Raw genomic sequence first — 72,089 nt, forward strand, 5'->3', positions numbered from 1 at the left:
GCATGATGAGTGGCACGAAGGGCGGCCCAGGGGTGGGAACCTCTACCCGGTGAGTTGGACGACCCGACCCGACCTGGTGAAGTATGGGCACTCCTGAACGGGTGTTCAGGTAGGCTACATGCTTGCAGGCTGAGTTGCGTATTTTGGCAGATTTTGAGAGAAGTTGGGGTTCCTCTCCAAGGATTGTTATTGTATATTTTGAAGAATTATCATTATTATTGTGGGAAGACTCATCTTTAGGGAGTTGCCCCTCCAGTTAGATATTGTATGCATTGTGCATATGTGTAAAATGATGATGATGATGAAAGATTTTTAACTGAATGTTTCCATTGTGTTATGAATGTTAATACTTAGAAAGTGAAAAATAAAGTAAGTATGGAATGTTAGGTGTAGTCCACACTTGAAAGTGTTGTTGAAAAGAAATCAAGTGGTGGTATCGCACCTCTTATGAGCAGTTAAATGACTACCGCCAGGATAGGGGCGTGAAAAGTGGTATCAGAGCTCCATTTTATGCGGGTTTTGGTGATTCAGAATTGCAGGTGTTGTCAAGTGTTGATTGGATTGAACAATTTGCAGAAGTGTGTCTCTACACTTCAATGAAAATAGACGACGAAGGCTTTTGATCGGTTTACGATCTATACCAGAGTACAAAGAAAGAGGATGGATGATATGGCAGAAGAACCTCAAGTGATGACATGTGAATCTGGTAGGGATGTCGGAGATGCTTTCTTGGATAGGGTGTTGGATCGAATGGAGGAGCTAGCTTCTGACATGGCTTCGATGAAGGCTGATAATGTTGAAATTCAACATGGCTATTCGAAGGTGAAAGGGGAGCTTGAAGAGCTCAAGGTCTGATACAATTATATTGAATGGAAGTATATACAAATAGAAAAAGAAGTTAAAGAGATCGGTGAAGCAAGAGATCAACATTTGACTGAAATCTTGAAATTGCAAAAATATCTTGAAGATGCCTGGAATGAGATTGCGGTTTTGAAGAAGTTTGTTGGGCACAACTCAGTTGGAGGAGTGGATCATGTGAAAGTCAAGGAACCAGATTCTTATGACGAGAAGAGGAGTGAAAAAACTCTTGGTAACTTTCTATGCGACATGGACCAATACTTGGAGCATTTGGGGATGTTCGATGAGGAAACCAAAGTCAACGTAGCTGCTCAATTCTTGACGAAGGATGCTAAGATTTGGTGACAAAGGAGGCTAGACCAGATTGCCAATGGCAATGCTGCAGAAATCACTTCGTGGGAAGAAATGAAGAAGGCTTTGTAAACTCATTTTAGTCCACAAGATGAAACATGGGATGCAAGGATGAATATAAAGTATATAAAGTAAATAGGGAGTCTACAAGCTTATCAATGAGAGTTCTCAAGTGTAGTTTTGGAACTTCCAGACATGGCAGAGAGGGAAAAGGTGTTCAATTTTATCATAGGGTTGAAGCCTTGGGCACACAATGACGTGAAGAGGAAAAAGATAAAAACACTTGAAGAAGAATTTGTTGTTGTCGATCGCTTGGTAGAACACTATGATGAGGGAATTGAAGAAAAGAAGAAAAATACTGACAAACAAAAAGAAAATTCTACAAAGGAGGAGCCTTTGAGGTCGCATGATAAGGCAAAGATGAAGAAACCATTGAAGTTTTGGATATGTGAGGAACCACATATGGTGAAGAATCGTCCTTCAAGACCAAAAGTGGCGGCGATAGCACAATCCAATGCGAAGAAGAAAGAGGAAACTTTTGTTGGGGTCATGCAGATTCTAGGAGCTGCGGTGGCTATGGAAGCAGTCTCACGAAGAGATCCGGAAAGAAACAAGTTAGAGTATGTCGAGATGAAAGTTGGGAGTGGTGATGTACTCACTATGGTGGATAGTGGGAAAACTCACAACTTTATGAGCGAGGATACTATGAGAAGGATTGGACTAAAGTTTGTACCGGTGCAGGCACAAATGAAGGCAGTGAATTCTCCTCCAGATTTTGTGATTAGTGTGGCTAAGAAAGTGGATGTGACACTTGGTGAATGGACAAGGAAGGTCAATTTCACTGTGGTCTAGATAGATGACTATGAAACTGTACTGGGAACAGAGTTTATGAAACAATGTGAAGCTATGATAGTTCCCTATATGAAGAAATTGTATATTTACAACGGACGAGAAGATGTACGTATCAGTGTTCCGACCGTGGGAGTTATAAAGACCAAGTGTAAACTGACAGCGATGAATATGGAGAATGAAAAGTGGGATGAAGAGGTCTATAAGCGGTTGTCTATTGTAGAGACAAAGCTTATGGAACAGTCACAAGTAATCAGGGCATTGTCTAATAGAATCTTGGATCTATCAAGGAGGCTAGAGGTAGTGGAGGATGATGATGACGATGAGGATGTTAGACCGAATGTTCAAACGGAGGATCGGGAAGCATACTTGTAGAGATTAGAAGTGGAGGATCATGATAGGTGGATTGAGTTGATTAGTGAGGGAGAGCCTTCAGGCTCTGATCCCTCCTTATCTTCTTAGGCTATCATGGAGATGAGGCTCATTGTTAGCTGCTCATGGCAGTGAGTCTCCAACATTTTGAGCAGGCATCTAGGGGTGAGATGACACAGATTGACAGGTAGCATGCAGTGGAGAGTCATGATGATGTAGGGGCATGAGTTCTTATGGAGGCGATGCATGGTTGGATTAGCTACCCAACTAGTCACCGACATGAGGGGTACCAGCACATGATTCCTTGCAGAGTTTGGCATATCTATGGCATGAGGCAGGTCGAGAGGTGGACACATCTGGATTACCCATACACACATTTGTGTGGTTTGACAGTCTTGGTGATGGTGGTTGCCGGGATGTGGAGAGAGAGAGAGTTGTCGAGGACGACAACCATTTAGAGTGGTGTAGTATGTCAAGCCCACGAGTTGCGGATGCAATGTGCGACGAGTTGGTTGGGCGCTCCCGGTTAAACGTGACAAGTCAGCGAGCGGGCGCGTTGGTTGCGACATTTCGTTGCAACGATGGGATGAGTTAGAGGAGAGTGACAAGCTGGGGCGGTTGGTTAAAGGTGCCCGGGGCACGAGCATGACAAGCCAACAAAGGAGTCGAAAAACCAAAAGTCGAGAATTTGGCTAAGTATGGCAAACTTCACAAAGGCAAACTTATATCGTGTGAGTTCGGCATGTGGACCCGACGGGGCAATGGTATGGGCGAGCCGACGTGAAGGATGGCCAAGCCGACATGTTATGTGGGCGAGTTGCCCAAATTGACAAGTCAGCCTAGGTAGGCCGACCCATGAACCATCCATGGCGGAGCGTATATATAGGTGGGTTTTTGGATGGAGAAAGGAAATCATTCAAGTCTTGGAAGTTCAACATAGGTGAGCTCAAGGGTGAAGGGTGAGCTAGAAGGTTGGGTGCATAAGGCGAGTGGCAAGGTGCAGGCGGGAAACCTGATCGAAGCACTGAGTCGGATGAACAGAACGCAGGTTTCAGTGAGCTACAGGTTGGGCAGGCGACCCGCGATGGGCGTGCTACACGACGGGCGAATTAGCAAGTCGGACAAAGGGCAGGTGACCCACAGAGGGCGAGCTTCACGCCAACAAGTTGGGCTGAATGGCCGGTCTTCGGTTGAGCTGTTCTGCGGTGCGGGTGTGACAGAACCAGCGGGGGAGTTTGTGGTTATCGCAACGAGCAGACAAGTTTGCGGTAGAGCAGGGCGAGCGGGCGAGCTACAGTCAGGTGGGCACACGGAGTTCGAGTGAGCATTGAACGATTGGTGAGTTTTGTTGAACGGTCGGGTGAACTACGGGTGAGCATCGAGCGAGTGACACGTCGTGGGTAGACCTGAACGAACAGGCGAGTTCGGTTGAATGATATGACGACGGTTGAACCGGTTGGCACGACCAGCGGTGCGGAGGGCAGCCCGGGGGTGGGCACCTCTGCCCGATGAGTTAGGCGACCCAACCCAGTGAAGGGTGGGCGCTCCTGAACAGGTGTTCAGGTAGGCTGCACGGTTGCAGGACAAGTTGTGTATTTTGGAAGATTTTGAGAGAAGGAAGTTAGGGTTCCTCTCCAAGGACTGTTATTGTATATTTTGAAGAATTATCATTATTATTGTGGGCAGACTCATCTTCAGGGAGTTTCCCCTCCCGTTAAATATTGTATTCATTGTGCATATGTGTAAAATGATAATGATGATGAAAGATGTTTAATTGAATGTTTCCGTTGTGTTATGAATGTTAATACTTAGAAAGTGAAAAATAAACTAAGTATGGAATGTTAGGCGTAGTCCACACTTGAAAGTATTGTTGAAAAGAAATCAGGTGGTGGTGTCGCACCTCTTATGAGTGGTTGAAAGACTACCACCAGGATAGGGGCGTGACACTAAGGGTGGCAAGGTCGATTCCGAGAATCGATCCTACCACCCCTAGGGCTCGTTGGGTAGTGGGGTGGCAACTTTAATTTTATTTTTTTGTAATTAATTTTATTTTTAATTTTTTTCAATTTTTTTTAATATCTTCATTTTTAAAGTTTTTTTAAACATTTTTATTACTTTTTATGTTTTTTTTTTTTAATGTTTTTTTTATTTCATTCTTTTTTATATTTAAATTATCTAATATTGTTATTTTTTTTTCTTAGATTAAGTTCTTTTGGAAAACATTTTCTTTTATTTTATATATATATATATATATATATATTTATTTATTTATTTTATCATTTATAAGTTAATTTTGTTTTTTTCTACATTTTTGTTTTACTTTTTTTTTGTGCTTAAGTATATAATTTTTTATATTTGTTTATTTTTTTGCCATGTTTTTAATTTTTTCATATTTTAATATATATTTTTATTTACTTTTTATTATTTTTTAAAATTTTTGTGTTTTTTTGTTTTAGTTTTTTTTCTCAACGTTTTAATTTTTGTTTTTCATACTTTATTTTATTTATTTATTAATATATATTTTTATTTACTTGCTATTATTTTTAATCTTTTTGTCTTTTTTTGTTTTTATTATTTTGAATGTTTTAATTTTTATTTCCTTTTGTATTTTTCATTTTTATTTATTTACGTATTTATTTGTTATTTTGTTATATTTTATTTTTGCCTGTAGGGTCTGTGTTGATCCTCGACTAGCAACCTCATCCCATTATGTGTCAATTTGATAGTTGATTTTACGCTCGTTCGCCCATTGGTTCGACTACCCGCACTCGTTCGCAGCTCGCCCTTTCACATCAGAAATCTTGGCTTAGCCGCTTTGGCCCTCTGTCTACCTGCGCCTTCACCTAGACTTATCACCCTTCTCTTTGCTCGTACAAGTGCCTTGTATTGCTCGAACTTGCTTGAGATGACTTCTTGCTTTTCACCAAATCATTCACCCCTTCTTATACATGTCGCCCAAGTGATGAGTGGGTCATCCTACCTCCAAGATGACCACTTGTTCCACCCAAGTCGCCCATCAACACATCGGCCCAACCGGGTTCAGGTCCACCTCGACACGTCAGTTCACCCAAGTGTTCTCCTCCACACGTTGGCCCAACCTCCGGTCGCCTGATCATATAAATTCTCCACGGTGCCTCCATAATTAGCCAAATTACTTTTCAGTTTTTCGACTCTCATGTGGCTCATCCACGCGCGCTCACTCAGGCGCCCGACACATGGGTCACCTCAGTGCGCTCATCCAACTTCTCTACATCGTTGCACAACCACTGAGGCGAATTTAACTGAACTCTCCCACTCATCGCATATCGTCAGGCAAGCTTGCCAGTTGCCTTTAACCGAACTGTGCGACCGTCGCATAAAACCGACTCATCACACATAACCGAAGATGGCTTTTACCCATCGCATAAAACCGACTCGGGCTCTCGTCGCACTCATGGCGCACCCAACTCGTCTCTGGCTACTGACATCCTCCACCACTCTAAAATTTTTGTCACCCTCGACAACACCATCTCAACAACCACCATCGCTAAGACTGTAAGTATGGGTACTCAAATGTATGCACCTATGACCTGCCTCATGCCATCGATATGCCAAACCTTGCAAGAAAATCATGTGCTAGATCCCCTCGTGTTGGTGACTATTTGGGTAGCTAATCCAATTGTACATCGCCTCCATAAGAATACATGCTCCCTATATCATCATGGCTCATCTTTGCATCCTTATGCCAATCATGTTCATCTCACCCCAAATGTATTCTCAAAACATAGGAGACTCACTTCCATGAGCAGCTAACAATGAGCCTCATCCCCATGTCAGTCTAAGAAGAGAGGCAGGAAGTGGAGGGTGAAGGCTCTCCCTCTTCCTCAGCTAATAGCTCAATCCATCTGTTTGGATCTTCCTCCTCCAATCTCTACATGTATGCTTCTCGACTCTCCATATGAACATCAGGTCTAGCATCTCCATCTCCTTCCACTACCTCTAGTATGCTTAATTGATCCAAGATACTATCAAAGAATTCTCTAATCACCTGTGACTGCTCCATAAGTTTTGCCTATGTACAAGAAAACCTCTTATAGAATTCTTCATCTCACTTGACTTCCTCCACATTCATCGTTGTCAATTTACATTCGGTTGTCGTAGCCCCTATGGTTGGTACACCAATAGAATCATCATCACGCCCATCGTAAATGTACAACTTCTTCAAGTGTGGTACCATCATAGCTTCAAATTGTTTCATAAATTCCATACCTAGTACAGATTCATAGTCATCTATCCACACAATTGTGAAGTCGACTTTCCCAGTCCATTCACCTATGCTCACATCCACTTTTTTTACTATACCAATCATTGAATCTGGTGGAGAATTCACTGCTTTCAACTACGCTTGAGCTGGTATAAACCTCAAACCAATATTCCTTGCAGTTTCTTCTCTCATGAAGTTATGAGTTGCACCACTATCCACCATAGTCAGTACAGTGCCTTGCCCAATCTTCATCTCTACATATTCCAACTTGTTCCTTTTAGGATCCCATCATGAGACTACTTTTGTAGATACTGCAGCTCCCATAATTTGCATCACTCCAACAGATGGTTCTTCTTTCTTCTTCTTCACATCGACTTGTGCTACTGCTGCCACTTTTGGTCTTAAAGGACAATTCTTCACCGTGTGTGGTTCTTCACAAATCCAACACTTCAGAGGCTTCTTCGTCTTTGACTTTTCATTCAATCTCGAAGGCTATTCTTTCGTAGTCTTCTCTTTCAGCTTAGCTGTCTTCTTCTTTCCTTCTTCGGTTCCTTCATTGTAATGTTCTACCAAGCGATCAACCGCTGCAAATTCTTCCTCTAGTGCCTTGATCTTCTGCCTCTTCACCTCATTGTGTGCCCAAGGTTTCAATCCTATGATGAAATTGAACACCTTTTCCTTTTCCACCATATTAGGTAACTCCAAGATCGCACTCAAGAACTCTCGTTGATATGCTTGTAGACTTCTTGTTTGCTTCATGTACTTAATCTTCATCCTTGCATCCTAAGTCTCATATTGTGGGATAAAATGAGTCTGCAAATCTTTCTTCATGTTGTCCCAAGAAGAGATTTCCTCAGCATCACCATTGGAAATCAGGTCCATCTTTCTTCACCACCACATCTTAGCATCTTTTGTCAAGAATTGAACAGCTACCTTGACTTTGGCCTCATCATTAGGTATACCCAAACACTCCAAGTATTGCTTCATATCCCATAAGAAATTTCCAAGAGCATTCGCACTCCTCATCCCATCATAAGCTTTAGGTTCCTTGACCTTCACATGGGCAACTCCTCCAATAGATCCTTGCCCAACTGCTTTCGCCAAAATAGCTATCTCATTTCGAGCATTGCCAAGTTCCTTCTGCAACTTTGAGATTTCATCCAAACCTTGATTTCCCGTAGTTCCAATGTCCTTGACTTCTCTCTTTGTTTGTTTATACAACCATTCTGTATACTCATATCGGATTTTGAGGTCTTCAAATTCTTCCTTCAACTTCGTGTACCCATCCCGAAATTCAATATTTTCGGCCTTCATCGAAGCCACTTCGGAAGCTAATTCCTCCATCTTGTCCAATACTCTATGCATGAAAACTATCTCGGCATCCTAGTTAGGTTCCCTCGTCATAACTTGAGGTTCTTCCACTTGATCAGCCATCAACTTCGCTTGTGATCTAGTAAAGACCATACACTTCTATATCATTCAACTTGGCCCTTCACTTGCCCATGTCGAACCTTCCAAAGCCCTGTGAAAATTCTGATATCAACCGTTTTCAAGAGATATGAATTGTTACGAAGTATCTATCTTACTTCGTTTTCCAAATTCGGCTCTGATACCAACTGTCACACCCCAATCTTGGCAGTGGTCTTTCAACCGCACATAGGCAAGTGCGGCACCGCTACCTAATTTCTTTTCACCAATACTTATGAGTATGAAATACGCCTAACCAATCAACACTTAGTTATTTTCTTCAATTCTTCTAAGCATTATAATTACACAACAGAAATAAACATTCACATAGTCATCATATCATTCATATGTATGCACAACAAAAATACTTTCTTTTAATGGGAGGGGCAACTCCCAAGTATAGAGTTTGCCCCATAATATAATAGTTCAATAATCTTACAAGTACAAGTACAATTCAGCCTTTGCTAAAAAATCCAAATTTCCCTTCAACAAAGCTTCCCAAGTCACAACTTGCAACTTGCCAAAATCGCAGTTTACCTACTTCCCGTGTAGGGTCGCCCACCTCACCGGGTCAGGTCGCCCTTCGTTCAGCAGTGCCCACCACAACTTGTTGTCGTGCAGGTCGGGTCGCTCATTTAGTAGCGCCCACCCATAACTCGTCATCGTGCAGGGTCGCCCAACTCGTTGTGCAGAACCGCCCAGCCGGTCGTGTCATTCAGCAACGTCCAGCCTGTCGTACAGAACCACCCAACCGGTCGTGTCGTTCAGTAGCGCCCTGCTTGTCATGCAAAACTGCCCAGCCTGGTTGTGTCGTTCAGCAACACCCGCAAGTCTGTTTGCCCAGCTTAGTCGGGTCGCTCGTTCAGCAGCGCCCACCGCAACTCGTGCACCCATTTCCTCCTACCTGCGCCCTTCACAAACCGTCTGCCCGTTCGCCCGCTAGTTCGGCTCACCCAAGTGTTCTCCTCCACACGTCAGCCCAACCTCTGGTCGCCTCATCATATAAACTTACCATGGTGCCTCCATACTTAGCCGAATTACTTTTCATTTTTTGACTCTCATGTGGCTCATCCACGCGCTTTCACCCGGGTGCTCGACACACGAGTCACCTCGGCGTGCTCGTCCAACTCTTTCGCACCGTCGCACATCCACCAGGGCACATTTAACCAAATTCTCCCACTCATCGAATATTTTCAGGTGCGCTCCCCCGTCGCCTTTAACCGAACCATGTGACCATCGCATAAAGTTGAACATAACCGAAGATGGCTTCTCCCCGTCACATAAAACCAACTCGAGCGGTCGTCACACTCATGGTGCGCCCAACTCGTCTCGGGGGCCTGACATTAAGGGTGGCATGATCGATTTTGAGAATCGGTCCTACCACCCCTAGGGCTCATTGGGTAACAGGGAAACGAATTTTATTTTATTTTTTTAGTTAATTTTTTTAATTATTTTCAAAAAAAAATAATGTCTTCTTTTTAAAGTTTTTTTTGAATGGTTTTATGTTAGACCCCTATACTACTAGTGTAACCCCTTATTGTTATTAGTACAAACCCCTTATTATATTGTTGTACCCATGTAGTCCCCATATTGTTACTATCGTGCCCCATAGAAGCCCACTATTTTTATTATTGTGCCCTTACATTATTATTGTTATGTCGGCTCTGATTATATTATGACCCCTTAGACTCCTATATATAGAAAGGAGGTCTTGTCATTTGTATCATCCAAGAATTGTTCATTTGTGTAATGTAAAGGAGGTTGCCCCCTCGAATAGGCTAAATTCTAAGGCGTTCAACTATCTTTTCTATCTTTTCGTGAGCTGGTTTCATAACATTTGGTACCAGAGCTCTAGATTCTAGGGTTTCGCTACTCCAAACAGGTCATCATGGAATTTTCTCTATAACGTTTTCGCTAAGAAGTTTCAGAAGCTAAAAAGAAAACCCATTTGAGAAGAAATCAATCTAAACCTCGCGCCCAAATTTTAGATCTTGGCTCGTTATATTTTCGGATATATGATCTGAGGAAGTTAGGGTTTTTGCAGACTCCCGAATTACATCTTAAACAAGTGACCGTGGGAAAATCGTCATAACTTTCTCTCTGAGCATCAGATTGAAATTTTGTAAGAAGTTATAGAAAGAGGACGGACTGTAGTTTTTTGTGTGTAGTTTTCAGACTCGAAGGTCAAAAAAGTGACACGTGGCACATCATACAAGTTCGCTATTCTGAAAAGGTGTATAATCAAGTCATCTTGGAAGATTGTGCATAACTCTTCCTTGGAGAATCCAATTTGGATCAGACTGGTGGCATTGGAAAGAGGACACAGAGGGCTACTTCAGGTCACAATTTCAGAATTGGAAGAGCTGAAATTACAGATTTATAGTCATTTCAAGATTAAGCTCCTGAAATCAAGAAAAAGCGATATGAGGAAGTTTGATGGAAAGGATCCAGTAAATTGGATACTACAGATGGAGCAATATTTTGATCTACATGGTGTACCACTGTTACAAAAGGTATGTATTGCATCTTCATATTTAGAACTGGATCAATTTTTATGGTATAAGGGCTTTGTTCTTGTAAACGACTTGTTACGTGGTCAATTTTCACGGAGGAAATGATAACACATTATGAGGATACAAAGAGCAACACCTTCTTTAGAGCAACACCACAACAATTGGAAGAAAAAAGAGAAAAAGGGATTTGTTACAAAGTGGAAAGAAAAATTATGGAAACAAGGAATTATACCCCTCACAACTATAAACATGGAAGTGTTGTTTCTCCTAGCCTTCAACAACCTACAAGGATAACACCACAACAATTGGAAGAAAAAATAGAAAAAGGGCTTTGTTACAATTGTGATAGCAAATGCACTAAACGTCATAAGTGTGTTGAGAAGAAATTATTTTACATAGATTATGAAGAGGAGGAAGAAAATGATCAAGAAACATCAAAAGAAGAGGATATACACCAAGAACCAACTCGAGAGAAAGAATAAATGAATCCGACTATATCTTGTAAAGCATTGGCAAGAATTAACACTCCTCAAACTCTCAAGATAGAAGGACATATCAAGAAGAAAAAGGTTCAAGAAGTGAAAGATCACATCGAGAAAGAAGAAATGAAACCAACCATATCTTGTAATGCATTGGCAAGAATTACCACTCCTCAAACTATCAAGATAGAAGGACATATCAAGAAGAAAAATGTTCAAGAAGTGAAAGATCACATCGAGCATCAAGAAATGAATCCGACCATATCTTGTAAATCATTGGAAGAAATTACCACTCCTCAAACTCTAGAGATAGAAGGACATATCAAGAAGAAAAAGGTTCAAGCAGTGAAAGATCACATCGAGCGTCAACAACAAGTTCTCCAACTTTTAAAGGATAACGCCACTTTGGTGCAGAATCGAATGAAACAACATGTAGATCAACATCGCAGTGAAAATGTTTTGATGTAGGTGATTGGTTATTTTTACGGCTACATTTCAAGCAAGCTATTTATGAGAAGGAAATCTTGGAAATACTACATGCACTTAAGAAATGGTGACCTTACCCAATGGGAAGACACTTCAAGGTAAAATTGGATCATGATAGTCTTAAATACTTTTTAGAACAAATATTATCTTTAGAAGAACAGAAAAAATGGGTCACAAATATGTTGGGTTATGACTTTGACATCATCTATGGAAAAGGGAAGCAAAATTTTGTTGCATATGCACTCTCAAGAAAGGATGAGGATGTGGAAACATTGTTTTGTGCTATTTCTATTATCCAACCACATTAGATAAATGAAGCAAGGGATGAATCGAAGAAGGACGAAGAAATGTGGCCACTCATTCAAAAGTTGCAAAAGATCCCAATTCAAACAATATTGCCAGAACTTGAAGAGGAAGGAAAAATCATATTGGAACCTGGAGCAGTCACAGAAACAAGAACCCGACAGCTACGAAATTGATCAATTTCATAGTATCTCATCAAGTGGAAGAACTTACCCATTGAAGATTCCACATGGGAGGAGAAGAATTTTATACAGAAGCATCAAGAACTACTCAAGCGTTGAGGACAACACTTTTTGAAGGAGAGGGGCATGTTAGGCCCCTATACTACTAGTGTAACCCTTTATTGTTATTAGTACAACCCTCTTATTATATTGTTGTACCCATGTAGTCCCCATATTGTTACTATTGTGCCCCATGGAAGCCCACTATTGTTATTATTGTGCCCTTACATTATTATTGTTATGTCGTCTCTGATTATATTATGACCCCTTAGACTCCTATATATAGAAAGGAGGTCTTGTCATTTGTATCATCCAATAATTGTTCATTTGTGTAAAGGAGGTTGCCCCCTCGAATAGGCTGAATTCTAAGGTGTTCAACTATCTTTTCTATCTTTTTGTGAATTGGTTTCATAACATTTTATTTATTTATTTATTTTTATATTTATATTTAAATTATCTAATATCGTTATTTTTTTCCTTAAATTATGTATTTTTGGGAAACATTTTCTTTCTTTTTTTAATTTTTTTTAATATATATATATATATATATATATATATATATATATATATATATATTATCATTTATAAGCTAATTTTGTTTTTTTCTACATTATTTTTTGTCCTTAAATATATATCTTTTATATTTTTAAGTGAGATTCTTCGGCGTAAATCACAAGGTATTTCATTTGTCGATGCGTTTCGAACCAACAAGTGTGGTTCATCGTCAAGACAAGTTGAATGAACAGATCTGGCTAAGCATGTTAGATAGATAGAGTAGAAACCCCAACAGTTATGACCAAGTAACGACTATATTTACAACGGCTAGATTTGATAGGATTAGGGGAATAACCAAAATTTAAATAAAAATTAACGACTATCTTTTATATTTGTTTATTTTTTTGTCATGTTTTTAATTTTTCATATTTTAATATATATTTTTATTTACTTATTATTATTTATTTAGTTTTTTTTTATCAATGTTTTAATTTTTGTTTTCTTTTTTTTGTCATGCTTTTATTTATTTATTAATATATTTTTTATTTACTTGCTATTATTTTTTAATCTTTGTGTTTTTTTGTTTTTGTTATTTTGAATGTTGTAATTTTTATTTTCTTTTGTATTTTTTTATTTATATATTTAGTTGTTATTTTGTTTTATTTTATTTTTCCATGTAGGGTTCGTGTTGATCCTCGACTAGCAACCTAATCCCATTATGTGTCAATTTGATAGTTGATTTTAAAGTTTTCATTATAATGGATCGAGTTTCACCCCACGATGTGTCAATTTCATGGTTGGTCCTTAAGCTTTCATTACAATGGGTTAGTTCGCATACACTGCGTGTCAATTTGATGGTTGACTTTTAGATTTTTGTTGCAATGTGTCAAGTTGTCTTAGCTAAGATTTTAAAGTTATTATACTTTTAGCATTTGAAAAAAAAAATACTCTTTGTATAATGACCCTTTCATTTAGGTATTCATTTCTAAAAAAAAATAGTAATAGAAAATTTTCATAATGTCATGTTTGAAATATGTTGAAAACTTAAGGTTTTTGTAGTCACGGTCTTTGGTTTTAATTCCATGGTTGAAAAATTGTCAAAATTTTAAGGGTTTTCTGAGTCATGATATTTTATCTTTAACACCATGTCTAAAAATTGTTTGAATTTTAAGGCTTTTCAGAAGTGTACTCCTTATAATATGCGATCGATCCCTGTCACAATAACTTCACTGATGCCTTGGTTGGAGGATTTTAGTCCCTCTTCATGATGAACTTGCTTTTGCCACAATATTATTGAAGTGTTCTTCCTCTCTCGATGATCCATACATATATGATTTATTAAAGGCTTATATTCTCCATACTAGCTTTGACATGTCATAAATCCTTTCATTATCTAGTTGAAATCTATGGTGATTGCTCGCTTTGGGAATGATAGAATCCCACCTTTAAAAAATTCAATGCAAACCACATCAAGACTACATAGCGTAAAAAAAATGATAAGTCTAAGTAAGCCCAACTACTCACCTTTGAATAGACCAAGATTTCATATTTAAATACGTGGGAAGATAAGTATTATAATATCAAACACCAAATGCTCACCCATGTGTCCAAACAAAAACCACCAATCTTGTTATCTGCGATAAATAAATCTCTATCATTAAGGATTCCAAAACTATGTCAAGTTTCTCAAGAAATGACCCATACTTGTGACCAATCATCTTCTAGTACAAAACCTGCATTAGACAAACTTATAGTGAAGTACCCAAGGTGTCCAAAATATTGGGAAGGGATCAACAATCTCCAAGGGCATAGATCCATGAAGATTCCTAGTCCCTTGTTTTAGTTATGCACGCTTTCACTTCTAAGAGAAGGGTTAGGAAGCATAAAGAAGTTTCTTAGTGGAGAAGAGTCATACCTTCTTGGATGAAACTCACTTCTTGTTTCCTTCAAATAGTTTTCAAAAGATTTGAAAACTAACAAAACATACTTACTAGCTAGGTCTTCCGCAATTTTTGATATAGTGTTAAATGAATGCAAGATTTTGAATTGCTCAAATCTAAAAGATATGCTAGCTAATTAAGAAAACAACATAATGTCAGAAAGAAGAAATAAAATATTTGGCGAATAGGCTTGAAATCCCATCACATGTACTGACATAAAATACAACATTAACAAATTCTGTAGATAAAATAAATGCAAGATTGAGTCTTCTAGATGTCAAGAGCTCGAGTGGTTTTCCTTTGCTATGTAAGCAGTCAAATGGTCCTTCACTGAATCAATGATGATTCACTTTGCATTGGTTGCCTTCTTGTTATGCTCAACCAGTGATTTAAAGTTAGTGGGGACATTCACCTTTCCTTTTGTTGGCTCACCAAAAGTTCATCTTTTTCACCCTTTTTTCCTTTAGTTTTAACCATGTTCCATTGCTCTGTAAGCTAGCATTAAGAGCATTTTTATGATTATATATGGGTTGACTTATTATTTTCCAAAGCATTTATTTTAGTATTTTGAGTGAGTTTATGATTATATATTAGAAAAATAACATGTTTTCACTTATATCTAAAAGTGAGATGAGGTTTATGATGTTTATAGGCATATTTGAAGACTTCAACAAATTCCTATTTAACCACTTAGACTCAAATTTGAATTTCCTCTTCAACTCTTGAAAATTTGAGGAAGATATGAAGATAACTACTCAAGCACATTCAATGGAGAAGAATCATCAAAGTTTTAATAAGATTTCCTATCAAATATATTAGAGATTTGCGAGAGGATTAATATATATAATTATCTCCTAATTATAGAAAATTTGTTGTACCTACTTGAGAGAAAAGTGGATCTAAATTTATTAGTTTCTTCTCCTCTTCTCAAAGCAACTCATGTATAAATAGGAATAATTTCACCATTTCAAGGGGGAGGAAGGAGGAAATTTAGTATTTGTAATCATAATACTTTAAGAAATTTGTAATCATAATACTTGGCAGGAAGGCACATTATCGATTTTCATGGCTTCATGCCTTTGTGTTGTTGAATTTCCATGATATTGGGTCTAGGTTAGAGTCTTAAAATCACTGACGCTACAAAACCAAGAATCTCAACCATAAACTACTTTGCACAACGGAAATGTAAAGCAATAAATCACACATGCATAGAACATAGATTTTTTTTTTTCAACCCAACTTCGTTATATTAACAACATATAATGCAATAGTCTAGGGCTTCCATACCATAAATAATGGCCCTTAGTACAAGATACAAAGCTAGGGCTTGGTGTTAGTCCATCAACAACCAATCTGCCTGCAACAAGATAATCTGACCATCTAGCTGATGTAGTCGACTTCACAGCTCCCCTAGGTCATACCCTGTATCTACCCGGTCCTTCGGATTTCGATCAGTAGCTCCTACCTCTATCAGTGCTGCAAGTCCATCTAACAACTGAATCTCGGTTATCCAATCTACTCGCTAGTTGTGACTTCGTCCACAAAGGCCACAACGCATCGAGACTCCTGTTGATTTTTTCATAGCTCTACTTGTGAAAAACTCTCAATCTGCCCACTACTGCTCCTCAGTTACTTAGGGCCTTCAGCCCAATATGGTCTTCTTGTGTTGCTCTGATGAAGACCAACATAGAGCATGGAGGGATGCCACCTATCACTACAAGATGTCCATCTCCCACAATGAACATGGGCTAGGAGGACTTCCCATCATTTGTTGTAGAAGTACTTCTCGACACACAAGTCTCGGGCTCCACAACTGCTCCTCTGGTTTCTCAACCCTTGAGCTCAACAATTGCCTCTCTCGCAACTACCTTTTTCAATCAAAGTTTTTCTCACCAGGCTCCAAATTGGACACTATCATGTTGTCCTCCGACAAACCATAAGTGCCCAATCTCATCCACACTTGGTCCACACCTAGGAGACCCTTACACACAACATCTGAACCAAGTCTATGCTATAACATCTGAACCTAGTTAGGGCATGTCCACACCTAGGAGACCCTTACACACAACTACCCACAAACTCCACCAATTCGTTGTTTTCTTTGCAATAGAGGACCTATTGTTTAAATCTAGCCACCATTAATATGTCCTCGCATAGGACACCATCAATCCATCATACACTGGTCCATCTGCAATAGATGAGATATTTTTTTCTCTGCAATAAAGGAGCTATTGTTTAAATCTAGCCACCATTAATATGTCCTCGCATAGGACACCATCTATCCATCAGACACGGGTCCATCTGCAACACACCTTGTTGTTGTCCTCTTCCCTTTCGATCTAATGTGCCTGCTTTCACCTTGGCTACTCCGTAAGCCTCCCAACAATCGACGTTGGCTCCTCCAAGCAACTCATAAGGCATCCTCAAGCTACCCATCAATTGATCCACACAAAAGTCACAATTTGACCCAATACACAATAAACTCTCGCTCCAAGTTTGTGTCCCAATCACTAATCTAGGGCATCTAATCATGAGATCTTTCCTCTCCTCATTAAATTCCACTAGATATCTTAACATGATCCAAATATGATCCTAAACTAGGATCCAACACCTACAAGAAATGTCATAAATATCATACCTTTGCTCATTCGTTGTGGTCTCCTTGATTGCTACATTCATGAACTAGTTAGGGCATCAATGACAGTCCTACCATCCCTCACACATCATCTACAACAACCCTCCCAAGGTTGTGGTCACCCTTCTCCAGCACTCCTAAACCCCACGTTGTCTTGTCATACCCCAACAATCACAACCAGAGCTTACGCCCTCCTTACTGGCCTTAACATAGACCTATGGGTGTATTAGGGACTGCGGTTTGCTACAACAAGCCTATCCCTTGTTGCGGTAGCCCTTTCCAAGGGTCTAACCCCACAAAACAACACCTTATGCCTTCGACCCTTAAGAATAGCCTGCGGCCTCTAAGACAACCTCTCGGCCTCCACCAAAGTGACCCAAAAACAAACTGCTACTCCAACAGCTCACTTGGCCTCCATTAAGGAGCTCAGACCTCCTCCACACTGTCTTAAAGCCTCCCTCTCTTGCTGCAGCTAGGGCAATTTCAGAGTTATCTTTCTTGCCTTATGTTACACCAACTAGAAGATTAGAATGACTCCTCTCCACCCCTATATATTCACATAAAGAGGGCTACATGAATTCATTTGAAGAGTCGTGTATTTTGGACAAATTCACCAAGCCTACATGACTTTGGTTGTCCATAATTAATTTTTCAACTTCAAAAATTCATAACTTTATTTCTAGAGCTTCGATTTGAGTGATCTTTGGAGCATTGGAATCAGATCGCCAAGCTCTATCACCTTACATTTTCTTAAGATAAAATTCATCATGGTTTTGACCCAAATCTTGATGGGTGAAAACCCCAAGCTTGGGTTCTAAGCCTGCAAGCCTACTTGTGGAGCTTTGACCTCCAACCCTTGACCACTAGGGCTTGGAGTACTTCCCAAGCTACAAAAATCAACCCTCCCTCTTGGTGAGCGATGTACTTCCAAGACTAGGAAGTAACCATCATCATCCAATGATGACACTAGCCCATTTGGCATCCATCACTGCAATATACCTTGTATAATGAATCTGACAATCTCGATAGTGCCTCTGCCTCATCACATCTAAACCTGAAGATCACAAACCTCCATAGGGCTTCTCCCTATGAGGCTAGACACCCTTTAATTCTACACGATCTCCATTGACACAGTCCTGCAAACACTCATCCTCCTGGATCAAATGCTACTCGTGCAAATCCCACTAATATCGGATATGCAACATCATGCACCAATGAAGACGCTAGCTTTCCAACCTACAGTCCATCACATGAAGACATCTCCATCAACTTGATCTCATCCATGCCAAAGAAACCCTCGAATTGTCCCAACCATCCATGACAATACATAGAAAGTCCACGATCTGCAAACTGCCACACAATATACTGAAGTGCACCAGGTTCACCACCGATCTAGCATAACTCCCAGCCCATCTCATCATGTATTCTCTCTAGACCACATCTCCATTTATTCGGCTAAACCCTCTACTCCATGATTCAGATACCCACAACTCCCTCTGAGTTGCTTCGTTGTGCACACTCTGATTCACTCTCCCTCAAATTATCTCAGATACACTTTGATACCATGTTGAATTTCCATGATCTTGGGTCTAGGTTAGAGTCTTAAAATCACTGCCACTACCAAACCAAGAATCTCAACCATAAACTACTTTGTAGATCGGAAATGTAAAGCAATAAATCACACATGTGCAGAACATAGAAAACTTTTTAATTTTTCAACCCAACTTCGTTATATTAACAACATATAATACAACAGTCTAGGGCTCCCGTACCAGGGATAATGGCCCTTAGTAAGAGATACAAAACTGGGGCTTGGTGTTAGTCCATCGAGAACCAATCTACCCTCAACAAGATACTCTGATCATATGGTTGATGTAGTCGACTTCACAACTCCCCTTGGTCGTACTCTGTACCTTCTCGGTCCTTTGGCTTCCGATCTGTAGCTCCTACCTCTATCAATGCTCCAAGTCCATTTGGCCACTGAATCTAAGCTATCCAATCTGCTCTCTAGTTGTGCCTTCATCCATCAAGGCCACAACACATTGAGACTCATGTCGAGTTGTTCACAGCTCCACTTGTGAACAACTCTCAATCTTCCCACTGCTGCTTCTCAGCTACATAGGGACTTCAACCCACTATGGTCTTCCTGCGCTGCTTCGATGAAGACCAACATAGGGCACGGAGGGATGCCACCTATCACTACAATATGTCCATCTCCCACAATGAACATGGGCTAGGAGGAATTCCCATCATCTGTTGTGAAAGTCCTTCTCCACACACAAGTCTCATGCTCCACAACTGCTCCTCTGGTTCGTCAACCCTTGAGATCAACAACTACCTCTCTCACAACTACTTGTGTCCATCAAGGTGTTGCTCATCGGGCTCCAACTTGGACACTATCACGTGTCCTCTAGAAAACCATAATTTCCCAATCTCATCCACACTTGGTCCACTCTCACGCTGCCCTCTAACATTCCATGAGTGACCAAGTCCACACAGTAGCATCTGCACCTAGTTAGGGCATCCCCACACCTAGGAGACCCTTACACACGGCTTCCCACAGACTCCACCAATCCACTGTTTTCTCTGCAATAGAGGAGCTATTGCACAAATATAGGCACCATCAATATGTCCTCGCCTAGGATACCATTAATCCATCATACACGGGTCCATGTACAACACACCTTGCTGCTATCCTCTTGCCTTCCCATCTGATGTGTCTGCCGTCACCTTGGCTGCTTGGTAGGCCTCCCAAAAATCCACGTTGGCTCCTCCAAGCAACTCCTAAGGCCTCCTCAAGCTGCCCATCAACTAATCCACGCAAAATTAAACACTTTGACCCAATACACGACAAACTCTAGCTCCAAGTTTGTTGCCCAATCAATGTGGAAACTATCACTAGTCTAGGGAATATAATCATGAGATCCGCCCTCTCCTCATTAACTTCCACAGGTTGCCTTAACACGATCCAAATCTGATCCTAAACTAGGATCCAACACCTACAAGAAATGTCACAAATATCATACCTTTTCTCATTGTTTGTGATCTCCTTGACTGCTGCATTCATGGACTAGTTAGGGCATCAATGACAATCCTACCAGCCCTCACGCATTAGCTACAACAACCCTCCCAAGGTTGTGGTCACCCTTCTCCAACACTCCTAAACCCCACGTTGTCTTGTCACACCCCAACAATCACAACTAGGCCTTACGCCCTCCTTGTTGGCCTTAACACATACCTGTGGGTGTAATGGGCACTACGACTTACTACAACAAGCCTATCCCTTGTTGGGGAAGGCCTATCAAAGGGACTAACCCCACAAAACAACACCTTATGCCTTCGGCTCTCAAGAATAACTTGTGGCCTCCAAGACAACCTCTCAACCTCCACCAAAGTGACCCAAAAACAAACCACTGCTCGAGCAGCTCACTCAGCCTCCATCAAGGAGCTCAGACCTCCTCCATGCTATCTTAGAGCCTCCCTCTCTTGTTGCGGCTAGGGAAATTTCATAGCTATCTTTCTTTCCTTGTGTTGCACCAAATGGATGATTAGAATGACTCCTCTCCACCTTTATATATAACCATAAATAGAGTTGCACGAATTCATTTGAAGAGACATGTTTCTTGGACAAATTCACCAATCCTATATGACTTTGGTTGTCCATAATTAATTTGTCAACTTCAAATATTCATAACTTCGTTTCTAGAGCTCCGATTTGAGTGATCTTTCAAGCGTTGGAATCATCTTGCCAAGCTCTATCACCTGAAATTTTCTCAAGCTCAAATTCATCATGGTTTTGATCCAAATCTTGATGGGTGGAAAACCGCAAGCTTGGGTTCTAAGCCCACAAGCCTACTTATGGTGCTTTGACCTCCAACCCTCGACCACTAGGGCTTGGAATACCTCCCAAGCTACACAAACCAACATCTGTTCATCTTGTTATTCATGTAGTTCTCTCCAGGTATGCTACATATTTCAATGTTTTAGGTTCCTTTTATTATGGCTTGCCCCCTTATTCTTTGTAACCTCTATAGATTACAACTCACTCTCTACTCACTCTAGGTTGGAATTTTCCTTTAGTTTCCTATAGTTCTCCTAGTTCTATTAGTTTTCTCGAGTTTGAAGAGGGGCACTGGTTTCCTATCTTAGATAATTTCTCTAAGGGAATCCTCTCATATAACATTGTCCTCTATTTTTGATGCTAATGGATGACTCTCTCCTTCGCGTGTCCACCAAAACTAGCCACTTTTGTTTAGCTTTCTCTTAGTAAGGGTTTTCCCTTAGTCTCTGATCTATCCTTTGACTCTCCTATTGACCCAAAGTTTGAACCATTTCAATAAATTGTCCTCCTCAATAGTCCTACTGAAAATTACTCTCACCAATTCATGCCCCCTATGGTTAGGTTTCCTTGTCTCTACTACTCGATTTTGTCTTGTGCCTCCCTTTCCTTATCTTTGGTTGTTCATGAAGCTCTCACCTGTGCAAGTCCTTCGTCTCTCATTGAATATTTGGCTGCAAAACCATGCAAATGTGCTCGGAGTAGGTGGGGGGAACATTCGTTTAGGAACATGGTGGATCTCATGGGAAAAGAGCTCAACTCAAAGATATCAAGTTAACAATCCTCAAGAAATATACGAGGAAATTCCCTAGGTTAAATGTGAAATTATTGGGGAGAGAGATTGGTTAACAGAATCATGTGTGCTGATGGAGAATGTTAACTAAGTACTTGATATTGGACACACCAGGGGGTGCTACAGTCAATACATGGAGACGGTTGATATCTACTAGCATCTACAACTCCTCCTTGGTTGAGTCGTGCTTGACTGAAACAAAGTCAAAGAGGATATCCTCTTAATGCTAGATGAGCTACAACATACTATGAAGAATTTGCGCAATAAGCTAGGGTGGGTGGAAGTTCACTTGGGCATTCCCTCAAATCCAAGGTTCTCTTTTGGTAGCGGTAAATAGCCAATTGTTGTAAATGCCTCATACATTTCTCAGTCTAAATGATAGGTTCTTATCTGCCAAGTTGTTTTAGTGTCTTATGTTCTGCTTTGCGTTTTAAGCTAGAGTTTAATTCGAGATATCTAGAGTCACCTCTACTACAATCTTTGATTATTTTGTTCAATCTTAAAACTCTTTATGTTTGGATGTCGCAAAAACTATGGTTCTATCACTAGTATGGTTTCCCTAGTTGCAAACCAAGACAACAACAAAAGATATTATAATGTTCTTCCTTAAAGTTTGAAATATACATTTTAGCTTACAAAAGAAACAAACTTTCATGGATTAAAAAGTTGAAAAAGTGATATTGTAATAGGTATTTTGAAATTAAGATCTAAGGTGTGTATACTAAAAGCATACACACTATTTAAATTTTGATATTGTATAGCTTTTAAATTTATATTAAATAGACACACTAATCTACATCAATATGAATTTTAAATGATTAAAAAAGTGTACAATATAATTTTATTTCTATACTCTATAAATTTTAAGAAAAACATCTCTAAATCATTATAATCTTTATAATGATATTTTGACTTTGAAATTTATGTTAAAAGAGCATATTAATTTATACCAATAAAAAAATAAAGAAAATTAATTTTTATAATGCAAATAAAAATTGAAATTCATTTTAGTTTATTAAATTTTTTAAATAAAATATAATTTTATATTAATTTATTTAATTTTTTAATAATGGAGATAATTTTAAAATATTATTATTTTTAATGAACAATCTAATTGTAATTGTAACTTTCAACCAAAAAAATTATTAAATTTAAAAAGAATTGAATTATCACTATTAATTAACTTATTCCTATAAATTGCATTATATAAATATTAATTGATTTCAACAAAGGTTTTTGGTAGTAATTACATAAGAGAAATTTTTGGCCAACGCTTTTCGAACCAACAAGTGTGGTTCATCGCGAGTGACCAAATAAAAAGGCTTTAAAATAAATAAATAAATAAATAATAGAAATAACTTGGAAACATAAACTATAATAAAAATTAGAAAATAAGATATTATTAAATTAAAAAAATAAAAATAAATTTATGACTCTATTAATTTCATTTAAATATTACTTAGTTATAAAATAGTTATTTTTCAATTTACCAATTCCATTAAAAAAAAAAATATATATATATATATATATATATATATATATGTATATATTAAGAAAATCACTAACCTAGCTTATTTTTCTTTCTCCTTTATTTATACCAAAAATAACCTTTGATGAAAATATTGTTTGATTTTAGACTTTTGTAATCCATAATGATTTTGATAAAGTCTTTCGGATTAATCACATTTCAAGTTGTTGGTCGACATTTCGAACCAATTAACGTGGCTCATCCTCATGACAAAGTTGAAAAAATCAATCTATCAACTTGTTTAAATAGTAGAGATATGGTTCATCTTCGTGACAAAGGTTAAAAAATCAATCTATCAACTTGTTTAAATAGCAGAGATGCATCCAGCTATTAGGGGAATAAAATATTTTAATTAAACATCTCTGAACATTTGATAAGAGAATAAGTCAATATATTAAAAAATTAACATAAAAATAAATATCTTATTTGAAATGGTCAAATATATTATGTTATAAACATTCAAAAAGTCAAAATTATACTAATAAATATTTAATTAGTTACTTGAATTGATTGATTAATATATTATATTATAGGAAATTAAAAAAATACCTAAAAAAATCTTCCTTAATTAAGGAAGAAATAAAATAAATAATTAATTAATTAAATAATTAATTAATTAAATAATTATAAATAAATAAATGGAAATTAAAATAAATAAATTATATATATATACATAATAAATTAGTTAATTAAGAGAAAAAACAAATTTAATAAAAATAAAAGGGACAAATTTTGTTTGAATTTTCAAACTTGTCATTATCTAAAAGTTTCACTAGAAAGTAAGTGAAGGTGAATGAATCTAACCATTCATATGACAAGAAGCCAATTAACCATTCATATGACAAGAAGCCAATTAACCATTCATATGACAAGGAGCCAATTTAGTTGAACAATTATAAAATTAACCATTCATATGACTAGAAGTCAATTTAGTTAACCAATCATAAAAGTAACCATTCATTGGACAAGAAGCCAATTTAGATATCAAATTTAGTTAACCAATCATAAAAGTAACCATTCATTGGACAAGAAGCCAATTTAGATATCAAACTTATGATTGGAATAAATTTGACTAGAAAATATATCCAAAAAAAACTTTCAAAATATAAAATAATTAAAAAAAACTTTCAAAATATAAAATAATTAAAATACTAGTTATATAGTGTTTGATTAAAACCACGACTTTAAAATTAAATGATTAACTATAAAATGACATGTGACCATATTTTAAATGTGGAATGAAAATGCGTGTGTAGTAGGTGGGGGTTATTATGTCCAGCAAAAATGTAAAATAATAATAAAAAATCTGTATTCTTGTAAGATTACAGGATCATCAGGGTCTGGATCTGTCGGTAATGCAGAAGAAATCCACAATCTAACTAATGTAAGCTGATGGTGTCCTATACGTCTCATCATCTGGAGACTCACTCGCAAATTGAATTGAAACCAGAAATCACCACATATTTAAGGCAACCAACCCCTGGGGCCAAATTCATCCATTCGCCATTGCTACCATACTGTACTGGCTGACCTGCTAAATTTCTCTTCTTTGTGTTTCTAGTCATCATGGCGAGCAGGAGATCTGTTATATCTGCATTCCGAGCTGCGAGTAGAAGGCCAATCTGCTCCCCAGTCTCTTCTGTCAGAGAATTGCATGTAAGTGATGATCGATCACCCTCGCTTCTTTTTTTGTCGGGATTGAAGTTGGGTAAGATGATGCTTGCTTGCCACGTATGAAGGTCTGAGATACAAGTATAAGTAGGCTGGTTTACCCGGAGAAGGCAGTGTCAAGTTTCAGTTATTACTCTCATTAACAAAACAAGATTATATATTTTCTTACATTCTCTGCTTCCTATTTTTCTAATTTATATGCTCTTATTATGTTTCAGGCACCTGCAGGAAGTAATAAAATTGTTGGAGTCTTTTATAAAGCCAATGAATATGCTTCGCTCAATCCAAACTTTCTCGGGTGTGTCGAGAATGCTTTGGGCATACGAGAATGGTTGGAATCTAATGGTCACCAGTACATTGTGACAGATGACAAGGAAGGTCCTGACTGTGGTAAGTTAGCAGTGATTTCTTTTGTTGTTATGTTTAAATTATCACTTTTGCAAAATAAAATAAAATTAATGTGTTTTTTTAACTTTTTAATTTAACATCATCGAACATATGTATAGAAGTTGCGCAGGGGATCTGTAGGTTCAGAACATAGAAAATGAATGTGTCTTTTTGAACTTAATTTAACATCATCGAACATATGCATAGAAGTTGCGCAGGGGATCTGTGGGTTCAGAACATAGAAGGGAAAGTTTGAACCAGTGTTACCAGGATCGTGGGTTGAACCTGCCATTATCCGAGTTTCAGGCAAATGTATTTTTCCAACTTGTCTGAGTCAAACTTGGTTGTTGACACAGAGTTTGATTTTCCAACTTGTAACTTGTTTGTTGACAGAGTTTGACGGTCAACACGAGTTTGACCTCTGAGTATGAGTATGACTTAGTTGACTGAATGAAACTTGTGTAATAAAAACCCTCATCCAGCCCAATTTAGGTTATTTTTACCTCTGCTGGGTTCATTGCTCCTCTACTGGGTGATTAATTTCTGTGAAAGAGACTGAAGGGAGGTCATGTTGTCGCACTCACCATTGCTTATATATTTTCATCAAAATATATACGTGTATATCTTTATATTTTTGTTCTACTCTCCAATTTTGTCCCGAATTTTTTCCTTATCCTTTGCCCAAAACTTGGCCTCCTCGAATTTTCCTTGATTATGCATCTGGTAACGCTTGAAGGGAGCTGTGCTAAACGCCATCTCTTTCTTTAAACTGTTAGAAGCCCCCAAATGCCCTGTTTCTTTCTGTATCCATGTATACCGCTAGGCTATATGTGTTCTCTGTGTTGGTGAGGTGATAACATGGAATTTAAATTCCCTACTAGGCTACATGTACTGTGCTGTCGAATTGGCCCCGTGAAACTTCAAATCATGATAACTGATTTGGAATTGCGATTTTTTATCTGCCAACACTAAGTGCTAGGACACACTCATCATCAAGCTATGTACACCAGACTTCTTAATAAATGAATAAACTGTGGTCTAATTGTTAGCAGGTCTCATCATCAAGCTATGTACACCAGACTTCGTAATAAATGAATAAACTGTGGTCTAATTGTTAGCAGGTCTCATTTGTCTTACTGTAGTTACTAGCCATCAAAAGCACAGAAAAAGATTTAGAGCTAATGCTAAATGTGTATCAGCAGGGTTTTGCTTGGTAGAGTTTCTTTGACTGCTGGACAGGGCACCATCTATGCTGATTCTTGTATTGTAGAATCTTCTTGAAAAACAGTTTCCCTAGAAACCTGAGACGGCCTTCTAACTCAACTCATATGTCTTTGACCTGGGAGGGAGGTATAATTATATGGTACCTAGTAACATCATACTCCAACTCCACATCACCTGGAGTCATCTTTCTTTTTCGGGTCCTGAAAAATATTGTCCCACAGTTTAGGCGTTCCAAGCATCTTGCTAGCCCCCTGCAGATTTCCTCCCTCTTCCCCATTTTTTTCTGGATGGACGACGAGGGTAGTAACCAACTGCTAGCTGAAATACCAGCTGGTAACCCCAAGGTATTCAATGAGATTTGCTCCCGTGAAGAGCCACCCACCCCTTGGGATATAATCGTGTTATCTGTTGTTGTTATTGATATGGATGAATAGTTTATGTCCTACACTTCTTTTTGTTCCTCATATCCTGAATAATAATCAATCTAGATGGTATCGTATGTGCTGCTTCAAAAAGTGAGATTTACAGAATATATATCTTGTCGAACAAGTCATAAATGACTTCTGGTTATTCACAATTGAAGTTGGGTGGTTATTTAATCCATAATCCAATCTATTAATTTTCTAGGATGCCTTCCCTTTCCTACTTCTTGCTACCATGGATCGTCCAAATCAGTGTAAATCTTGCTTGCTTTTACATTTGAGAATTGTAACCCGCTGCGGACTAAACTTACACAATTAATTTCCTTTGCAGAACTTGAAAAGCACATACCTGATGCGCATGTTTTGATTTCTACGCCTTTCCACCCTGCCTATGTGACAGCAGAGAGGATCAAGAAGGCAAAGAACTTAAAACTTCTTTTGACAGCTGGTATTGGTTCTGATCACATTGATCTAAATGCTGCAGCAGCCGCTGGTGTGACTGTCGCAGAAGTTACAGGTACTATTTCTGAAATTTTACCGCTTGTCACTGCCCTGTTCACGCTATGGACATTTTAGTATGAACAAGTTTCTGTGGCGATTCTTCATAATTTAACTGACGCCTTCTTCAACAATTTTTACAGCAAGTAATGTGGTGTCCGTGGCAGAAGATGAGCTAATGCGCATTCTCATATTGGTGCGAAACTTTGTGCCTGGATATAAGCAAATTGTTGAGGGTGATTGGAAAGTGGCAGCAATTTCTTATAGGTCATATGATTTAGAAGGGAAAACTATTGGTACTATTGGTGCAGGGCGTATTGGCAAAGAACTACTTAAGCGTTTGAAGGTATTCATTCTTAGGATCTAGTATTACTTCATGATGTTGCAAACTTCTTTTCAAAAACCAGTGCTCCATAATTCTTATGCATGCATGCTGTTTGTTTCAAAATTTCAATCTAATAATAATAAACATTACATGATGTTGAATTGAATTGCGTTCCTTTGTACAGCCCTTCAATTGTAAGCTTCTTTACCACGACCGTCTTTCTATTGGACCTGAATTGGAAAAGGAAACTGGAGCAACATTGGAGACAAATCTTGACGAAATGCTACCTAAATGTGATGTACTTGTCATTAATATGCCTCTTTCTGACAAAACTAGGTGCGCCTTATCACAATTTCATAAATAATCTCTCCCATTATTTACTCAGACATCAATAACACCTATATATTTTATACAACTTGTGAACAGAGACCTAATTATTGTTTCTCTTGCCCTTTCCTTTTGGTTACAATAGGGGAATGTTTAACAAGGAGAAAATCAGCAAGCTGAAGAAGGGTGTATTGATTGTGAATAATGCTCGAGGGGCCATCATGGATGCTCAAGCAGTTGCTGATGCTTCTGCAAGTGGACACATTGGAGGTCAGTTATGTTTATTCAACTCCTCTTCATATTGCCTCCTTCCCGGTGTCAATAATGGACATACAAGTCCCATCATCAAACATTTCTCTCAGATTCAGAAAGAACATGATGATACGTTGCTAATAAAACAATGTAACTGTACTTTTGTGCTTTGGCAGTCCTTTTGTCATTCATTCTCAGAGGCAATTACACGACTATGAATCGTTTTTCTGTGCTTTAAATTTCTAAACTATCAATGTTCCCGTTTGTTAGAACAAGTTAGTTTTCCAATTGCAGTGATGGAAATAGGCACATTGCTAACTGCCAATTGCAGTGATGGAAACAGGTACATTGCTAACTCTTGGGGCTTTCTGCAATGCAGGTTACAGTGGAGATGTTTGGTCTGCTCAACCTGCTCCAAAAGATCATCCATGGCGCTCCATGCCAAACCATGCTATGACTCCCCATATCTCTGGGACTACAATAGATGGCCAGGTGTCTGATTTCATCCAATTTCACCCCTTTCTTTCTAGCAATTGCTTTGATTGACAAACATACCTCATAAATAATTCAAAAAGTCAATTATATTGCATCATGCTCCATGTTCCTCATAAATAATTCAGAAAGTCAATTATATTGGACAAACTTACAAAGCTTTAATGCTCTCATTAATTTATCTTTTTTGTCATCTTTGGAAGCAGAAAATAAGAATCATAAAAAATACACAGATATTCTTGAGAGTTTTCTCACTAATTGTTCATAAAATCTCTACTTCAGATAAGGTATGCAGCTGGAACAAAGGATATGCTAGACAGATACTTCAAGGGAGAAGATTTCCCTTCGCAGAATTATATTGTGAAGGAAGGAAAACTGGCCAGTCAATACCTATAAAAAATTCATGTTGGATGCTAAAGCAGATGATTCATCGTGTTGAAGGCTGCTTTATCTGGAATAACAAGCAATAGCCAGAACAGAGCTCGCTTCCCTCGAATAAAACAGTGCATCAAATATTGAACTGTCAAATACATTCCTGAGACCAATGATGCTTCAAAGCATTATGCAGGAATGAATGATACAATATTAGCATGAAGCTCATTCCATCTGATTGATTTTATAGGTTAGTAGTTTTGAAATAAACAAAATCTAAAATAGAGTGAAGTCAGCACTTTGGCCCTTTGTGCCTATTGATGCATGAAGTTGGCTCACAGATCCAGCGAATGCTATGCATCTTTTCTACTAGCAGAGAAATGAACCTTTGTTCGTGTATGGAAGGGCAGGTTTCTGCCTTGTCTTGGTGTGGTTTTCGGACAATTCTATGTTGAAGTTTCTCTTGATTATAGCCATATTCAAGTCGTTGACTTTTCTTGGTATTTAATTTTTAGTGTTTATGTTGCCTGATTTGGTGAATATATAGTATTTGGGTAAATCTCTGGTAAATGGGGTTCCACTTCATTTCTGGACTTCTAGGTTCTATATTAGATCATGTGCAAGGAGGTAGAAGACCATGTAATTCTTACAAAAGAAGATAAAAAGTTTAACACTCTCCCTTTGAGAAAAGTATTCTCTACCAAGCCTTGTCTGTCCTTTGCCAAGAGCCTAGTCAAAATTCCTGCCACCTGTGAATTTCAGGGAACCTACTCAAGAACAACTACTCTATTTTGATAAACACTTCTCTATTTTGTCATAACAAAACATCGTCTTTACATTCCTTTGATATAAAGATTCACCGAATACAAGAGACATAATTACCTTTATAGAAATGTATTTTGCAACTGAAGCAAAGGTCTTGCCATGATCAACTCCTCCTCTCAAGATGAACCATTGTGCAATGAATTTGGTCTTCTTCTTCTCTACATTCAACAATGTAAACTATGAAAAGGGAACTGTAAACTCAAAAATAAAACTCTAGCCAAAAAAGCCCAAAAACATGAAAACAACCCGAAAACGAAAAATGTTGATTATGGAATAACATTTTTTTTTTGGGGTAAATATTCAACATTTTTTAAAAATGACAGTAAAAGCCAATAAAAACCAATTTTTTTGTGCAACAAACACCCTGAAAACAAAAAGTGTTGATTTTGCAATAATTTTTTTCTTTTTTTTTTTCGCGAGGTGAATTTTCAACATTTTTCAGCAATGTTATTAAGGATAAAATATCATGACTCTGAAAAACATTAAAATTCCAATGGTTTTCAGGCATGACATTAAAGATAAGACATATTTTAGGAGAAAATGTACATGTTCATATGAGGCATTTATGGATGATGTATCTTTGTTATTTATGTTGGTTATGAGCATGTTTTATGACATTGGTGATGTATGGTTCTTATATGACCTCATAGATGATAATGCAGCGAAAGTGATAAGGCATCAATGCTTCTTAGTGATTCTGAGATGTGTATGAGATCCCTATGCTCAAATATTTTGTTATGGCTCGTAGAATGCATATTTGTGACATGTTTGGCGAAATGTCTGTCATGGCTAGTAGGGGTCAAGCTAATTCTTTGTTCAAGTATTTACATTTGTATTATTTTTCGATGTTACTTTTGATCCCTCAAATTTTCATGGAGTTCTGGGCAGTGGCCTGAGTCTTGGCCTTGAAAAAGTGGCACAAAATTCAGGCTCACAGGCTCATAACTAGCTGAAAAAGACCCCAGTCGCTTGCATGCCCATGTCATGGGAGCGACTAAAGCTCTAAGGTAATGAAGTGTCAAGTTGTTGCAAGGGTTGATCACCTGGAAGGGTTGGTTGGCTCCTATAGGTTCTATGGTATTTATAGAAGGTCAGATTGGTTCTGTTGTGTCAGTTCCACGTCCTTAACTATACATGGGAAGTTGAATCAGATTGTAGTAGCCTCTCATCACATGTTCACCCCAACGGACCGGTTAACATCGGTAAATGTGGGAGGAGGGTGTTACAGAATTGTTATGTCAGAGATCCCTATTGTCGTCGAGGCTTGCATGTATTCAATGTCCCCTCATGAGGATTTCATCATTAAAGAATACCACAATGCATAATGGAGGAGGATTTCAATCTATGAGAAGATTCCCAACAAGAAATTGGTTATAGAGTGCACATCAAGACCCAATAGCTTGATATGGGTCCCATCCAGAACAAGAGCCTCCAATCTGTTATACAAGTATGCAGAAAACGAGGGATCCCCATTGAAGTTCTCAATTCAGAAAAAGTTTCCGAGAGATTCGAGGTAATCAAGTTGTCCAGTGATTGGATTAGATTTGTTACAGACATGGGGGATCATGCGAGCTTCCAAAGCATTTGCAATGTTCTAGTCTTTGGCTCTGAAGCACAAAGCTACACTCAGGGAAAATGCCCAATCACAAAAATCAGTAATGGGTGGAAATTCAGAGATGGGTTAGATGGGGTTCTTGTGTGTACCAGAATGGGTTATTTACTTAGAAGAGAACGTGTGATTGTTGTAGGCGAATGGGCTCAACAAATTTCTAATGAGATCTCAGGGATTGAATTACCCATTCAGCTTCTTCATACCATCATTTCATATTGGAAAATCAAATACGGTTTTCAGAGATTTTTGTCGAAGAATGGATTCCCCACCTTTTCCTGTTACAATGATCCTTACCTCTATGGGACACCCTTCTTAGAATACCTTAGATTGCTCAAGGTCTCAGTTCATGAAGGTTACCCATGTGAGCCAGGCAAGAGGGCCTCATTGTCCGATCTTAATGCATTGAGGCAGAAGGTAAGCCCTTGGTTAGATGAAAGTTTCAGAAGAACTATTATGTGAGGGAGCCCTATTGTCACCGAGGCTTTCATGTATTAAATGTCCCCCGATGAGGATTTCATCATTGATTTCTTGCCATTAACAAAGATTGAGATGCCAACAACATCCATGTCCCCTATTTTAATCGCCTCTAGATTCTCTGAACACGAGTTTAATATGGGTTCTTTCATAGGACAAATAATGGTTGATATTTCCCCCACAGGAGAAGCTCATGGGGTTCCCATACAATATTTTTCAATTGAACGTTTTTTTCAGAATCCCTAAAGTAATCCCAAAGAATATGAGAAACGTGTTTCTCCTTATCTATATTCAACATCCTCATAAAGGTACAAATCTACCGAAAATAATTGTAACACTACTTAAATTTGATATTATTCATTTTTGTGAGTTAGATTCAAAATGAATAGAAATATATGAAAATGTTTATAAAAATCACTACTCTTCTTAAGGTCAGAGTCACAGTTGATATGCTAGCTCTCCTTGCTTATGTTGTGCATGGGATCTTGTGTGACTGTCCTTTGGCTCTACGATGTTATACTACTCGTCTTTTTTATTTATGGGTAATGAATTATAAGATATGTTCTTCCAAAAAATAAAGATCATTATTGCTTGCCCTCCGTTGAAAATGAAAACAACATCAAATGCTTGTCTATGTAAAAGAAGGAATGGGTTTAGAGTACTTGTCATTTTACTGGAAGAAGCTGTAGAAAAGTATGTCACAGATACATATTTTTATATATGTTTATTATGATACGTGGTTTAAATTCTTGTTTTGTGCCCCTATTTTGCAAGAAAAGAATCCTACACCACCAAGATTGAGCCATACCAGAGATTTTGTTTCTCCTGTGCACAATTTGAAAGTCAGATCCTCGACTTCTACCTTCTACCCTAAGAAAACCATTTGGTCCATTGCCTGATGTTTCTATCTGCTCCAGTCCTGTTGCGGTTGGAAATGCTCTTTGGAAGTTTCCTCCTGGGAAGCTTGACACCCTCAGAAAGGTGAGACATCCGCTATCCCAAACCCAGTGCCCAAGTAGTTTGGCCAATAGTGGGCCAAGAAATATTGAATGGGGATGAGGTGGAGGTTTTCGAGGGATACAAATAACCTCTGGGTTTTTCTAGATTTGGTGAGCATCTGGAATAATCAGTGAATTAATTTTTCGTCTCAATTTTTCGGATCAGGAAAAGAAATTTAGATCTATTCTTTCATTTTCATGATTCATATAATAATTCTGATTCGTTCCGACCATTTAAGAAAAATTGGTCGGATTCTTCTTATCTTCAAGTTTCATATGAAAACTCTTTTCTGTAACAGAGTATTTTAGCATACTATATTTACTTTTAGAAATAAGTGGTTTAATATAATTATTATCTGCTTGTGCTTGCGAACATATATCTTCCCCATCAAATGATCATGTCCACACACAATACATAATATGGTATAACTGAATGCCATAAGTGACTCCATACCCCCAATGCAAGAGTGAAAAAATTGATTATGGATGTTACCTTTTTCTCAAATAACATTTTCTGTAACAGAGTATTTTAGCACACTATATTTACTTTTAGAAATAAGTGGTTTAATATAATTATTATCTGCTTGTGCTTGCGAACATATATCTTCCCCATCAAATGATCATGTCCACACACAATACATAATATGGTATAACTGAATGCCATAAGTGACTCCATACCCCCAATGCAAGAGTGAAAAATTGATTATGGATGTTACCTTTTTCTCAAATAACATTTCTTTCTTACTACAAATGCAGGGATTTCATGAATAATGGTTTAGGAAGTTCCCTCAAACTGCATCTGATATAAGGAAATAAAACTGTAGGAAGCTTTGCATAGACATGATGTTGCTCGTGTTGCAGCACTGATTGTAATTAAAGAAGCATATGTAAAAATATTTGCACAGACGTGATGTTGCTCGTGTTGCAGCACTTATTGTACTTAAGGAAGCATCTGCAACAGAGACTCTGGTGCAACTTCTAAAGTATACATATAAGATAGTGAGCTTTCTTCCTTTAGAGAGTAGATTATTTTTCACGCAACTTTTTTTTATTTAACCATTGCAGGAAGTTTGTAGAATTTTGTTCTATAGCAGATCTAGAAGTGCCTGGAACTGTTGTAGAACTGTTCCTGAATTTACACCTTCAAACCTCGCAGGATTTAACAGCCATGGAAAAACTGATCAGGACTGCACCTTCAGATAAAATCCAAGCTTTAAAAATCTGTTACAATCATCATGAATTATCCATCACACACAGACAGGCCAAACAGAGGGATTACATTAGTGCTAACTCCTAGATTAAGAATGGTAAGGAATTAAAATTCTGGTAATTTGGTGCTGAAAACGAAATTAAATGCGATGCCATTAAGAAGAATTGATTATATCCACTGCGGTGTACTCTGACTGTTGAGGGAATACCCAACAACGCTCTTTGGATGCTTCAATCTCGGTCTGGTCCGGTCCATTGATTGGTAGCCTGGATGGTTGGAATGGCACCACGTAATGTTGATAGTGGTGTTCTGGAGGAGGGGATGATCCCATATGGCCTTTTGTTGATGACTAAGATGGCGGAAATGTCAGAAAGCTATGGTTTTTTAGTATGCAATATGGGGATTTTAACGGTTTTGAACAGTTTGAGGAACTAAGAATGAGGTCAACCTAGTGGGAAGAGTAGGTAATTTGCAATAGATAATGATGATATGATTTTGGGTTGGTGTCATGTGTGTTATTATCATTTGGGTATGCAGTAGCTGCTAATTTTATTGATTGTGGAATTGGTGGATGTCTATGTAGGGTATGGGAATGGGGTTTTGTGGAGAGTTGGGTTGTTGTAATGCGTGTTAATATCATTTGATTTGGGTATTCAGTAGATGCTAATTTTATTGATATAGGATTTGTGGATGTATTTTAGGGATTGCCAATGAGTTCTCCGAAGAGTTGGGTTGGTGTGAGTTATGTTTTTTCATATGGGTATTTGAGTGATGATGATACTTTACTTGACCAGGAAAAGATGAACGAACACTAGATGGATTTAGGACGAAACTTTACTAAGTTACTTTATTAGGAAAAGATGAACTCAGCCAAAAGGTTGAATTTGTTGACTTATTAACTAACTCCATAAATTACTTCAATCATGAGCTTGTTAATGGAATTGGACTAGAGCTTCAATCATAGCATGTGGCCAGAGCATCTCTACACCACACCCAGTTGATCTAGGCAATAATTTGTATGCATCTGCAACATTTGATTTTTCATTAGGAGAAACCCTTTCTGTGTAAGATTGTTGTATCAGTAAAGGGGTATGCCTTCTCTTTCTCCATTTTATTTATTTATTATTCTGTTTGTTGTAAAAGTACAAGGGATTCATCATTAGGAATGCTATACACAAGTGGGCCATGCCATCTCTTCCATAAAATGCATCGAGGACTTGCACGTAAGCCTAACCTTGACTACTTTTACGTTGAACATGTCCAAACAGGATAGAAACTGGGATGTTTGTGTGGAAATTTCTCCAATTTACAACTACACCATAGCGCTCCAACTCTTGTTGGTCAGAGAATTCCTGGACAAAAAGAGGGACAATGAAGGGGACAAAGGGGGTTAAACATGATAACCATGATATAAATATGCAGAAAAGCACACTATGAAACCCTTTTGTTGCTTTGGCCAATCCCTTCTCAGTTTTCCTCGGTCAATAAAATCTATAGCAATATTGTGAACTTTAGCAGGTCGATGTTTTTGATATAGTTATTGGCAGAAAGATGAAGAATCACTTGTGTGAGACTCCTGAATTGTTGTGTTCATGCTATAGTTTATCCAAAACATGTTTACAGATTCGGTGGTGATTCATTACACAATATAGATCACGTGAAACTGAAATCAGACAGGATACATGGTACATCCTTGAAAGAAGAATTTCAGCATAGGCTCTACACCTACATTTCCAAATTTATATAGCTCTTCTTCAATTGTTTCCATTGATTACTTCTTATTGTAATCGAGAAAAGAAATTGATTCAGGTACGAAGAATGAAAAACAGTTTAAAGCATTTTACAAATCATAACTCCACTTTTAAACATGGCTTCATTTTTTCCCTACTGATTTCAACATGGAGAGAAGAGCAAAGAAAATAAAAAGTGTTTGATAGTAAGCTTGGAACTAATCAAGCTTACCTATTTAATAGCTGAAGCTTGAGAATGAGATGCATGCTCTTTCTGTCTCTTTTTGTTCCTCAATAATATTATTGTATCTGTTGTTGTGATGAAGGGTATACAAAATGGCTGACAGAGAAATAAGGCCAGCTTAAAGCACCTTTAAAGTTTAAACTAAATGGAGAGTATTTTGTGTATCGTTCAATGTATTTGAAAGAAATCTAGCATGTTCATTCCCAAAACTTTATGAATGATTTATTACATGAAATATTGTGGTACTATTGAAACATGGCATAACATAATTTTGAGTTAATTGCTTTTTTTGTTTAGACATGTTAGAATTGATTGGACTTTTGACTTGCAACATTACACCTAACTGTCAAGTTGAAAAGAATTGTTGTTGTTTTCATTTTGGCAAGGACAAATTGATACTGTATATGAAGGACGAGTGTTCAAAGTTTGATAGTTATACTGCTAATGAATTTAATTTCATTCTTATAGACTTCTCCCCTTTAATCTGAATAGGAGATCTGATAGATATTTTCTTACTGGTGGAATTTTTTTGGTTTGTAGAAAATGATAATAGATTTGCCATCTTCTCTGGTGCACATCTTGGGTTAAATTTGCGCTGGTGTTTCCTGTATCACAGTACTAAGTTCCCAATTGCTATATTCTAAGTGGTAACTTGTCCTTTTTCTTCTCCTGGCACTTATTTATTTCTAAATATTTACAACCTTTTCTCCTTTTTAAGAAGAGAATTAGAGCATGCACTTTTTTAAGAAGAGACTCAGAGCATGCACTTTTTTAAAAAGAGACTCAGATCATGCATAATTGCCAAACTGGCTTACTACTTTCTTAGTCTACAAGGAATTATGTTGTCATTATTTCCTTACCTAAGTCCCAGGAATCAGGCATGTGGGAAACAAAATATCACTTTCTTTAAAATATATATATAGAACAATTTAGAGATGGACAAGAATAAAACATTTGGAAGGAGTAGAAAATGGGCAGATAAACAAAAGAATAATGTAGGATATTCCAAAATGCATGCATGCCCTGACTAGAAAGCACATGCTGATGTTAAGTTATGAAAAGAAATTAGGAAAGGGTAGGAAATAGGAATCAATTTCTTGATCCATTTTGAAAATGGTCACCTGACCAGCGAACCGGTTCAAAACAAGCTTTAGTGCAGCGGAATAGAATGCTACACTTCGTGGATTAATTGTCATGGCAGCTGTGTCATGAGAGTATTTAGGGTATCTGCCACTACAAGTATTTAGAATGTCATCCCAGGATTTATCGAGAAGTTCAAAAGCAAGCGTTCTGTCAAGTGCAACTTATAGTCTAACTCTTCTACCCTCTAAGAGAGCATTAGGACAATCAATGACAGGCTGACCTCAAAGCAATAACACTGATTTGGAGACGTCTAGCTTCCTTGTTTCTTGTTAATCTATTAAAATTAGAATGGACACAACCTATATTATATTTTACTCCTTTCTCTGTTTTCTTTTCGCTTCAAGTAATTGTCTTCAGTGTGTTATTCAAAGGGGTTTCATCATATTTGCAGTTTTTTCTGTAATAATTTGGGAGTTCCTATATTAAGTTGTTCACTGAGATTCTAGGTTGTTTCTAATTTCTGTGATTCTTTGATTTCACACTGGATTGATATTTTGACACCGAAGGCTAGTTCTTCATATTGGAGGAACCATGGATAGACTTCAAAGCTCTTAATTTACCGAAGCTTCAAATATTTCTGGTCAAATCAAGGGTACAGTTCCTCTCGTCAAAGAATAAGTACCATTGCAAATTTCTGCAAATACTTAAAAGCAAGTAGTTTTTTGTATGGCAAGAACTCAATTGTGGGGAATTATAGTGAAAGAAATGACATGTTGTATTCAAGGAAACTTGTTTAGTTGAAGAGAACACCTTCCTGTCAATTTTGTTCCTTTGATATCATCATCTAGACTGACTAAAAGTGTGCAAAATGAAGAAGGGTGGACATGAAAAGTCCCATTCTTGGTGGTGGGACAGTCATATCAGTCCTAAAAATTCCAAATGGCTGGAAGAAAGTTTGGAAGGTATGCGTTCTGGGAATTGTGGTTGATTTATGCAATTAAACAACTCCATTGTATTTATTTTGGTTTTACTTTAACATGTTTCATATTAATTGAAGTGATGCACGAAACGTTTTTCTTTTACAAGCATGGATAAACATGTGAAGACAATGTTGGAACTGGTTGAAGAAGATGCAGATTCATTTGCCAAGAAAGAAGAGATGTATTACAAGAAAAGACCGGAGCTCGTCAACCAAGTCGAAGAATTCTATAGAATGTATCGTTCATTGGCAGAGCGCTAAGATCACCTAACAGGTGAGCTTTCAAATAAAATACCATATAATATTTAAAATTACTATGGTCTAGATGACGATTCACCTCCAGGATCTCAACACGGCACAAAAGTGGAAAACAAAAGGAGACTAGCTGGGTTTGATTTCTTCCATGTGTATAGAAGTAGTGATGATTCTAAGAAGGGTGATGGCAGTAGTGATGACAGGTCTTCAATCAACAATTCAGACGAAGAATCTAAAAAATCATCAAAGCCTTGCATTGTCTTTCAAATCTTAAAGGAGGAGAATGAAAGATATAGAATTGAATTTGATAAAGTCCAAGAAGAGTATAACGTTCTTGAACAGAAGACTAGGGAGTTGCAAGAAGGCATCTTACACCTTAAAGAAGAAAATGAAATCCTAAGGAATGAAGCAGCAAGTAAGTCAAATTACATGGTGAAGCAATCTAGAAGAAGCAATGGAATCTTGCACAAAGAAGCTGCTGAATTGGCTGTGGGTTTGCAAGGTCCAGGAAAAATGGTCTGTGAGCTTGAAATGGAGATTCAAGATCTGCAGAAAAAGCTGCATAGCTCACAGGAAGACAATGATGCTCTAAGACTTGAATTTCAAAGGTATCAACGGGACCATGAAATGGTTGTAAGCTAAAAAATTCACAAACTAGAAGTTGAGATTGAAAATATGAAGAACAAACTGTAAGAGATGCATGAAGAAAATACACGAAGAAAATAATGTATTGAGTGTGCAGAATGAAATGGCCTTTACAACTAACCAATTCCTTCATGAAACGCTTAGGAGGTACTGCTATAGATATACGGACGGGACAACATGGCATGATATCACCTTCTCACCCTTCGACCTTACTTAATTAAGCGCTTAATTAGTCGAGACTGCTACTCACCTTCGAGTAGAAGCACCAGATGGATAGTCTAGTAACCGAGAGGGTGAGTGTTTTGACCTTTCTCAGATATCGTGGAACTCCCAGATGGCTTTCATTATGTGGTGGTCAGAGAACCTAGTTGGATGGACATACAGGCTTCAGACTGATAGGATATGTTCCCAGAAGACATGCCAAGTCAGAGATTAAATATGTATGAGAAGAAAATGACAATTTTAGAAAGGAAAAAGAACAACTTGAATCAGAGTGGTCACTAAGAGGCAACATGTTGGAAGGAATGGAGGAAATTTTAAATAATTTGAAAGAGAAAAATCAAATACTTTCTGGAAAGTTAGATGTTTTAGCTCAGGAGCAGAATGTTCAGATCGAAACCCTCAAAGAATCAATTTTTGGCTTGCAAGACCAGAATAAAGCATTATCAGATCATTTGCTAGAGTCCAGAGAGAAAAGCAACATGCTTGAAATGAGGTTGACTGAAGTCGAAGAATAGAATAGACGTTTGAAAAGTGTAACAGAAAATTTAAGAGCGATTCTGCAAAAGGGGGAACATGAGGCACATGCTTTGATGACTGAAAAGGCTGCACTTGAAAACGATATTATTTCATGTAAGCAACAATTGCATGTTCTGAAGTCAAAATGTGACTTTTTCAATGATAACGCAGAGCAATGTGATGAAGGAGTTTCAATGAGCATGTCCTTGAACTTGAGTAGTTTATCCTTCATATAAAGGAGGAGCATGCCCATCTCAAAATCAAATTTCATGAAGAAGTTGAAGAAGGTCGAAAATTCAAAACAGAATTGGAAAAGTTTCAGAATGAGCTCGCCTCCTTTAGTGCTGAAAATAGTTCGCTCAAACTTGAGATATCAAGCAAGGAAGAAGCGCTAAAGAAACTTGATGGAGATGACAGTTACTTACGGAAAGAGAATGAAATGATTAAAAGAGACATTCAATTAAAAGAGGAAGAAAAACTTTTGTTGCAGAACTCTCTCCATACCCTGCAGCAAGATAATGAAAATTTGAAAGATGACCTTCAAAACACCTGCAATGAAAGTGATGATCTCATGGAAATATTTTTGTTATTAAAGAAGAACTTTTACAACTACAGGAGAAAAACATAAGCTTAGAAGAACAATCTGCTTCCAACCAGGTTGAGAATGAACAACTTCAAAACCTTAGAAAGCCTTGAGAAACTGGTGTTTTATTTAGAACAGGAAAAGACAAACCTCAACTCTGAGGTTGGATCCTTGGCAAATCAGATTCAGAACCTTCTACTGTGGGTCAATACACTTGAGGATATCAAGGAGAGACCATGGAAGATATCAATATAATTCATGAATAGATTGACGGTTCGTATTGATGCAGTTGTTAGTTATTTGTACAAAGATTTTGGGGAAATTTTGGGATCCACATTGTCAAATGTGCATAGCCCCGTTGATGCTAAAAAAATCACAATGCCAGTGACAAAGATTCCCATGTTTATTTGAAAAAAAAAAATGGAAGCTCCTAGCCAGATTCCCCAACATCTCTCAGTCGATCTTTTAAAATGAAAGAATTCACTGTTGGGTTAGAATTTGAGGATGAAGTTTAGTTTCTTTGACCTTATTATCAGGTTTTAAAAATGACTGGGAATACCATCTATGAGGTTTTCAAAATGATTGTGAATAGCAACTATGCTTCTTAATCTGAAACTTAGGAATAAAATCAAAAGCTATATAATCATTAAATTATTAAAAGAGAATAAGCTAATAAATATTTTATTTTAAATTTTTAGAATTTTGTTGCTAAGAATAAAATTAAATTTTTCATATTACTTATTATATATGTAAAAGTTTTACATAGTAAGTTTGGTATGAATTTTATTTTTGCAATAAATTTTAGCCAAAATAGACATATGCAATTATTGAATCGATTTTTATATATACAGGTCACAAGTAACTTTATAAGATTTTTTGACAACTTAATGTTATAAATAAACATTGTCAAAAGATAAATATTCAATTAAACATTAATATTTTATATCCTAATATTTTAGAGGATATTTAAAACCAAAAATCTAGTCTATAAACATTAAACAAATACACTAAAAAAACTTAAATTTAATCTGTCAATTGTTATTTACTTGATTATGGAAACTAAAGTACAAGTTGTTCAATTTAAAAAACTATCCGTATTTCTTTGCACTTTTTGGGGAAATTGCTAGTATTATTATTAGTTAATAACATTAATAAAATGTTGGCTATAATAAATAAGGACTATCATAATATTACATTAATTTATTGTGTTTCAATCATTTTTCCTTCATTTAATTTTTGTCATTACATTCTATAGCAACAAATTGTTTAAGCACTATTATATCTACTTCTTCAAATTTTATTGTCCTCCTCATCACTAATTTGCTCTTTCCCAACTTGTACTACTCTAGTCTTATAGAGTGGTTGGTACAATGGAATGTTATCATCTTCACACGATTTCAAATCCCAAGGGAAGACATCTTTGATCCATTGTGATAAAGTTCAAAGAGTAGGCTCCCCACCCTCCCAAATTACTCCAAAGAATTACTAATTCACCACACACACACACACACACACACATATATATATATATATAAAATGTTATATTATATTTTTTTTTCTCGGTAAATCTATTCTATTCTATTATATACAAGAAAACATTACATTCATAGAGTCAGGTTGCCCAAGGCCGACTGTGGCTCTTTGGGTTAGCATCTTTCAGCACAATACCAGCCCTCGCAGGGGCAGCACGTCCAAACAGAACTGTTTCCACATCACAACATAACACAACAGTGTATCCAGACCATACAAAATCATCCCGCACAAGGGTATCAGAGCAAAAAGATTCATCCCTCGCAGGGGCCTCAAAAGACTTATAACAACATCCCTTACGGGTTCTACAAACGTAACCAAAGCAGACATAGACATATACATAAACCAGAGAGACATAGACAAAGACGTATGACCTATACCGGACCTGAATAATTATGGAGGACGACAGAATGTGCCATTGGAGGCTATTCCTCCGGCTTCTCCTCGAGAATTCTGCACCACCCGTAATGTTCTGGGAGGCCGTCCCACTCTTCAGCCATGTTCTTCTTGGAAGTCGATGCCTCCTGCTCCTAAGGGCTATTAGGAGTTTGCTCGGGTGCCCCTGCTGGTCTTTCCTCGACGTTTTGCAAGCTTTCACCTGGGAGCTTCTCCTTACTGCCCGAACCACCTTCCCCTTCCTGATTTTCCTCAATGAATAAAACCGAGATGTGAGCATTGATGCGGGATTTGTCCCTCGAGCTGCCGAGAGTGAAGATGGCGGAGCCGAACGCTGGAAGAGGGTTCGGTCCAGAGCTGGGACTGCTTGCGTCCATGAATTGGCTCGCCTGGATAAGATTGGCCCCTGCCCTTCTGTGGCAGTAACAGCAACAACAGTGGTGATGGGGCTCTGAGGCTAGATGTCGAGCAGAACCTCCTCGAGCAGAACCTCGTCGACTGAGTAGCCTTTGCCGGGGTCTAACCATCTTTGCAGGAATGCCGGTGGCGTGAAGCAGAGCTGCAATGGAAGGTCTTCCCGGCTTGAGACGTCCCCCAACAGAATTGAATCCGCTCCCAGCAGACCTGGGACGACACTCAACAGAACGGAGACAGCAACCAACAGAATTTCCGAGCTTAAGACTTCCCTTAGCTCCTTGAATGCCGACCTTAACAGCAAGAGCTGTAGCCTGGATAATAAAATTGCCAACAGAAGCCTGACCTGCGTGATCCCAGCTCTGAGCATAAACCTGCTCCATTCCCTCGTCCTTCTTAAACTTCTCAACATTCCCTCGAGACCTGTTCTCCATAACTGCAATCTGCAATCTCCCCACTTCACCTGACGCTGCATTGAATTCCCTGCGATCTCACCTTAGCCCTTAACTCCTCGGCGGCGAGAGGCATTGAATTCTCCGTTCATACTCGAGACAGCACACGTCTGGCATGTGGCTCCTCACTGCCACTCGTCCTATCACCCGCATCCGGGTAAAATGTTATATTATATTAACCATAATAATTTTATATATTTATAATAATATTCTTATTAATTCTATTATAATATTATTAAATATAATAATATTTTTATTCAATTCTTTTCTCTTTCAACATAATTAATAATTAATAATAAAAATAGTTTTGATGTTTTCATATTATATTATATATATATATATATATATATATATAAACTTATTACAATATTTAATTAATTAGTTAGTTAATAATAATAATATCATTTTGGTAACCATTCCTCTATTACCATTTGTTTTATTATTGGGCCTATTTTTCTTTCTTTTTATTGAATTTGGTCAACTCCTATCTTAGTATATATTTTTAATTATTAATAACTTTTTAAATTTTAGTCAAATTTAACCATTTCTTCTCGATTCTTTTCATCTATTCATTAACCCTCTAGTCATTTTAACTTGGTCCTACGTTCCAATTTTTCAAAGAAATCTTTACGTGTCCATGATGATGGGTGAAACGTCTCCTTGAAATGCCATACATTTCCCACAAACTACCCAATTTTTTTTGTGACTAGGTTGAGCTTAGGACAAGGCAAACCAATTTATTAGATGGAATAAGAACGATCAACCTACATTTGGATGCTATCACCATGATTGTGCAAGTCTCAGTTAACCTTGGACACCCCTTGAGATAGTTTAATTCCCCCAAAGTGGCTTCCATCCTTAGCCCCTTCCCATGAGGTATGAAATTGATACATGGTGAAGACTAATCCCCACTCAGACCAACTAGACTATAACCTTAAAAACTACACAATTATTTCTAGAAGAAATCTTTTAATAAAATAAAAATGAGCTTACTAATCAATCTCTAGAAAATAACTTGTGCAATAATCACAACTTCCACTCAGACTTCTTGGGTTGGCTATTATGATCCCAATTATGAAATGTCATAGTTTCTTTAGATCTAATGGCACTAGTTTTACTTAAATTTGTTCCCTCTATCAAAACATATTCAATCTACAAAATCCATAAGCTTCTTAGAAAAGAAAAATTAGAAATTTTGTACTATTTAAATTGTGGATAACTTATCTAGATGGGGGTGGAAAAACTGAGGATAGTGGAGGTTGAGCCTCACCTCCTCCCATACTTCCCATGCACATGACATGCAAGAGGTGTGCATGGCAAGGTACACCACAACCGGTCCATCTGAACCCAACTAGTCGTGCTCATGTGCATTTAAACAGAGGTCGATGGGAAATGGGAATTCTACAAAACTCGATGGGAATTATTATGATACATTCGTGACGGAAGTTCAGGGAGTGTGACATAGAGCAATGTCATGCTGACAAGCTTTGGAGGGGGATAAGGCGACTTTGTTTTCTTTGGATTATTTCAGAGGTGGTTTTTGGCTGTAGGAGGGAGTCGTAAGTCCTTTGTTCCTATATATCTTCTGGTTTTCTTTATAGTGCCCTCTTAATTGGGTGAGCTTCTGAAACCCAACCCACCTATGGCCCGTCTTTTGTGTCTTGACTGAATTGTGATCTATTGCATGTTTTATTTTTGGGTCTATTTTTGTTGGTCCTAGAGGAACTATGTGGAATTTTAGAGGGAAATTGAGGAAATTCTTACCCCAATTTCCTCTTGTTATTTTGGGCCTGTGGTGTTGAGTGGCTCTTTGTTTTAAGGGTGAAAAAGTGAATAGTCTTGGGTGGGCTAGTACATTCGAGTGCTTCATCTCAGGAAAGTGTTCTTTGTGGGGGTCGAACCAGGGTAAGGCAACCAGTAGAGAGCAGGAAGAGGGTCCTGAGGTGCATGTCATCGAGCTTGGTCGGGGGGGGAGATTTTATCGCTTATTTGGATGTGTGACAAATTGGTGACTATCACGGATGTTGTGGTTGCGCTGGTGGCCCAAGAAAAACGTGAAAGTGACCAAGGAGTTGGAGGGGTTTTGTTCTGTGGCATGTGCATGCAATCATGACATAGCTTCCGCTTTGCTGGAGGTGGAAGTGGGCCGACCGTGGAACCCAAACCTCTTCACCAATACCAGAAGAGGGAGGAGGTGGGGCCGATCTTAGATGCAACTGGGAGCTTGCGGGGACCCCACCATGAATGTTGGTTACCACCAAGGAAGAGGAACAATCCCTCTTACGCCACCAAAGGTCAATCGTGCGAGTCTGTGAAAATGCAGTTGGAAGCCTATGAGAAAATTCAACGGAGGAGCATGAGGTGATAATGGGAGCCTTGGATCAAATCCAATATTTCCAGTGTCATCTTCAGGAGCGGGTGGTGGTGGTTTGGCGCAGACATATTCACATTCTATACAAGATAGAGAAGTTGGAAACATGGATGGCTCATTTGGAGCAATAAGTCAGCTGCTTGTTTCGCCCTCCTACTCCACTTGGGATGGGTCCAAACAACCAAAATTCTATCAATTCTAATGATTGAGTATGTTTTTTGGTGTTCTATTCATTTTGCTAGTATTTTGGCACATCTTACCCTTATGGTCATGGGTGGTTAGCTTACATATTTTTTGGATTGTTTATTTTGGCCTGGTGGCAATGGTTAACAAACCCGGTCGGGGTGAGATTGACAAACCTTTTAGCAAAATCCTTGTAAATATTTTGTTATGCAATTAATAGGATGTTCTGACTTATAGAAAAAAAATGTGGATAACTTCAATTCCCAAATTCTATTTTGACTTTTTTTGTGAAATTGAGTATTTTAACTAGAAGAATTCAATTATAATTGGGTTCTTCAAATTTTACATAGGAAGTGTTAGAAATAGACTTGAGTGTTGCCATCCTCTTTTTTTCCATAAAAAGTTCGCAAAAGAAAAAAAAAAAAACTTCCACTTTATGCTAATATATTCTGACACTTTGTGCCCAAGAAAGAGCTCTAATACCACTTGCAGTGTAATTCACATCAACATTATTCCAAAACCCAAGAACACAATAAAAAGAAGAGGTTAACCCTAAGAAACATATTTTTTGATAATAGAAAAGAGAGAGCTATGTTCATCTATTGCTTCCAAGGAGCAAAATCCAGTTGTAATGCTCCAAATACAATAACAATTCTTGATAAAATATTACATAACCTTCTACTCTCTATATAGCTATCAATAGAAAACATTAACTCCTATGGGCCCATTATATCATGGGCTAGTGAACTAATTTATGCCTTATTAATAAAAATGAAATGACACTTTTTTCACAATGAATGGTAACCAACAATTTTCCTTATTCAAGGAACATGGCCTTATACATTAATAAAGTATCTAGGTAAGGGGATCAGGTTAAGAATGTTGGCATTGATGATGTAGTTGTTGGTTGTAGTGATTGATGGTTGGCATTGATGTCAACCTAGGCATGTCTTGCAGATGATTGTTGTAGGTGGTTTGGTTTGGTTTATGGTAGCTATGGAAGATGTTATGTATGGTCGATGAGTTTATTTTATGTATGGTTGATGAGGTTACCATGGTACAGGTAACCTTGGCATTGGAATTACCTTGGTATTGGTTTGTGGTACATGTATCTTTGGCATTAGCATTACCTTGGTATTGGTTTGTGTGTGGTCTAGGTTGACACTTAGTATTGGCTTTACAGGTATTGGTATTACCATGGTATTTACTCATGGCATTGACTTGGAAGATTATCATGGTACAAATGTTTGTGGTATCGACATAGCCATGGTATTTACCTGTGGTATTTATCTAAAGATTACCATGGTACATGGGTCCATGGTATTGGCATAACGATGGTATTGACCCATAGTATTGAGCTGGAGTTTACTATGGTACAGGTGCTCTTGGTATTGGATAACCATGGTATTTTCCTGTGGTATTTGCGTAGAGGATTATTGACAATAATTTGATATATACTTTTGAGAGTGTATTGTACTTTGGTGTGAGTGTGTGGATTAATTGTTGGGGTGAGTGTATGGTTGGAGTGAGTGTGTGCATATCATTTTTTTTTATTCAGATCAGAGAGGCTGTTGGGTTGCTTACGTTGAGAAAGTCTGAGAGCCCGGTCTGAAACATTTTGAAACATGATTCTCATCGAGCTTGAGGCATAGAGACTTCATGCTTGTAGAGATTAGTAGATAGTGATTAGAGGAGAAATCTCAATCCAATGGTAGTTGGATAGTCTAATGGTTATTGGACGTGACTCACTGGCTGTGGAGGCTTCAAGTAGATTTTTATCTACAAAGTTGTGTGAGTAGGTACTTCTCAACTAATGGATGTCAATACACTATTATAGGAGTTGAGTCTTCCAGCTAGTGGGTTCTAGCTACTTTATGTAAAAAATTATTCAGCAAAATAGAAGATTTGAGCAGTAGCAATAGCGGGTGGTTTTTTGCCCTAGAAAGGGTTTTCCACCAAAACACCTATGTTATCTTATTGGCATGATTTTGATACTGTTCATGGTGCTTTTACATATTGATTTTATAACTAGTTTATATGTTTAAACGATGGGCTAATGATTCTTGGTTTCTTTAGTAAAAATAGTTAAATAAAATATATAATCCCTAGCACTACCGATTCAACCTCCCCCCCTCCCCCCCATCCCACCCCACCCCAGTAGTGAGCATATTTCCAACAAAGAAACTAACATGGTCACCTTATGTTTTTCATATGAGATTATGTTGTTCTCTTCATAGTGACATTATGACTCCTCACATTAAGTTTTGTGGCTTACACTCTTTTCAATCACCAATTGGAACTCCTTGAAAGAATGGCATTGAAATTATGTGCAAATATGACAAGAATTTCATGATACAAAGGTTTTAATTGAATATAACATTATGACACTAAAACAACATTATATATTTATGAACAAGATGATAAGTTGATGCAACACAATACAAACAATATATACAAGGTATGATAGTTAACAATGGTTCATCGGAAACACACATATTCTCCAATAGTTTAGCCCAGACTTAACATCTATATGCCAACCCCTCTTATGTTATATGTGACTTTGATTGATTTTTGATGTAATCTTGGGAAGTATCTTGTCTATTATATTATGCTTTTACTTTAGGTACCTAGTCATAACCATATTGACTCCTAAGATTACTTCGAACTTCAAAGTGAAATCTTTTGAAAGAGGCACACCTCCTTTGAGAGCAAACAAGGATAGATGTGATTTTATGGTTGATTGGGGTAGTTTTCAATACCATGAGTTTAATAATTGTGCTTGGTTTTTCCATGGAAATAAGAGAATGGATTATGAAGTTGATATCATTGCACAAGCATTGTAGGAGAGCATATTCCTCAACTTGGTTGTTGATGGAATTCCCTAAATCCCATTCTTAAGTTGTTTCATTTTTTCCTCTAGGATCAATGATTATATGCCCTATTCCTACCACCCCTAGATGATTCAATATTGTTATTACTCATTGGGAGATTTAATTTACCTATTAAATCCTTTAGAAATAACTTGGCTTTTTTTTAATATTAAGCACTTTTCATTATTAAAATTTTCGTCTATGGAGTTTGTATGCATGACAAAGTTTAGAGCTAAGATTAAGGCTCTATGATATGAATATGGCTCATGCTCTTTTAGGATGCCTATATTAAATATTTGGTTATATAAGGAGATATCAAATATAACATAATATACCACATTACTACTAAGATGATGAGTACAAGTCATCGATTTGAATTTCAATGAATGCAATGGACCATTATAAATTATTAGGTATTGACAAATGCATAGCCTAATAAGTTTGATACCAAACAAAATTTCACCTAAACCTTCAGTGATTTGAATTTATGGAATGGAATGAAATTCAATAATATTTATAACAAAAAAATAGAGATACAATGAAACTTGACTTCTATTAATAAATGGAAGGTGCTTAAACTATAAAAATGAAGAATGACACAAACTAGCTCGAATGGTGGTATCTTATCTCTGAGAAGAGATGTGATGGATATGCGCCCCTGATAGGATGTGTTACCATGAGGCTTTAGGGCCTTTTTATCATAAAGAAGCAATGAAAAAATCATAAACATCCAAAAACCTAACCCTAGGAGATGAAGCGTCAAAAGGCTTGTGGGCCCAAATATTGTAAGCCGACACATCAACTTCCCGGGGTTATAACTTTGGGATATGATCTTTGTTTAGGGGCACACTTGGTAGTCTATTGGAAAGGTCTAAATGAGAAGTACATTTTATTACTACACTTGATAGACATTATATGAATATTAAGTGTCTTTTCCCCAAAGAACTTTGTTTCGAGCCTAAAACAACTCTAGAAGTTCAAGACCAAAAAAACTGTAGGAAAATTGCCAAAATAGAAAATTGTGATGTGAGCTAGTGGAATAGGTGGGTGGCCACTGATATCTACCTAGATCATTCAAAGCCTCTATTATATATGTGAGCTAAAACAATTTCATCATATAACCATAAAGGGAAAGATCTTGAGACGTTACTTAGGATTGTATATTGATTATTTGTTATTATATCCTTAATGTCCCATAGCAAGAGGATGTTGTCTTCATTTCTTATATTAGATATACCACGTTCCAAACCATTGCATGGGCAATTGTTTATTTAAATTATTTTTCTTATAAGTAGTATAATTTGAACGTGAAAAATAACAAAGCTCTAAATAACTTTAAGAAAACATTTTGATCCATGTGTAAACTCTCCATTCAAATATATAAATTGAAATAGTTTTCTTGAGTTCTAGTTTAATATTAAAAAAATATTCTTCCTTAAATAACAAGATCTACTTCCAATGCCTAAAAACATTAAACTTTAATATATGATTTAATCATTGTTATACTTTTCTCATTCTTTATTAGAAAGTTAATATGATGATATAAATTAAAATTTGTATCTAATATTAAAATATTGAGAACGAAACATCCAAAGCAAATTTTAACCAATTTTTTTTTAATATTGCATTCTTATGACACCATAAGATTTCAAGATGAGAAGAATATACAAACCCTAGTTTCTCGCTGACACATCGAATGATGTATTCTAGTGCTTGGAGGTTGGGGGACATGGATCCCCCTCATGAGGTGTTCTCATCTTCCTTTAGAGCCATGGTCATATCCCTATCCATGAAGCCAAAAAGTTAGCCTTCATATTTCATTAAAAATGCTTAAAAATCCTTGAAATTCCTATCCCTAGCAAGAATGTTTGACTAGTGGCCCTTTCTTTGGTTGAATGCAAACTAATCAAACAATTTAATAGAATGTGGCCATCACCTAGAGCCATGGATTATTGGATTCAATATAACTAGCAAGAACATCTCAAGGGACATGTGACCTATTATTTTTGTAGTCAAGGGTATTATGATTTCCTCTTTTAAATAAAGGAAGGTGGGTATCCAACATTTAGAAGTGGACCATGCTTCATGGGCATAAGGGGAATGTACTTGAACATGTGGACTCTAGACTTCAACATTGAAAGTGATATCCCCTCCAAAGTTTTTATTTGGGTTTGGCTTCTTCATAGACAAATCAATTCCAAAAGGCTACATGTTTTCTTGTGAATGAATATGAATTGAGGTTGATCCAAATAAAGGGATTCTAGATGAAATAGTTATATCCATTCATAATTGGAAGAATTAGTTATGAATCTCCTTTCAAATGAAAAATATGCCATGGATATGGGAATTTTCCAAAACAAATTAAGATGAGGATGCAATAGGAACCAAAAGTGTAGGAACATGAGGAATAATGACAAAGAGTCAAAAATAAGTTTAACTACAAACAAACAAGTGTAAGAAAAACCTCACAATGGGTCCCTTTAAACTCCAGGCAAGTGGTAGAGTCAATCCCTCATGGTGGAATCCCAAGAAAGAAACCAACAAAGAAAATCAATGGAATGGGGATCTCAAATGCTCATGCTTCTCCAAAAAAATTTGAATGCCCAAATCAAATAGAGAACACTAACAAATATGCAACTTTGTTCCCAAAAGAACCCATCCTATCGAAAATTTCTAGTATTGGTAATGCGGAAATTGCTCTCATTGCATCAGAAATCAATGAATAATAAAGGACAAATGAAATGGAGGATCAATAAGAATTTTTTGAAAGATATTTTGACCCAAAAAAAGACATATTGGGATGTAAAGAACCCCACAACATAAATGGATAAAACTAAGATGGGAAAAAGGAGGAAACTCAAACTAGCACTTGGACACTAACAAGAAAAGAAGCATCACCATAGAAGGAAGATGAGAAGTATAAGGAAGACTCTAATGAAAGGATGCCTATAAAACCTAGAATAAAGTTAGCCATAACCCTAAGTGAAGAAATAACAACTAGGGGTACCACCTTGGGTACTTAGTCAACCCAAGGCAAAAATATTGTATTAAGTTATAGAATAACTAGATGACTAAAGGGGTGTTCATACCATCTTTTCGTAGTATTCCAAAATCACAAAATAATAATGATCATCCTCTCTTGGAATTGTAGAGGATTGGGAAGCAAATTCAAATAATAAGCCTTGAGAGATTTGATTAAATTTGAAAAACACATAATCCTCTTGCTCCAATAAATGAAGCGAGAGGCAATGAATTTGGTATGTGTTTGCTAGAAACCATGGAAAATTCTGATGAGGTTGTTATTAACTAGTTTGGCATCTACAAAGATCTTTGTATCATCCAGAACATTAATTTGGTCAATTTGGTAACTTCTTTTGTACTCAGCATTGGATTTTTAGTTGTTTTTTTTCATATACAATCAAGTAAACAATTTTCTATGGTAAATATGTACATGATGATAGCCTATAGAGATAAGGGGATATGTTGGAATTTTATAATCTCAATACAAAAGTAGATGGAGGTCAAAATAGTATCATAGAGGAGACTTTAATTCCACTTTGAAGAACAAAGAAAAAATGGGGGAAATATAGTTCAGGACAAGTTTTGGGAGTTAATGGAGGACCTAATGAATGGGTGAGATTTGATTGTATAAAACCAACCAAATCAAATTCACATGGTCTAATATAAGACTTGGATCAAGCCATATTTTAGTGAGGTTATATCATTTCCTTGTCTATAGTGATATTCTATCTCACAATCTTAATATATCATTTAGATTACTCCCTTTAGCTATATTAGATCATAAACCTATTTTTTTAGGTATGGTAAAGTCCACTAACTGAAACCCTTTTCCTTTGATATTTAACCCTCGATGGTTGTAGGAAGAAAGCAAAGTGGAATCTATTCATAAAGCACAAAAAAAATTGGATCATACATTACTTTGTGCACATTTGGAAGAATAAATTAAAGTTTGTTATGTTGGCAATAAAATATTGGGCAAAAAGCCCCAAGGGTTAGCTCAACCGGTTAAATCAGTGCCTCGCCGATCGGGAGGTCACAGGGTCAATTCTCTCTTAATCCCTTGGGGTTAGGCCTAGTTATTGGTTGCAGGGCTCGATTCCCTTCGGGGTTGATCAACCCAGATATTTCCGTGGATGTAGCGGCCACCCAATAACTAGGGTGTCTATGAACCACACTAAAAAAAAGAAAAAAATTGGGCAAAACAATTATCCTCACTCTCCACTTAGGAAAAATAAAAATTTATGTTTTGACTGAATATGGTACAAGGTCAAATAGAGGAAGGATAGGTAACAAAGGAGCTACAATAAAAAAAAAAAAATATGAACCAAAAATTACATAAATTGTTAAGGAATTAGGAGGAGGCATGGTGTCTTAAGTCAAGGAGCCTTGAGATTAAAATTAGGGATACAAAAATGCTTTCTTCCATTGCCAAACTAGGGTAAGAAGGAAAATAAAGAATTTCAGAGAGATAATGGAGGATGATGAAAACAAGGTCATGTATTATGAGGAAATAAAGACACCAAACAATGAACATTATCAAGTCTTACTCATTGAGCAAGCAAGGGTTGGTCCTTATACAATGTATAATTTCTAAGCCATATTCATTTGATTTTGACGGTAGAAGATATTGACAAATCAATGACTCCAGTTAAAGAAGGAAAGGTGGTAAAGGAAATATGGAGCCTTGATTCAGAAAAAAAAATCATGGTCTGAATGGATTCAACATTCATTTTTATCAAATTTATTGGGAGACAATCAAAATAAATTTACACAATGATGTGCTATATTAAAAAATCCTTTATATTAGGTGGAACACATTCTACCTTTTTATCATTAATTCCTAAAGAAGTAATCCTTCAAGTTTTGTTAGATTTTTCCCCATATTGTTTTGCAACATGTCATGCAAGGTATGAATACAATAACGGATAGTATAATGAGGTTGGTGCTTCAAAAAATCATGTCTAAAGATCAAGGGGGCTTCATGTAAAAAAAACATATCATCGACAACATCATCCTAGTCTAAGGGGAAATCCACACTAACAAAGAAAACAAGCAAAATGGAATCATTATCAAAGTCAATTTGGAAAATGCCTTCAATAGAGTGAGGCAATTATTATTCGATGCAATTCACATGTTTTTTTTCTGTTCTTTATTCATTTAATAGGTTACAACTAGTGTATGTACTCCCTAAATCATTCCTCTTGTAAATGGTAGATCAACATCTCTATTTTGTAGCAATTGAGGGCAAATGTAAGGCTTCCTCCTCTCTCCTTTGATTTACATTGTGATGGATGAATATTTGAGTACAAAACAGAAAAATAAAGATTCATTGGTAGTTTTCAAGGTTTTAAAATAGTTATGGGGGTTAAGAACATCAACCATGCCCAATTAGAGGAAATTTCTTCATTATTGTTGGTAAATTCAAAATGTGCCTCAAGTACCATGGTTAATTAGATTACAGACATATTTTAAGATGGAACATAAACATGTAGCCACCCCATCACATGTCAAGAATTTGTAACTTCCTTCTCGGGAGCATTGGCAATCTTTCAAATTCCTAGGCATGCCAATGTCTCTAAGTAATCTTTTGGATTATTCTTGGAAAAATACTTGACAAAATCAAAAGAAAACTACATCATTTGGGAGCTCAATGGATAAATCTAGTATTTTGAATGATTCTCACAAAATCTATTATCTTTTCCCTTTTCATTTATCAATGTTTAAATTTTCTTACCCTAATGGGAGTCAAGTATCCAATAAGCCAAGATCTTGGAAAATTCCTCTAGCAGGGTGGCAAGTTAGAAACCAAGAAAATGTCACCTAGTAGGTTGGAATATGGTCAGGGCTACAAAAGACAAAGGTGGTGAAGGGATCAAGGACCCACCCCTACTTATTCTAACTATGGGGGGAAGCATTATATAGATATTGATCTTGAGTCATAGATAGGATCTAACACCTGGAAGCTTCTAAGGTTTGTTGTTATGAAACTAGCTCACAAAAATATAGAAAAGATAGATAAACACCTTCAAAATAAGCCTCTTCGAGGGGGTAACCTCCTTTACATTACACAAATGAACAATTCTTGTATGATACAAATGACAAGACCTCCTTTCTATATATAGGAGTCTTAAGGTGTCATAATATAATCAAAGCCGACATAACAATAATAATGTAAGGGCATAATAATAACAATAGTGGGCTTCTATGGGCACAATAATAATAATAGTGGGCTTCTATGGGCACAATAATAACAATATGGGGACTACATGGGCACAACAATATAATAAGGGGGTTGTACTAATAACAATAAGGGGTTACACTAGTATTATAGGGACCTGACATGCTTCTCTCCTTCAAAAAGTGTTGTCCTCAATGCTTGAGTAGTTCTTGATGCTTCTGTATAAAATTCTTGTCCTCCCATGTGGAATATTCAACGGGTAAGTTCTTCCACTTGATGAGATACTCTGAAATTGATCAATTTCGTAGCTGTCAGGTTCTTGTTTCTCTGATTGCTCCAAGTTCCAATATGATTTTTCCTTCCTCGTCAAGTTCTGGCAATATTGTTTGAATTGGGATCTTCTGCAACTTTTGAATGGGTGGCCACACTTCTTCGTCATTCTTCCATTCATCCCTTGCTTCGTTTATCCAATCTGGTTGGATAATAGAAATAACACAAAACAATGCTTCCACATCCTCATCCTTTCTTGAGAGTGCATCTGCAACAACATTTTGCTTCCCTTTTTTGTAGATGATTTCAAAGTCATAATCCAACATATTTGTGACCCATTTTTTATGTTCTTCTAAAGATAATCTTTGTTCTAAAAAGTATTTAAGAATATCATGATCCATTTTTACCTTGAAGTGTCTTCCCATTAGGTAAGGTCGCCATTTCTTAAGTGCATGTAGTATTGCCAACATTTCCTTCTCATAAATAGCTTGCTTGAGATGTAGCCGTAAAAATACCAAATCGCCTACATCAAAACTTCTTTCATTGCAATGTTGATCAACCCGTTGTTTCATTCGATTCTGCACCAAAATGGCGTTATCCTTTAAAAGTTGGAGAACTTGTTGTTGATGATCGATGTGATCTTTCACTGCTTGAATATTTTTCTTCTTGATATGTCCTTCTATCTTGAGAGTTTGAGGAGTGGTAATTTCTTCCAATGCATTACAAGATATGGTCAAATTCATTTTTTGATGCTCGATGTGATCTGTCACTTCTTGAACATTTTTCTTCTTGATATGTCCTTCTATCTTGATAGTTTGAGGGGTGGTAATTCCAGCCAATGCACAAGATATGGGCATATTCATTTTTTCTTTATCGATGTGATATTTCACTTATTGAACCTTTTTCTTCTTAATATGTCCTTCTATCTTGAGATTTTGAGGAGTGGTAATTCTTGCCAATTCTTTACAAGATATGGTCGGATTCATTTATTCTTTCTTCGGGGTTGGTTCCTGGTGTATATCCTCTTCTTTTGACGTTTCTTGATCCTTTTCTTCCTCCTCTTCACAATCAATCTAAAATAATTTCTTGTCAACACACTTATGATCTTTAATGTATTTGTTATCACAATTGTAACAAAGCCCTTTTTCTATTTTTTCTTCCAATTGTTGTGGTGTCAACCTTGTAGGTTCTGGAAGGCTAGGAGAAACAACACTTCCATATTTATAGTTGTGAGGGGTAGACTTCCTTATTGCCATAATTTTACTTTCCACTTTTCTTTCCAACCTAAATGCATTCTCCAATGAATCAGGTTCACAAAGACGAACCTCATGTTGAATGTTATCCTTTAAAGTCCCTATGGAGACATCAATCCTCTGCTTCTCTGGAATATCATTTTCCCTTATATTCAATTTTTTAAAGTCCTCAATGTGCTCTGCCGTTGGATACTTTTGTTTGAGATTTATCAATTGGCTAAAGGAGGTGTTTCTCTTTGTATCCTCATAATGTGATATCATTTCCTCCGTGAAAATTGACCACGTAACAAGTGGTTTACGAGAACAAAGCCCTTTATACCATAAAAATTGATTTGGTTCTAAATACGAAGATGCAATACATACCATTTGTAACAGTTGCACTTCATGTAGATCAAAATATTTCTCCATCTGTAGTATCCAATTTACTAGATCCTTGCTATCAAACTTCCTCATATCGCCTTCTCTTGATTTAGGATCTCGATATTGAAACGATTGTAACTCTGTAATTTTAGATCTCCAAGTTCTAAAATGCGTCCTGTAGTATCCCTCTGAGTTTTCTTTCCAACCCCGCAATTCTGATCAAGATTGGATTCTACAAGGAAGACTTATGTCAAATCTCCCACGATGACCTGATTATAGACTAGTTCAGTAGAGAAAACTTGTAGGAAGTTCCACATGTCACTATTTAAACCTTAGGTTCTCAAAATGATACCCAAAATACTACAGTCTGTCTTATTTCTGTCACTTTTTATGAAATTTTAATCAGATGCTCAGAGAGAGAGTTATGAAATTTTTCCCCAGGTCACCTATTTGGGATGTAATTCGAGAGCCTGTAGAAACCCTAAATGTCTTGGATTGTATCTTCAAAATTATAGCGAAACAAGACCTGAAATTCAGGCTTGAGCTTCACCAAGAATTCAACTCAAATGGGCTTTAATTTTAGAGTCTGAACCTTTGTAGATAAATACTATAGCGAAAATTCCACAATGACCTGTTTGTGATGAAATTATGGAGCTTGCAAAAATCCTAACTTCCTCATATCATATCTCCGAAAATATAGTGATACAAGATCTAAAATTCGAACCCGCGGTTCAGACCAATTTCATCTCAAATGGATGTTTTTTTTAGCTTCTGAAACTTCATAGCGAAAAAGTTATAGTGAAAATGCCACGATGACCTATTTGGAGCAACGAAACCCTAGAATCCAAAGCTCTGAGACCAAATGTTATGAAACCAGCTCACAAAAAGATAGAAAAGATAGATAAACGCCTTCAAAATAAGCCCCTTCAAGGGGCCAACCTCCTTTACATTACACAAATGAACAATTCTTGGATGATACAAATGACAAGACCTCCTTTCTATATATAGGAGTCTAAGGGTTCATAATATAATCAGAGTCGACATAACAATAATAATGTAAGGGGACAATAATAACAATATGGGGACTACATGGGCACAACAATATAATAAGGGGGTTGTACTAATAACAATAAGGGGTTACACTAGTAGTATAGGGACCTAACATTTGTAATCCCCTTGATTCATTCTAAATTGACCTATATTCTAGGAAATAGAAAAGACATTAGACGTTTTGAAGACAACATAATGAGACAACCAAAATTAGATATTTTTCAAGACCTCCTCCTCCTAAAGAAATAGATGCACACTAGAGGCATCAATACAATTCACAACATTTCATCTTGGAATGTGTCATATCAAAATTAACTTGGGAGGAATTGTAATGACATCCCCATTCATTTTCGTCCATTGTTCCCTTCCATTTTATCTTTGTTGTGGGGATAAACACCTCTTAATTTAAGGACCTTGAATTAGTGGGGTTGAGGTCCTTCTTATTCAATAAAGGAATGATATTTACACTATCTATCTTCCTTATATCCACCTCAACACACTGTGATTTGAATAAAAGTATGGTCCACGAATGGCCTCCCAATTATCAATAGCTTTGAATGGATTATAGTGAATGGTATAATTTTAGTCTTGGATAATTTCATCAAAGGAAGACTATATGGACCTAATTTCTTTTCATTGTACATAGATGCAACAAAATGAAGTATTCATCTTTTCTTATAATGTTCATTTTCCAACCTTAGTTACAAAAAAATGATTTTGTAGGCATATCCCACCAATATCCTTCTCTTTGCTGGAATGGGCTCTTAACTTGGTGGACTAGACTATATATAGGGTCCCTTAAAGGGTAAAAACACAATTCAAATGGATGTGGAAAATTTTTTAGCTATCTAGAAATATGTTGGTCTTCAAATAAGAAAAGGAATCATGAACATATGTAATAAAGAAAGCTAGAAGTGTTCTTTTGGAGGCATTTTACTCTAAAGGGATATCATTAAAAAATAAGGAACCATTGGATAGAAAAAAGTTGAATAGATAAATAAATTAATTGAGATAGTATTTCCATTGAAATTCACAAAAATCTCATCCCCATTCTTTTGCAAGTCCATCTTGGGGAAGAAGAATTTGAATCTTGGAAAAGAGAGATGAAAACTTTCATTCTTTGTTTTTTAGTGTGCCTTGAAAGTCAATCCTCGAGTGGTTGGAGTGGGAGGGGTCATTCTTGACCTCAAAGGAAAGTAAGAAGCCACTTATGCACAGGATCTTGTTATTGCCACAAAAAACCAAGATGTGGCATATGCAAATTTGCAGAGCCTCTCCATCTCCATAATCAAGGAATCAAGGAAGTGATGGTGCTTGTAGATTTAAGGCTTAATATTATTAAATCCTTATCTTTTCAAGATCTATTGAAAGACTCTAGAATCACTTATATTCTTTATTGTGTCTCAATGCTTTCTAAACATATGTCCAAAATATCCTACTTCCACAGTATCATGGTAATAATAGAGTGGCAGATGCTCTAGCAAATGATGGATCAAGATTACTATTGGGAAATAAAAAAAGGGGGCTTATAATCATAAAATGATTCCTTAATGCTTATTTCACCTCAATGATAGCATAAATATGTTTTTCAAATCCATAAAAGGTGAGAGGATGCACACATAGTATGTGTTCTCTCACATGTAAACATTATATCTGGTCCCATTCCTCTACCTCCATTCTAAAACTTGGCCCCATAAGCTTCTTTATTATATGTTGAGGGTTCTTGTCTTCAACATGCATGGTGGGATAAGTTTCCCTATGCTCTAGTTTGGTTAGGCTCATTAGAAGACTAGCAGTGTTTAGTTTTTGGGAGCCTAAGTTTTGGGGACATGCCTGAAGGTGATTTTATTCATCAACAATGTTGGCCTTTGGAGGAGTTTGCAACACTTGGTTTCTGGATGTTGGGTTTTTGGTGACAAGACTAGAAGTGAATTGAATCAATGGCAACATTGATGTTTGGGTGTGGAGGTGATATGCTATAACATCTATGCTAACTCTTGAGTATGTTCCTACATTTCCATGTCCAATTCCCTCTAACTCTATAGAGTTATTTCTACCATGATGGTCAATTAGTGATTTCCTATTGGAATTTTGTTTTCGTAGTTTGGGACTTCTTATTAAAAATCCCTAGCAATAAATTTGGAGGGCTATGTATGATTAATTTGTCTTCGGTGGAGGTACTAAGGAGTTGTTCATTATTTTCCCTAAATGAGACTTTTCTTTTAGTTCTTTTTTTGGCATCCACTAATCTTACCCTCAGCCCCTGTGTAGCTAGAGACCCTCCTCCTTTGGCTCTTCGTAGGTTACCCCCCTATGCTCATAATTTCTCTATAGTGAACCTTCCTTCTTGGGGATCTTCCCTTGTCTCTATGCACTTTGAATTTTTTGTGTGGGATCCATTTGTCCTTTTGGCGTGCTTCATTAGATATTCCTCCAAGTATCAATGGTATTCCATGGACCTCCCTAACGGTAAAATTTTTATTCACAACCTATATTTCCTCATTCAAGATCTATAAAGGATCCACTAGGCCAATTTGACAAATTTTGGCAATTTGGGGACACCATGAAGAGAAAATCATCGATTTAGTAGAGGAATGTGACAAAATTAAAAGGAAATTCAATATGAGAGCGATTTTTGGTCAACAAGCCCCACAACTTTAGAATATAATAGAAAGTAAGAAATGGACAAAAACAAGGAACAAAAAAAACAAAATTATGAGAAATAAGAAAAAGGCTTTGGCTCAAAATAACAAAGTTCTCAATTCATATTTTTCAAAAAAAAATCTATTTTAAATATATTCTATCATTTATATGCATGTAAAATGCAAATATATATATATATAATATATATATATATATATATATATATATATATATATATATATATATATATATATAGATATATATATATATATATATATATAAACAAACTTAAATTAATTTCTAAATGTCGTAATCCTTATAATATCACTAGTACAAAAATTTATGGCAATAAGTTGATATTTTTGTAACGTCTCACCTTATTAACCAACTTTAATATATTCATCAATTTCATATATATATATATATAAACCTCCTCTCTCACTTTTATAATAAACCTCATTCTTCTTATAAAATATTTGAATTTTAATGTTTGAATAATAATCTCCACATAATAATGAAAACCAAAACCAAATAAACCACTAAATGAGTGAGTGATTGATGTCATTGTCATAAATAATAATTGCACCAAGAAGCACTCTATAGCCTAGTGTATGAGACATGTTGTCACGTAACATTTTTTTCTATGTGGTTCACGGACCCCATAGATTGGTGATTGCTATACATCCTTGAAATATTTGTACCAGGCAAGTCCACCTTAATGGATCACTTCTCGTTGGCTTAACTATAGAGCGTAACCTTGAGAGTGTCAAGATAATTGAATCCATAACCTCTCAATAGAAAAGGTGTTTTAATGACATGTTTTCACATACATTTGAAAATAATAGAATAATACTTACATTAACAATTTAAAAAAGTGTAATAACAAAAAAAACTTTCAAATCATCCATAAATAAAATACTTTTTAAGTTTCATCTCAATTTTACATCAACTTTATCTATAAAGTGACTTAAAGTAATAAAAAGCAATCTAATTTTGTCTATAATTACTTCTTAGTATGAAGTAGATGTGTAATTCCTTAATTACATAATATAGAGTTGAGATGTGACATCTAAAATTAATATTGATATTATACCTATATAATTCATTTTGTCTTTAGTTGACATGTGATATTTAAAAAAACTATATCAATAACAAAAAATATTAGTGTGAATCATAAATAAAATATTTCAATGCCCATATTAAGTGTAAAAAAAATGATATCACATTTATATAGAGATACAAAGTAGTCAATGTTAATTTTATTATGTGTATTTATTCAATTTTTAATATGGAGTTGATATGTGGTATTTATATAAATTAATTAAAAAAATGAATATCAATAAGAGAGAGAAAGAGAGCTTATTCCATTAACATGTGCTTTTGAATTTACCTATATAATTCATTTGATTTTTAGTTGAAATGTGATACTTAAAAAAACTATATTAATAACAAAAAAAAATTAGTGTCAATCTAAATAGAATATTTCAATGTGCATATTAACTAACAAAATTTTATATCAAGTTTATATAGAGAGATACAAAGTAGTCAAAGTTAATTTTTTTATGTGCATCTATTTGATTTTTAATATGGAGTTGATATGTGGTATTTATATAAATTAATTAAAAATCGATGTCAATTATATATATATATATATAGAGAGAGAGAGAGAGAGTATTTCATTAATACGTGCTTTCGGATTTAGTGTATAAGGGGGATTTAGTAATTTCTCCCATAGTTAATATGGAGCTAACATATAACATTTAAAAATATATATGTTAATAACAAAAAGAATCAATATAAATACAGATAGAATATGTAAAATAAATGAAAAAGAAATTGATGGTTAAAATATTTTATTATTGTGTTGTTCAAGATGAGTGAGATGTGTAATTCCTTTTATAAATAGAGAGAGAAAATGTAAAATAAATGGAAAAAAAAATTGATGGTTAAAATATTTTTACGTCGTAAGGCGGTCCCCTTTTAAATCTACTCCCCTCTCATCTTACATGTCAAACTATGATCCGTTTGATTTGATGTTAGAGGATTAAAATGTTTGCTACTGTTAATCAAAAATTTAGTTATAACTTAAACAATAATAGTCTAAACTTCATATTTTTCAATAACCAGCGAACCTGAAGGTAGACGATCATGGCTTGTGTTGCAGAGTGGAGTGAAGGTAGACGACCATGGCTTGCATATCTTTTTCAAGAACTAGTGAAACCTAAAGGTACACTACCATGATTTGCGTTGCAAAGTGAAGGTAAATGGCCATGGAGTGGAGTGAAGGTTTTCAGGATTTCGTTTAACATTACGCGGTGGGCTAGCTGTTCTCAACGCACTCTTGTCTGAATTTGTCTCACTGTTGCCAACATATAAAGGCCGCTCAGTTGGAGAATTGTTGATGGCCATTTCTCCAGCAATGATGCCTCCTGATCTTTCCCCTGTGGACAATATTTTTCTAAGACAATGGAACTCCCGATTTATATCTTGATCAACCGTCTTTCTCTTCTGCCAATTTCTTTCGATCTCCTCCATTGTTCCCCTTTCTGGCCATCGCTGCTCATAGCTCGGGTAGTGCTCAGAAATCACATCGACTTCTTATTCATTACCATGTTTTCAGTAGGGAAGCTTTGACCTACAACAAGCTTAGGCAAGTCAATACTATTTGATGTACTCATAGGAAGACTTTCTGATCTAAGATTTATGCTCAAAGGCAATGACATTAAACTACTTGTAGAATGACATTCTTTGATGAATGAATGTGCAACAAATATTTGTAAATCATCGTCAGATGAATAGGATTCCGAGGAATAGTTAATGTGATTGCTAAAGGGGCCGAAAATGCCAATGTCAGGGGCTCCAGTATAGTACTTAGAGTAAGTGGCATCTTGTGAGTTCGAATTAGGAAAATCTGCAACCAGCCAGCCATCGCATTCATCTCCTCCAAATTCAACTAAATTTCTTAATGCTGTCTCATTTTCTTCCTGCAATCCTTCGTGAAAGCATCATATTTCCACCACAATCGGAGTGAAGATGGAGTGGTAGCATTAAGAATTTCTGAAGTGAGTTTGCCCTTATTTTCTTATCGCTTTGGGAAATAAATTGGGTTTTATTAACATATTCCTAATTATTAATTGCATATCTCTGTACACAATGCATGTTCGTTTGGAAGGGCATCAGTCTGAATACAAAGAGAAGTTTGCCCTTATTTATTAACTATTCGGTTAGGTTGTGCCAAGCTCCTGAATTTAATATGGGTTCATTGCCAGCTGAAGAACGCTTGGATTATCCAGAAGCGAGGAGAGATGAGTCTGTAGTAGACAACTATCACGGGGTGCTTGTACGTGATCCTTACAGATGGTAAGCTTCGTTTGAGTTTAATTTATAAAATTCTTAGTTGTTTACTATTTGACAGAAACCAGCCTCATCACTCAAACTCATGCCAATCTGAAGTGGTGAGAATGGGAAAGGCTTATCACTTCATTTTAGATATTGTGTCGTTTTATTTTAACAGTGGCCCGTGAATCTATGTTTTTTTTTTCTTTATGGAATCTTCTGGGTAGTTTGTTGGGTGGTAAACTCCTTTGCCAGGAGAGGGGATAGAGCTCCTTTCAATGAGAGTCTTAGAAGTCATCCAGGAGAGGGAACAGAGCTAGAGCTCCTTTCAATGAGAGTTTGACCTGACTCATCATCATGATAAGTGCTTCAACAGTTTGACTCGTCAATAGAACACAACCTAACAGACTGTAAACAAATGCCTTGTTGGTAAACTAATGCAGCTTTTCCATATGGAATATTAGAAATTGCCATGAATTCATGTTTTCCCATTTGAAGAAAGGAATATAATTCGAAATAATGTTGTTTTATTTTAGGTTTTAATACATATCCATTAACCAGGGATTGGTTTGCTAATACGGTTCATGGGTTGTCAATTGGACATTGATAAGGTGTTGCAACTTGAAAAGTGTTCACACTAATCACGAGAATTGGAATCCTAATATGGTTCATGGGTTGTCAGTTGACATTGAAAATGTGGACACTGCAGATCTCAATAGTGGCAGGGGTGATTCGTGAATCAGGGTATGTTAATACAACTTTTTGTCAATGAGTTGTTATGGTTAGTTATCCGGCATATAGCAGGCTTGGCTGACCATTTTCATAATTGAAAAAATGGAGAAATTTTGTTCATATCTTGTAACTAAAAAGGGAGTTATCAAAGACGGCAGCGGCATTGGTGGTGGGATATCTTTTCTTTCAAAAGAAGAACCAGAAGCAATCTGAGATGGGGAGAGAATCTTGGTGAGAAAAGCTTGGAGGAGGCGCCTTCATGGCATTCTTCTCCCTCAATCATGTAAATATTCCTTCTGCAAGAAAGTTCAGTTCTGTCTGTGGTTTAGTGGATTGTGTTTGTTGTTAGGTGCCTTATTGCCTACAACCTCGATTGACATTTTTCGGCAAATTGTCTCAATAATAAAATCCAATTGAGAACTGAACTAGTGACAAAATGCCTATTTTTAACGTTGTTATAGATGCATGATAATAGTTTTTTAGTTCTTATGTTTCTCATGAGCATTTGGATTCTTGAATTCTAAGTCTGATAGGCCTTTTATGGGAGACAATAAATTGAGAATTGTTTCATACCTTTTCTTGTGCATTATGATGCCTTGCGACTAATGTTTTTTAAAGGTTATCATCTTTGTCAAACCATGTAATTCTCCATTCTGCACTTGATGCTCATTTTTGTTATTGAGTCCTTCCCATAGGAAATATAAATTTAAGCTGCTTTGTTTGATTTGGTGACTCATTCATTTTTTTTTGTAGATTGATCACCTTCCAATTGAATTTCCCTCTAGTCAGCCATGGATAATAGGTCTCATTCCCTGTTTCCTTTAGTTCTTGGGTATGTCTGAGTTCACATGTGCTATATGATCATTACAATGGACAAAACCCCAAGTGGAATGCCAACATTAGAAGAAATTTACCTTTGCCTCATACTAGAGTTCCAAATATCATGATGTGCTTGCTTACAGTCGATGCTTTGTGGTGTTCAAACCACTTGACATCAAGAGGATATCTGAACATATTGTGAGTTTCAGATTCTTCTGGTCTAAGAAAAAGTGAACAACACTCATACAGGTGTGATTGGGGGTGCTCATCTTTGTAGGCAGAAGAAAATCACTGACCCAGAAACACAAAGCTTCCAGGGGCCACCACGGAGCCGAGGACCTGCCAGGGGAAACAAATGGAAAACTAAGAACTGAACCAGACCCCAATTCATATGCCTGACACAAGAAAACAAGCGAGAAGGAAGAAACCCCCAGAACCCAACAAACATCCTTATTCGTTCAGGCCAAGAGCCAAAATTATAAGATGAATCATTTGCATACTAGAGCCTCATGGCAACCAACTCAAAATTAATAATAAACAGACTTGAAGGGAGGCCTCGAGGCCACAAAGGAAAATAAGCAAGATCCTAGGAGTGGTCATAGCACCACAACCAACATAATCCCATACGAGATGGATAACTACCAAAAAAGACAGACAAGGGAAAATAAAATACCACAACCACTGCTTCCCCTGTTGAAACTTTCATTAACGTAACCATTTAAACCATCTTCCAACCAGACCGGATTGCACTAGAGCCTCTCATTCTAAAATCCAATTGACAGATATAGTCGATTATAGGGACATGGATGAAGAAACTATGAACATACCGGGAGACCATAGCTGGGATCGGTCGCAACTAAGCCCATTTCCAGGGAATACACACCATCATGTCTGTCTCCCTATCACCATGTTGTGTGCTTCATGCATGTGGAGGGTGGCGGGGGGGCTTGTTGGGATTGACATCATCATCCCTCTACAAATCTCTTTACCGCGACACGTACCCTGATCGGCGATATTGATAGGTGTTTTTTAATGAATTAACATATAACATTTAAAAAAAAATATTAATAATAAAAAAGTCACGTAAATATATACCTATTTATAGAGAGACTATGTCTGTATTGTATAAATCAAATGAAAATAAATATTGGAGTTAAAAATATTTTATTAATGTGTTGATGAAGATGAAAGCAATGAATTCCTTTTATACTTGACATCAAATGGCATATATATAAATAATCGACATAGATCCATGATAAACCGAGATTTATAAGGGCCAAAAAGGATCAAATCACTTGAGGTGCAAATCTTTTTTCTAAATTTACACTTTATAAAAAATTTACATCTCAAGAGATTCGATCCCTCTTAATACTTGATAAAATTGAGATTAACATAGACCTAAATTGATAAATAAAATTCTAAATATTATTTTTTATAACCATAATTAGATGAATATAATTTAGGTTTGATCAATGAAACTATAATACGAAAATTGAGATCCTACGTGAGTCGGTGATGGATGACATTGTTACAAAGAGTAAATTAAAGAAAAGTTTTGCATATTATTTTTTATTAGATCGGCATAATAATAAGATAGGTATAATTTGTGAAAATTGAGATTATAAGTTTATTGTTTTCTTAAAGTCACGTTGATTTTCTTATATAAAATTTTATTTTTATTTAAATATTTATAAAAATCTTGTTTTACAATAATTTATTAGTTTTGATTAAGAATAATGTTTATTTGATTAGTTTTTATTATTATATGTAGTGAGATATTTTATTTATGGAGTGCATTGTTCATGTTAAAATGGTTTTTTTTTATTGTTATATATTTTTAAGTATATATTAATATTACTTAATTCTATATATTAAAATATTTTATGGATGACGAATATTGAATTTTTTTATTATTATAGTTTTTTAGTTGTTACATATTGAATTTTCTTATTATTATAATTTTTTTAGTTGTTACATATTAATTTTATATTAAGATTTGAATGAATTAGAGATTTCCTCTAATTGCTTTTATTAATAAGTATTTAATATTTTTTATTTTATTTTTTAATTTTCAATTACTTTTTTCTTTGGACATTGAATATTTTATTATATACAACATTAAAATATTTTCTTTTAACATTTTTTTTTATATATATATATATATGAAGTTGATATCAACATAAATGTTGAAATAATTCATTTAAATCTGTGTTGAAATATTTTTGAATATATATATATATATATATATATATATATATATATATATATATATATATTAAATTCGATGAACTCAAAAAGAGTAAATTACATCTTGAACCAAGAATTTCAAATAGCATCTACAACATTTCTGGTGTTACTCCCAAGAATTTATCATGGTTATTTTTTCCCCTTTTCTCCTATGAATATCTACTAAAAGTATAAGATTTAAACAAATTAATCACACTTTTTTTAACTGCTAATTAATTTCTCTCTTTTTAAAGTTGATATGAAATTATATTATGCCATATGGACATTTAAAGAACTTAATTACACTTTTTTTACTTCTAATTAATTTATCTCTTTTTAAAGTTGATACGAAATTATATTGTGCCATGTGGACATGGAAACATTTTATTTATGACTGAGAGTGAGTGAAATATTTTAACCACACTGAACTGTAATATCAACAACCATAGTGACGCTAAGATTATTGATATTTTATAATGCTTTTAATTAAAACTAACTAAATATGCATATTCATTTTTTTATTACTATAGTCATCATTGCTTTTCCATTTACATAATATTTTATTTTTATTTTAAGGAAGGCATGTATTAGCTCCAAATCGAACACATACAGAATCACACATCACTCACATATTCGGCTGTAAAGTGCACCTTTTGGCACAATCATTCCAAAAGTGTTAAAAAAATATAAAATGAATTTTTATGTCTTAAGAAGATTTATATAAAAATTCGTTATTTCATATTTATTAAATTTATTTTTTATATCTTATATTGGATGGCTATCTGCCTTATTAGACTTCACACTTGTGGCATGGAGGTGGGCAAGGATCCACGATTCATGTCTTCTTCAAAATCGTCACCTTCACATGTAGGATCCAATAACTTGCCATATCTCAGTGGCATAGGACCTTGTGGGTACTCATTAGGTATAGGTGAAGGCTCTATGGATGATGGCTTAGGACTCTACGAGCATAATGGTGAAGAGTTGTGACATTCATTCCCCTCATGCCAGTTATGTCCAACTACCCTTCTTCCGCAAGCCAATATTGTATTTGATCATCCACCACAATGTTTTTTGGTTTGTTGTTTCCTCTTGAACTTGGGGCAATCATCTGGTTCTATGTATGGTCCCTACTTCTAGTTAATTCTTTGTAATTTGTCTATAATGGATCCAAAAATAAAGTTCCATGGAAAATTCTCATTGTCATTCACTAGAGTGGAGCTGGTAGGCATGGACACCACTAAACCCTTTCATTGCTCTTGTATACTCAATATCAAGCAACATCTAAACATTCTAAGGGAGGAGGTTAAGAAAGAGAGAACCTGCTACTCAGATGATAAATTTGAACATATGGTTCAATATTTAGTCAAGGAAACGACCACCAACCACACTTGGGAAACTAAATTCAAGGATACTCTTGAGCTCTATTGGCATATACAATATTTCATGGCTTGTGCCCTCCAAACTAACTAGTCAAACCAATTGAAACTCCACCAACGACTTAGCCTCTATAGAAACAATCATCCTTGCTAGTCACTCTTTGTACCTAGTTAACCAAAAAACATGGAGGATTACTTATCTCTATTATTACTAGTAATTCAAAGGAAAAACACGTAAAAGTTTTTGTTGGGTGTGGAACCTTATTATCTTGTTTATTTAAAGGTATCACCGCGTTGGACCCTAATTCCTAATGGGGCAGCAACGTCATCTGTTTAATCACCATTAGGGGGGTAGCGCCCCCAAAGCTAAAAATATATGTAAAATTGCCTTGTAAAATATTGTAATTTCATAGTCAATCTGAGTCGTTCATTAGGTGGATGATCTGATGGTAGAAGTTATGTTTAATTTAGGGGTTTTTTTCCCTAGAAGATAACCCCTCACTATATATGAGGGAATTGTATTGCGGCTATGTATATGTGTATTCTGAGTGAGAAAGAGAGAGGAGATTGTGTGAGAGCGAAGAGGAAATTACAACGAATTTGTTATAGGTTGCATCTCTTCATTTTTTTTGGATAATATAAAGGAAGGACTAGATGTTTCTATGTGGACATAGCCCAAATTGGGTGAACCACATATATTTGTGTCTCTCTTGTTCTATGTGTTTTATATGTTTGTCTTTTTGCAATATTTTATGTATTCCATTGCTTTGTAATATACAACTTTGTAACAACGAGTACCGAAGACGAAGGTCTATTTGGCTAATAAGGAGAAGGGTTCCTAGTTCAAGTGGGAGCAATGGTGGAAGATGGCAGGTTTAGGGTCAAGAAACTTACCAAAACTACTAGCTATGGAAGATGAATATGGAAGATTATTTGTATCAAAAAGAGGATCTATTGTTGATCATTTAAATGAATTTTGTACGTTACCAGTCAGTTAAGTTCTATAGGATTAAATTTTGATGATGAAGTTAGGGCTCTGTTATTTCTCTGGTCATTGCCAGAAAGTTGGAATGATTTAGTTATGGCCATTAGTAACTCTGTCTCTGGACCTAGTACTTTAAAGTTTGATGATGTCATTTGTGTTATTCTTAGTGAGGAAATGAAACATAAAAGCTTTGGTGAGACATCAGGTAACACTTTTACTGCAGACACTGGGGGAAGAAAAATGGAAAGAGGACAGAGCCTAGGATATCATAGTAAGTCAAGGAAAGGCAGATCCAAGTCCATGTCAAGGATAGTGTGCTGGAAATGTAGGAAGAAAGGACACCTGAAGAAAGACTTAAGTCTTAGAAGGGAAAAGAAGGAGATGCACAACAAGAAAACAATCATGAAGCAAATGTGACAGGTGATGTGTTGCAAAATGCTTTGATTCTTTCTTTAGAAAATATTATTGATGTTTGTGTTTTAGATTCATGGGCCTCATTCCATGCCACCCCTGATAGGAAATATTTTCATGATTATGTTAAAGGAGATTTTGGACAAGTTCGTCTTGGTGATGATAAACCCTGTAAAATTGATGGAATGGGTAAAGTTTTCATAAAACATCACAATGGAAACGAATGGCTATTGAAGGAGGTAAGGCATGTTCCATATTTGAAGAAAAATATAATTTCAATAGGGTAGTTGGGAGGTGAAGGTTGTGTAACTACTTTTACAGATAAAACTTGGAAGGTCACTAAAGGAGCCCTGGTAATAGCAAAAGGAGAAAAGGTTGGTACATTGTATTTATGCGAATTATGTTAATGCTTTAACCTCCACAGGAGCAGATACAACATTGTGGCATCATAAGCTTGGGAACATGAGTGAGAAGGGGATGCATATTATTCACTCAATAAATTTATTGTTAGGTTTGAAGCATGTTGATTTGGATTTATGTGAGAATTGTGTTTATGGAAAACAAAAGAGAGTTAGATTTCTCAGAGTTGGGAAAGAAAAGAAAAGCGAAAATTAGAGCTTGTGCATATAAATGTATGGGACATGCTCAGGTATCATCTCTCAGTGGCTCTCGTTATTATGTTACTTTTATTGATGATGCAACAAGAAAAAGCTTGGATTTATTGTATTCAGAATAAATTTGATGTATTTGATACTTTCAAGAAATGGAAATCTTTGGTTGAGAATGAGACAGGAAAGAAGTTGAAGTGTCTTAGATCAGAAAATGGAGGAGAATATTGTAGCAAATATTTTGATAAGTATTGTTCAGAACATGGAATTCACAAAGAGAAGACAGTTCCAGGAACACCATAGGAAAATGGTGTGTCAAAAAGGATGAACAGGACAATCATGGAGCGTGCAAGGTGCATGAGATTGCATGCATGATTTCCTTTACAATTTTGGGACATGTTGTAGACATTGTTGTTTATCTAATAAAAAGAAGTTCTTCAAGCTCCTTGGATGGTGGTATTCTAGAGGAGGCATGGACAGGTAAAAAGGTAAATTACTATTTTTAAAAACTTTTAGTTATGAAACCTTTGTCCACATTAATAAAGAAAATAGAACAAAGCTTGAGGCAAAATCAAAGAAATGTAACTTTATTGGATATGGTGTTAATGATTTTGGTTATCGCTTATATGACTATGAAAATTACAAAATCATTGGGAGTAGATATGTCATATTCAATGAAAGGGCATTGTATAAGGATCAGATGCAGGAAAAGAAATAGGAAAAAGAAAACAAAGAATACATAGTACCTGATGAGATCATAGAAAAAATAAAGGTGTCTAAAAATCATAATGATTAACAGCCACAACAATAACCACAACATCAACAAGCATCTCAAACACCTGAAAGAGGTGTTAGAAGATCTACCATGATAAGTAGAACCCCTGA

The 72,089-nt window shown here is 36.3% G+C and overlaps 1 protein-coding gene and 1 pseudogene across 1 annotated transcript; both read left to right on the plus strand.

The window, feature by feature from the left end:
* Positions 1-24,679: 24,679 nt before the first annotated feature.
* LOC149182597 (formate dehydrogenase, chloroplastic/mitochondrial-like) lies at positions 24,680-29,849 on the plus strand. The gene is made up of 8 exons (XM_089416895.1): positions 24,680-25,027; positions 25,261-25,432; positions 27,407-27,592; positions 27,717-27,919; positions 28,083-28,234; positions 28,371-28,495; positions 28,857-28,969; positions 29,252-29,849. Exons 1-8 carry the CDS (start codon positions 24,938-24,940, stop codon positions 29,363-29,365), a joined length of 1,155 nt encoding a protein of 384 aa, XP_089273021.1. The 5' UTR covers positions 24,680-24,937; the 3' UTR covers positions 29,366-29,849.
* Positions 29,850-31,490: 1,641 nt separating this feature from the next.
* Positions 31,491-32,558, plus strand: LOC149182598 (putative sarcosine oxidase pseudogene; annotated as a pseudogene).
* The last annotated feature ends 39,531 nt before the right edge of the window (positions 32,559-72,089 follow it).

The sequence above is a fragment of the Pinus tabuliformis genome, chromosome 3_2 (assembly GCF_031772625.1).
Source record: "Pinus tabuliformis cultivar Carrire ecotype Pingquan chromosome 3_2, CPIR1, whole genome shotgun sequence".
NCBI lineage: Eukaryota > Viridiplantae > Streptophyta > Pinopsida > Pinales > Pinaceae > Pinus > Pinus tabuliformis.

What these genes read in the sequence shown, in the direction of transcription:
- LOC149182597 (XM_089416895.1), top strand. Translation starts at nt 24,938, where the DNA reads ATGGCGAGCAGGAGATCTGTTATATCTGCATTCCGAGCTGCGAGTAGA. An exon ending in CAAGGAAGGTCCTGACTGTG is followed by an intron (nt 25,433 to 27,406) that starts GTAAGTTAGCAG and finishes TTTCCTTTGCAG; the next exon opens with AACTTGAAAAGCACATACCT. An exon ending in AACTACTTAAGCGTTTGAAG is followed by an intron (nt 27,920 to 28,082) that starts GTATTCATTCTT and finishes TCCTTTGTACAG; the next exon opens with CCCTTCAATTGTAAGCTTCT.